This window comes from Corylus avellana, chromosome 3, assembly GCF_965113065.1.
Source record: "Corylus avellana chromosome 3, dhCorAvel1.hap1.2, whole genome shotgun sequence".
In the NCBI taxonomy this organism is placed as follows: domain Eukaryota; kingdom Viridiplantae; phylum Streptophyta; class Magnoliopsida; order Fagales; family Betulaceae; genus Corylus; species Corylus avellana.
In genome coordinates, this window is record NC_142492.1 from 27894130 (window position 1) to 27966218 (window position 72089).

The 72089-nt window shown below is 35.8% G+C and overlaps 5 protein-coding genes across 8 annotated transcripts in view; 4 read left to right on the forward strand and 1 right to left on the reverse strand.

Annotated features, from left to right (window-relative positions):
* Positions 1-2995: 2995 nt before the first annotated feature.
* Positions 2996-35807, forward strand: VRN2 (VEFS-Box of polycomb protein). Its single transcript, XM_059585062.2, has 15 exons — positions 2996-3145; positions 3795-3965; positions 4326-4381; positions 11282-11346; positions 21145-21197; positions 21872-21925; positions 22008-22067; positions 25406-25452; positions 25548-25681; positions 26739-27012; positions 32215-32263; positions 32737-32820; positions 34181-34260; positions 34492-34581; positions 35440-35807. Exons 2-15 carry the CDS (start codon positions 3840-3842, stop codon positions 35561-35563), a joined length of 1296 nt encoding a protein of 431 aa, XP_059441045.2. The 5' UTR covers positions 2996-3145; positions 3795-3839; the 3' UTR covers positions 35564-35807.
* A 2270-nt stretch (positions 35808-38077) lies between these two features.
* On the reverse strand, positions 38078-41898 carry LOC132174045 (increased DNA methylation 1-like). Its single transcript, XM_059585758.2, has 8 exons — positions 41185-41898; positions 40791-40899; positions 40602-40690; positions 40111-40349; positions 39749-39835; positions 39568-39667; positions 38463-38661; positions 38078-38379 (listed from the first exon to the last, which is right to left on the reverse strand). The coding sequence occupies exons 1-8, from the start codon at positions 41872-41874 to the stop codon at positions 38150-38152; spliced, it is 1743 nt and encodes a 580-aa protein (XP_059441741.2). The 5' UTR covers positions 41875-41898; the 3' UTR covers positions 38078-38149.
* Positions 41899-51652: 9754 nt separating this feature from the next.
* On the forward strand, positions 51653-55549 carry LOC132176254 (ATP-dependent caseinolytic protease/crotonase family protein). Its single transcript, XM_059588406.2, has 6 exons — positions 51653-51719; positions 51951-51987; positions 52194-52477; positions 53348-53384; positions 54170-54375; positions 54920-55549. Exons 1-6 carry the CDS (start codon positions 51675-51677, stop codon positions 55397-55399), a joined length of 1089 nt encoding a protein of 362 aa, XP_059444389.2. The 5' UTR covers positions 51653-51674; the 3' UTR covers positions 55400-55549.
* A 1885-nt stretch (positions 55550-57434) lies between these two features.
* LOC132174948 (ATP-dependent caseinolytic (Clp) protease/crotonase family protein) lies at positions 57435-62145 on the forward strand. Of its 4 annotated transcripts, none has more exons than XM_059586712.2 (8): positions 57435-57799; positions 57888-58057; positions 59330-59404; positions 60036-60126; positions 60245-60296; positions 60377-60534; positions 60604-60680; positions 61747-62145. In XM_059586712.2, the coding sequence occupies exons 1-8, from the start codon at positions 57592-57594 to the stop codon at positions 61921-61923; spliced, it is 1008 nt and encodes a 335-aa protein (XP_059442695.2). In that variant the 5' UTR covers positions 57435-57591; the 3' UTR covers positions 61924-62145. The 4 variants fall into 4 exon arrangements, with proteins under 4 accessions (XP_059442695.2, XP_059442696.2, XP_088370827.1 ...); XM_059586713.2 differs by having other exon boundaries at positions 60431-60534; XM_088514701.1 differs by having other exon boundaries at positions 60377-60680.
* A 7445-nt stretch (positions 62146-69590) lies between these two features.
* The window catches only part of UCH3 (ubiquitin C-terminal hydrolase 3), a 6808-nt gene continuing 4309 nt past the window's right edge, over positions 69591-72089 (forward strand). The window contains exons 1-4 of the mRNA XM_059586972.2: positions 69591-69716; positions 70812-70943; positions 71090-71128; positions 71505-71610. Of these exons, the coding sequence (XP_059442955.1) occupies positions 69642-69716; positions 70812-70943; positions 71090-71128; positions 71505-71610 (352 nt within the window). The 5' untranslated portion in view covers positions 69591-69641. The remainder of the gene's footprint in view (positions 69717-70811; positions 70944-71089; positions 71129-71504; positions 71611-72089) is intronic.

The window sequence follows — 72089 nt, forward strand, 5'->3', positions numbered from 1 at the left end:
TATTATTTTTGTTTTTTTGTTTTTTTTTTGTTTTTTTCGTTTTCACCGAAAATATGGGTAAATGTCGTCTTACATCAATGCTTGTGTAGTCTAGTGCTCCTATTGTAAATATTGTTGTTGGTTTCAAACGTAGGAGAATCAATGTAAGATCCTCCATGTTGTAGGACAAATGGTTAGGTCACATTTCTAGATAAAGCATAAGGGTTGATTAAAGATGATATCATTCTTAACCTATTTTCTATTTTAGATATTAATGTTGGTTGTGTTAAATGGAGAGATTACCACTAAAAGGAGAAGAAGAAATGTTAACGAAAGTGAGGATATTTTGGAATTGATAAATATTGATATATGTGATCATCCCATTACTCTTGCTACTCTACCTTTATTGATGACATTCTAGTTATTGTCTCATTGATCTCATTTGTGAGGGGTTGAAGTAATTGGACATTTTTTAAAAACTTTTAAGGCTATTTTTGAACTTCAAGCATATGAGATTGAAGTGTAATATACAATTTTTGAGACCCATAATCAAAATGAGGTTGCAGAAAGGTGAAATCATACTCTGATGACATGGTGTGATGCATGCTTATTCACTCAACCCCGCCTAAGTTTTTAGAGAATTGCAAAGGGTACTAATCTTTTACTAAAAGAGACTTACTAAACTGATGTGTAGCTTATTCATTGGTATTCGTTATTTTTTTTTTTAATTAATTGTTATGTTTTTCTCTAATAAATAAGCTACACATCGGTTTAGCAAGCATCTGTTAGTAAAAGATTTAGTACCTCTAAAATTTCTCAAGTTTTTATAGGGAGAAGCCTTGAAAACTACAACACACATTTTGAATAAGGCTATTGCAATGGCTTACTAGGGTCTACATTCTATTGCTATTCTCCATACCAAGTGAGATTACGTTATGGGAGGCAACCCCAATGCATGTTATTTCACCATCATAAAAGAGTACTGCTAAAACCATATTTTTATCCAAGAACTGTCTTACAATGTTGACATAGTAGTCCCAATCAATTATTGGATTAGTCCTTATTATTAAAAATAAATAAATAAATGGTTGGTTGGGACTGCTAGTATTGTGGGATAAAAATATGGTATATAGCATGTTAAAGAGATTAACACATTGATGAGTCTTTTAATGAGCCCATAAGATAGCATGCTGAGACACCACCCAACCCAAAAACTCAAGCCTATGAATTTGGGCCAACTATGATATATTAACACTCAAACTTGTTACAAATTTCCAATGCTGGACTTTACCCTTTTACACTCACAAATGTATAATTAGCAATCTACCCCTCATGTATGAATCTATCATCACATTGCTACCTTCCCCTTCAACATAAATCTTTTATCAATCTTATGGGCCTTCTTCATTATCAGTTGTGGGCTTGCTCATACCTCACACCTTTGTCCCTGCTTCATAGACTCTTGTTTGTGCCCATGTCATTAACTTTTTTGCTATTTACTCTAAGGACCCTCGTCCATAATCACAACTTGCACATTTTTTGATTCCTACTCAAGGAACCCTTGTACAAACCCATGCCATTCACTATAAAGAGTCTTATCTATGCTTGCACCTTGCATTTTTTTGTCGCTTACGACAATAACCTTTATTCGTGTTTGCATCATAACATAAATGGGTTGGTGGGTTAACCAGGTTGACATGAACCCAACATATGAACCTGTTTTGCTACCCCTAGTGCAACCACCCTCTAGTTCTACCAGGTGACTGTCCATCAAAAAATACTTTTCATGTTTTCAATTTTTTTTCATTTTCGTAGGTTTGTAGAAAAAAAATTTCAAAAATTTTCTGGGTTTTTTTTAGGAAAACCCTTTCCATTCCTTAGGAGATGAATAACTATTTTTTATGGGATAAATGCAAAATCAGTTATTGTCGTAGGCCAAAATTACAAATTGCTCATTGTGATATAAAACATAATTCAGAGGTCCTCAAGATAGGCCAAAATAACAATTTGGTCACTGCAGTCAATTCCGTCAAAACACTTAATGTATTTCGTTAGTGTGACGCGTCATCACCAATAAAATGATGACACGTGTCACTCTTTATTGTTATTTTGGCCTACTGCAAGGACTTTTGAATTATTTTTTATACTGCAAGAAGGGAACAAGATCTTCTTAATTTCAAATGAATTGGATAATATCCAGTTAGTTATAGTCAATGAGTATTTTTGTCTTTTTACTTTTTGAGGAGACTAAAATACCCCTCCACTATAACTAACTGAATATTATCCAGTTCATTTGAAATTGAGAGGATTATAATTCCACAAGAAGTATTGAAGTAATTTGTAATTTAGGCCAATCACAATTACTAATTTTACGTTTATTCATTTTTCTATAATATATAGGAGAATAATTATTCCCTACAAATAATGAGCAACCAATCGAAAGGATAATTATTATATAATAATAAGGTTAAATACCTAATATCTCCCTGGAGTTTGCCAACTTTATTTTTACTTCCCTGGGGTTTCATTTTTATCACAGGAGGTCCTGTGGTTTTGGAAAATGACCAAGTTATTCCATCCGTTAGTTGACAGTACGGAATTTCACGTGGACCAATCAGATGTTGACATGTGACACCTATTTAATTTTTTTTAAATTAAAAAAAATGTTTTTTTTTAAAAGGAAAAAAAATTACCCCAATTTTTTTTTCTTTTCCTTTTTTTTTTAAATACATTTTTTAATTTAAAAAAAATTAAAAAAATTAAATAGGTGCCACGCGTCAACATTTGATTGGTCCACGTGGAATTCCGTTAATCAACTAAACGGATGGATTAACTTGGTCATTTTTCAAAGTTACAGAGACCTCCTGTGATAAAAATGAAACCTTAGGAGAGTAAAAATAAAGTTGACAAATACTATAGGTATTAGGTATTTAACCTATAATAATAATAATAATATTTTCTTTGTAGTGGTGTATCTCGCATACAAAAGAAGTAGGAAAGTATGATGAAAGTTGGCAAGCGAGTCAAACAATTCCGAGGAGTAAAAGAAACGAAAACACAAAAATAAAAGAAAAGGGTATGCTTTTATCGTTAGGTAACCTAACGACTATCTCTCCGGCTCTTCTGCCTTCTCAACGGAAACATCAGAATCTTCCGGCCACTTCGGGTATGCCTTCTCATCTACATACATACGTCACTCTGTGTGTTCATGGAAATCGCTGTTTCAGTGCTAATTATGCGCAATTTGGCCCCTTTATCTGATAAGCCAATTAAAAGAAAGCAAATTCTAATTTCTAATTCTTTCAGGCCCACGCCCATCTCTAAACAAAAAAAAAAAAAAAAAAAAAAACATGATTTACGAGAGTAGCGTTGAAATTTGATTCACCAATTATGACAGTACTGTCGCCATATATGTTATTACAGCTTTGACGTTCTGGGGCAACTCCTGTATGTTGAAATTGTTTGTTGGATGCTAAGTGTTGGTAAATTTTTTGGATTTTTGAATAAGATATGCCAATGTTGCAGTCAAAATTTTTATTGATATTCCCTGATTCATATCTATCAATGTAGCATTATTGGGTCTCCGTAAGATGTCCTGATTGTTATAGTTAGAATTATCTACCGGAAAATATTGTGTATGATATAATAATTTTTAAGTCAATTTATTTATTTATTGATATTCCCTGATTAATATCTGTTGGGTCTTCGTAAGATATCCTGATTTTTGTTATTTGAATTATGCACTGGCAAATATTGTGTATGATATACTAAGTAGATGGTGTATGCTGGTTTTGACACATAATCCCTTGTTGCAGCACAGGAATCCTGATAGCTTTTTGCATCTTGGGACCATAGATAAGATGTGCCATCAAAATTCCTGTGTACATTTGTCGGTAGAAGAGGCAACTGCAGCCGAAGAGAGTCTGTTAACATATTGCAAGCCTGTTGAGCTATACAATATTCTTCGCTGCCGTGCTTTACACAATGTACTATCTGGCATTTCCTTGCATAATCCACCCCTGTTATTTTTAACTCATTTGTGTTCTCTAAGAATGTCTAAGTTGGAACCTTTATATTATATAACCTGAGTTTTCTTATTTTCTTGTGTACCTTGAGTACTTAAAGACTACGGATATGGTTCTTCTAGAAAATTCGAGACAGTAAATCATTTTGAAACTGATGTTGGTCAGGGCTCAACCTTATCCATCACATGTTGAGTGCTGATCTCTGCATGCCCTTCACATGTTGCCACCTTATGCTTGCACATCATTTGGGTTCTCAAATTCTTCTCCTTTTTTGAAAGGCATGCCCTCTTTTTACCTTCTAATACACTTTCTTTGTTGTAGCCTTCATTTCTTCGAAGATGTTTGCATTACAAAATACAATCCAAGCGTAAAAGGAGGTATGTCATCATCTTTACATCTACTCTATCTTTCTACTGGAAGTATATTCTACTGGAAATAGAACCCGTGGATGTCTCTATATTATTTTTTGTAAATCTTTGAAGGCTGGTGGGTTATTGTTATTGTTTGTTTAGCATCAGTGCTCATCTTTCAAAAGAGAAACTTTTACTCTAATAATAGATCTCCAAGTGTGTGGGGCCTATAGTCAAACTTAACGAACATCCTGGCACTAGAAAAGAAAGATCAAATGATACTTGTCCTAAGAAAAGGTGGAAGACTAGCAATGAGTTAACGCACTGGACTTTGGTGGAACGTTTTCACTAGGTATACATAATCTAGGCGACCAATTTCCGGAGTTGGAGCGAGATTGGCTAGTGGAGTGATAGTGCAACTGTGCAAGAGTGCCTAGTTCCAAAAAAACTCAGGAGTGGGATTACCTCTGGAGTTTCATAAGAAATAACTAACTAAATGTTAATATGATATATTATTTGTTGATAAGATTACATATGCTGCAAAATATAATTGTATCATATGTATGTTGTATGATGTATATGAAAGTGTCAATGTATTTGATATATTTGGTGTGAGAATAACTTCTATAGGGATTTAGCATAAACCAAGTCCTTTGTGCTTTCCAATGAGAGGATGACACATTAGCATGAAACCAAAAAAGGGTGTTATGAAATTACTAGATTTTTACCTTCTTTATCACTCATCGACCAAAAAATCCCCATTTACGTATTCTTTATCACTTCTCTTGAAAAAAGAAACACCACTGCCCACATCAATGCCAACGCCAACGCTCTCCCCTCCGCCGAACGCCACCATCCATTAACAACGCCTTCATTGCTACAGCGCCCATAAAGTAAGTTCTTAAATTTCTTGATTTTTCTCTCTCTACTCCTTGTCGAAGTGTGACATGGCGGCGATCAGTTTCTTGAAGGTCAGGTTGATCAGGGGCTTCTCGACCATAACCAATGGGTTTGAGTTTGGTTCTCTAATGTCGGCCACCCATGATGTGCTTGAATTGGTCTTAAATGAGAAGGGCCTTGATTTCTACGGGTGGGCACGGGTCGGGGGTGGGGCGGGTATTGGCTTTTTTTCCACCCGCCCCGCACCTTGCGGGTTTGGGAAATTCCAACCCGTCACCCGCAAAAAATTACAATACCTACGCGGGTTTGGGTATTGCGGGGTGGGTTGAATAGGCCCGGGTTTTGCGGGGTGGGTCGGGTAAAAATCCAATAGGGCTGGGTATCGGTCGGTTAGGACCGGTTAATGGGCTTATCGGTCGGTTAACCAAATCCTAATCGATTACCGACTGATAAGAAGTGTTAACCGAAAATTATCGGTCATATCGGTAATCGGTTAACCGGTCGGTTAAATCGGTTTGGGCTTTTGTAGGCTTTTTATTGAGCTTTTACTAGTTGCTAATTGGGCCAAAAATTAATTGTTTTGGAGGTCCAAATACTTTTTGTTGTGCTAAAGCCTAAAATAGCTTATTAAAAATTAGTTATTTTAGAGTATATTTTTGGCTAAAATACCTTATTGAAGCTTTTTTTTTATATTGATCCATTACAATAATAAATATAAAATTCTAAAAAATTAAAAATTAAAATAGCTTATCGGTCATATCGGTTTTTCGATAAAATTTTTTTAACCGATTACCGACCGATAACTATCGGTTACGGTTAATATCGGTTCGGTTAAAGTCGGTAATCGGTAATCGGTAATCGCTTAATCTGCCCACCCCTAGAATCCAAAGCATCAAAATTTTCTCTTCCACGCTCCAAAGGATTTTCTTAGCAAGCAAACAGATCGAGGGAAAGAAGGAGAAGAAGAGAAGAAAATCAGATGGAAAGGAGAAAAAATTTAACTAATCAATCACAAGTCACAACTTACCTCATGATTCATGAGAACCTAATAATCAGAGGGAAAGAACCATGGTCCATAATTCCTTCTTTCTCTCTCTCTCACCGTAAATTTCTTTCTCTCTTTCTCTTCTTTATCTCTCTTTCTCACTGATTCTCCCTCCATTTCACTCTCAGCCCAACTCTCTCCTGACTCCTTCTTAATTTCCTTGTCTTTCCGTCTTTGAGCTCTCTGGATGTCGGTAGAAAGAGCATGGGTGGGAGCTAGGTAATGGAAGCTTGGTGGAGGGGGAAAGAAGGAGAAGAAAATCAGAGGGAAAGAAGGAGAAAATTCTCTTGCTGGATCTGGAGGTGTGAGATGAGAGAAAATAGGGTATGGGTGGGAGATATTTTGGGTTTTTAGGGTTAGGTTACTGATGGGCGGGTAGAATCGGGGTGGGGCGGGTTAGGGGGTTGTATGACTCTTGGTGGTCGGGTGGCAAAGCCCGCAGTGCTGTTGTGTGGAAGATGGTTCCTCTTTGTCTTATGTGGTGCATCTGGACTGAGAGAAATGCTAGATGCTTCGGGGACTCGTCTAGGAATATTGAGGATCTCACACACTTTTTTTTGTACATCCTATTCACTTGGACTGCTGGTTGGCTAGCGCCCTTAGTGATTAGTTTCCTTGATTTCCTTTCTATGTTTTCTTCTTCTTTTTCTCCTTCTTAGTCACTCTCTTGTATACTCCCTGTGTACTAGGGTTGCGCCCCTCTGCGCTTTGATAACACATCTTTACTTATCTAAAAAAGAATCGGGGCGAGGCGGGTACCTGTAGGAAAAAAATGTCTAAACCCGCTACCCGCCCCCCCCGCATGGGTTGGAGGAATTTTACCCGAACCCGCAAAAATACACATAAAACCTGGTCGGGGCGGGTTGGGCGGGTTTTTGCACAGCCCTACTGATTTCTCGAACTTGAAGGGCAAATGGACCGGTTTGGAGATTGTCCACGTGTTCTTTCTAGCCAGTCATTTCCATCTATACAGGAAACCTATACAAATGGCAATGAAAACAAGGACAAATGCAGATGCACATGATAGGCCTAGAACTAGAGGTTTGGTTTTGGATTTGGGTTTTCTAGTACTAGTGTGTTTGTTTATGGGTGGTGTTTTTGGAGGGGTTTGTGAGGTAGGGTTGTGGAATGAGGTGGAATATGAATTCTAGGTGTTTTTTATGTATTCAAAAAGGAAGTCCTAGAATGGACGAACGGGGATTTGCCAAAATTTCTACCACTTGGCTGGGCCAACTAGTTCGGTGAAGTTGTTAAGTGAAATGTTCAAGAAGTTAAGGCCACTGAGTGGAGGGAAACCAGAAGGAAAAGTACCATTAATGGAGTTGTGGACAAGTCTAAATGCTTCAATGATGGAACAAATGAAATGGATTTGACATTGCCTAAAATTTTGTAGCTTGAAATGTTGATGTGCTGTAGCTCGGTGAGGTTGGTGAACCTAGAAGGTAGAGTTCCGAGATTATTGGTTGACAAATTGAGCATTTGAACCGAACGCCCCCCCCCACTACTACAACACTCGTAACGTTGTTGTTTGATAGTGGTGTATGGTGGTGTTCAGCTTGAAATGTTGATGTGCTGTAGCTTGGTGAGGTTGGTGAACCTAGAAGGTAGAGTTCCGAGATTGTTGGTTGAAAAATTGAGCATTTGAACCGAATGCCCCCCCACTGCTACAACACTCGTAACGTTGTTGTTTGATAGTGGCGTAGGGTGGTGTTCAGCTGAGGTGAGGGCGTTGGCGTGGGCGGTGGCGGCGGCATTTCTTTTCTCAAGAAAAGTGATAGAGAATAGGATAAATGGGGATTTCTTTTGTAGATAAGTGATAGAGAAAGTAAAGATCTAGTGTTTTCTGGACATTCACTTTTTTTGTTCCATGCTGATATGATGTGTCATCTTCTCATTAGAGGGCACATAGGACTTGGTTTGTGCTAAGCTCCTATAGAAGTTATTCTCATTTAGTATAACATTAAGATCAATGGCTACGTAAGTATAAAAACAAAGCACTAATTACAAAAAAAAAAAAAAAAACCAAAGCACTAATATCCAAATTAACTTGGTCTAGGGGTTAGAGGTGTGACTTTCTAAGATTGAGTGTTTTGTATAAAATTTAACAAACCCACTACCTTTTTTATAATTTGAAAATAACCTCAAATGGACTAGAGCACAGAGAAATCCACTTTCTAACAAATATAATATGCAAATGCACTCTATGCAAGGAACTACAACTTAGGAGCAAGTTTATTCCTGTAGAGGGACAAATTATGTCACCTAGTTCATAACAGGGTTATGTGGATGTAAGATGAAGATAGGTATCTAGTTACAATAAATTTTCGTCCTGTGTGCTTTCTATTAAGCATTTGGTTCTTTGATGAGTGAATTTAGAGTGCAAGTATTTATTACAAACCCTTTATCAGAGTCGGCTTTGAGCAATTTATGTTTGCACAACTTTTGGCTGCCAATCATCTTTGAGTGTGGTGAGTGCTTTGCCTTGTGTCTTGTCGGTGCTTGAAGGCATGTTCTTTGGTAGTTCGAAAGTTTCTCCGGCATCAGCCTCAATTTTCTAGTGAGGAGGGGGTATTCAGAATAGCTAAAATGGGGAATTAGAGATGGTTTTTCAATGTCTTTTTCAATAGCTCTCGTGGTTTTAGACAAGATGATCCTCTGTCCTTCCTTCTAGTTGTAATTGATATGGAAGCTTTGAGTTGAATGATGTTTGGCGCTGTGAATGGGGGCTTTATTTTTGGTTTTCCGATAGGGACTAGGAATGATGACTTCTTATTAATTTCTGATGTAGCGTGGTGTAGTAAATCACATAATTAACTCACACAAAACTCACAACTCTTCCCAAAAACCAAGAATTTGAGGCAAAATATGAGAACTGAACCTTTGAGTGGTTTTAATTGAAAACTGAAGATAAATAAGCAGAAGTTGCAGCCTAAGCCATCCTAAGTGTGTTTATATAGACAAACAAGTCCAAACACTACTAGGAAAGCGAAATAAAACAAAATTCTCAAATCGCGTTGTAACAGACAGAAGAACTGTTTGAATGATGCAGTACTTGGTCGAACGAGGATTGACTGTTCATTGAGACCTTCGATTGGGATCGACCAGCCTTCGATCGAAGCTCTAGGGTACTGTTTTTGTATTTATCTCGACGGCCTGTTTTGATCTAGTAAGTGTTGAAATTAGAAAATCTTCATACAATACGATTTTCAGGAAAAATTCTCACCATGGATAATCTCTGCAAGCATCACATGATATTGATGGATTGGTGTTGTATATGTAAAAAAAGTAGGGGAACTTTGGATCACCTTCTTTTTCAATATGATATTGTGAGAGAGTTGGTGAAATCGAGTGTTTCAAATGTTTGGAGTAGAGTGGGTTCAACCCAGATGGTGGTGAAGCTCTTGGCATGATGAAGTTTGAAGATTATGAGAAGACAAGTTCAACGCTATAGCTTTGTTTTCTTAAATCACTCTTTGAGTGGATCTTTGTTGATGCCCTTCTCACTATCTCTAGCTTAGTAGATATTTGTGCTCTCTTTCATTGTTCTTGATCTAGTTTTGGGTGTTCTTCTATTGTATATGTCCTATGTACTTGGGTTGCACTCTTTGCGCTTTTAATGGATTTGCTTTATAAAAAAAAAAATTATTCTGTTGTGCCATTCCATCTCTTATCTAAAATCATACTGTCTGTCGGCTTCTTATTTAACATATCATTCTTATCTATTTATGGTTTTGTTATTTTAGGTCTTCCTCTAACATTTTTCACTCCATCAATTGGTACTAAATTACTCTTTCTCACCTGTGTATTTATCTGTCTCTACATATCTACTTAAAGAAAAATAAATTAAATATTTTAAACTCATGTCATTGTTGGAGAGTGGGACTCCCTTAGTCCGGTCAGTATGCAAACATGCGTTGAAATATTACTGGAGAGCTAAGGTAGCTAGAGGAGCTCCGGTGAAAGATTCTCTTCTTGTTGAGGCGGTGGAGTCTTTCGGTGTTTCATTGGTGCAGTATCAATCCTCACCTGTTGTTGGGTTCATTGCACGGATGTCGTCGTAGGCTGCACACGGCCAGGTGTCTGCTTGTCACGTTCACTGAAAGTACACCTCATTAGGGCAAGGGGTCCAGTAGTCTTCGGTTCTCTGAGCCAGTGATTTCTGTTGGAGAGAAGGTGAAGGCTGATAAGGGCTTTCTTCGGCGAGGGTTCCTTGGTCTGAGTCCCGCAAGGCATGCTTCTCATCCCTCGCCTGAGGTGTCGGTTGCGACTTTGTCGTCTTTGGTTGTTAAGGAAGATGGAGTGGATGAAGATTTGGGTGATAGCTCCTTAGGCACTGTAGTCGATGTCAGATTGACTGGCTTGATCCAATCACGAAAGTGGCCAGTAGGTTTTGGTCCGTCTGGGGAGATCGTTGTGTGGGATTTGGGAGACGAGGTTTGGGATGGGGAGTATGAAGATTCCCCTTACCCTTTGGATGTTTTTTCCTCCGACCCCCTCCATTGGGTGTTAGATTGTGATGAAGATGAGGACCGACCTTGGCGCTGTTGGATGCTGTTAAAGAGGACTTTAGTTGGGAAGCAAAAGGTTGCGCAGCCTAAGACTAAAGGCAAGAGGGAGCTGTTGAATTTAGAAAGTTCCATTAACTATGGCGATGCAAAAACGTCCGTTTGACGATGGAAAGGCAAGGCTCATGTGTGGTAGTGTTGAGTGTCCTTGTGGGTTTCAGGTGAGGGTTTTCGGGTGTTGGGTTTTTGCAGGTGCTCCTCTTTTTTTTTTTTTCCTGCTTTTTGTGTCTTTTTGTATACTTCCTATATGCTTGGGGGCGCCTATGCTTTTTATAAAGCTTCTTTGATTACCTATAAAAAAACAAAAGTCATCAACTTGCTAATCTAATGTGTCTGGTTTTTTTGTTTGCTCCATTTCTAGTTTCTTTGTTTGCTCCATCGGTTATTTAATAACTTTGGCTGTATATTCTTCTCTAGGTTGAAGGCTGAAATTGTAATTTTCAACTATAGGGACTGCAACAACATGCTACGGAAGACTGAAGGTAGTATGAACTTTCTTTCTCCCTGTAGCATTGTGCATCTTCTCTACGAGACTACGACCTATTTACTATAGTTAATGGTATATGATGAAACTCTATTGTTCTGTCTTGCTAAACCCTTTTTGTTGCAGTAGCAACTGGATAGTAATTTATTATCCAATATTTTCTGTACGTTATTGGTTCCTCTGTATCATAATTTTCACTCATGGTACATTAACCTGCAGAAAACACCTGCACTAGGAGGCTTGGACTGGTGGGGTGGTTTTTCTGCTAAGTGCTAATAGGGATATAGGATATAGAATGGTACAATTAAATTGATTGAGAATGGTACAGTTAATCGATCTTAAGGCATAGTAATTATGATTATATTATCTTATATTTGTACTGGCATAGCCATGGTACGGGTTTTTTTATTAAATTCAAACAATTGTTGATTTTTGCCTTATAGTGACAGTTGACTGGATCATATTAAACTAACATTAAAAAAAAAAAAATTCATAAAATGCTACTTGCAATAGATTTAGCCACCTTAAAACCATTTTATATATATTAAATTTTTGTTCTTTTTTAACCTACATTTTATAACCATTGTTAGTAAAACTTTTGCATAGCTATTAAATGTATATGCACCTAAGTATGAAACTGCTGAAAAGTTTTGGCCTATTTAACAATTTTAACCACACTAAAACCATTTAAAATGTTCATTTTGGTTATTGGGAGCTAATATTATTATTTTTTGTGCATTATTTAACAATTTTTTCTTTAGTGCTAATGCTTACAATTATTATTGGAATATTTAGGCTTAAGAAAGTTTGTTTTTTTTGATGAATTAGTAGTCGTTTCAAAAGCAACAACTAAGCCTCCTTACACTTCTGCATAGAGACAGCAGAAAACTAGATTTTGAAACATGCTTCAAAAACAAATCTCAACAAAACGTTATAAAACAACCAAAGAAAACCAAAACATTAGACCAGTATATGGGGATCAATCCCCCAATTATAGCAAATGTCAACATTACCTAAAGTCTTCCTAAATTTACCTTTGCCCAAAATACGAACTCTAACCTCCCACTTAATTTTCTACAGTAGCTGATCCTCAGACATGGGATGATTATTATGCTTCAAAGTATTTCTATTCCACCAAAGATGGTAAACCGAAGCTCCCAGTGCAGGCCTACAAACAAAGGTTTTGAAAACTTTCCTTTTCTACTGTGCCAACCCTTCAGCAATAATCTCTTCCCGGCAAAACAGAGGCTTCTTCACATTACACAAAGACATAATACTTCTACAAATTCTACCACTATAGCTTCAACCAAAAAACAAATGATCCCTATCTTCAGTAACATGTCTACAAAACACACGTTTTGTGTCCGCTTGATAGCCCCACTTCAACAATTTATCTCCTGTTGTTAATGCGATTTTCATAGCTAACCAAAGAATAAAAGCATGCTTCAGAATCGTAAGAGGAACCAAACTAATTGCCACCATTCAACACATCCCTGTTTTTTCCTCAAAGCATCTCATGTGTCTGAACTGGAGTACTTACCAATTTTAGACACCACCCAAACCGGTTTGTCAAGATCACCAAGATCCACCATTAAGAGTTTGCTGGGGCCCAAAGCCAGTTACCATCTTGAAGAACAGAGGAGAGTTTAGCATTCACATTGCTTCTTGCATCATAGATCATACGGAAGCCAAATCTGTCATACAAGACACTCGCTGGATGCGACCAGTCAGTCCACAAGTTAATATTACTACCTGCACCAACTTCAAATTTAAGAAAGCTTCGAGCTTCTGGTCTAAGCTTTAAAAGCTTCCTCCAACTCCATGAACAAGATTGAGGAACCTTGATTATCCAAAAGCTCCTTCATTTTAAAAGAATTTACTAACCCATGCTAAGAAAGTTCCTTTTAACAGTTTAACAATTCATTTTCCAATTCTCACACTTCTTTTGAATGACTACATTATAATTTTATTTATTTATTTATTTTTTGCGAAAACGTCTTAGAAAAGAATATAAATAATAATAATGAAAAGAAATAAAAAGAAAGAAAAGAACAATTATAGAGGAATACATTAAATTCAAGTGACTGTTAATTTTTTCTCTATAGTGATGGTTGGGTAGATCGAATTAAACCAATATTAAACAACAAAAAAATCATAATATTTACTTGTAACATATTTAACCATCCTCAAACCATTTTTTTTTTTTATATATATATATTAAATTTTGGTTATTTTTCAACCTACTTTTATTAACTATTGTTAGTAAATTTTTTGTCTAACTATTGAATGTATATGCACCTAACTATGGAACTGCTTGAAAGTTTTGGCATATTTAACTATGTTAGCCACCATAAAACCATTTAAGATGTTACATTTTAGTCATTGGGAATGTAACATTATTATTTTTAGTGCATTATTTTACATTTTTTTCTGTAGTGTTTATATGCTTGTAACTTAACTATTCAATTTCCGGTTCTCACGCTTCTTTTCAATGATTGCATTATAATTTAATTTTAAAAATATTTTTTTCGAAAATGTCTTAGAAAAGAATAGAAAAAAATATAAATAATAATAATAATACTGAAATCGAAAAAAAAAGGAAAGAAAAGTTATAGAGGAATTCATTTAATTCCAACAACTATTGATTTCTGCCCTATAGTGACGAACGAGTAGATTGAATAAAACCAGCATTAAACAACAAAAAATGGTCATGAAATGCTACTTGTAACAGATTTAGCCACCCAAAACCATTTTATATATTAAAATTTGGTTATTTTTTAATCTAGTTTTTATTAGCCAATGTTGGTGAAATTGTTGCACAGCTATTGAATGTATATGCACTCAAGTATGAAATTGTTAAAAAGTTTTGGCTTATTTAAGAATGGTAGCCACCCTAATACTATTTAAAATGTTAACTCTTGGTTATTGGGGAGGTAATATTATTATTTTTAGTGCATTATTTAACAATTTTTTCCTTCAGTGTTGATGCTTATTATTATCATTGGAATATACGGGATTAAGAAGGTTTCTTTAGCTTCCAACTTAAGTATTCATCTTACAATTCTCACGTTTCTTTTCAATGACTGCATTCTAATTTAATTTCGCTTTTAAGTGTTTGGGCGTAGGGGTGTAAATGAGCCGAGCCTGAGCGAGCTTCCCTTGTTCGGGCTCGGCTCGTTTAAATTTTACTCGAGCTCATAATAAGTCGAGCTGAGTCGAGCCAGCTTGCGAGCTGGCTCTTATATTTAATTTTTTTTTTTTATTATATAAATTTAAATTTCAAGTACTCTTAAACGGCTTAAGAAGCCAGTTTAAAATACATTAATACTTCAATTGTGGTTATAAGTAGCACATTGTTGAATCCAATGTCAATTACTTTATTTGATATTATATAATCATATGATTTAATTAAATTATATCATATGATTAATGATTTAAATTATTATCATATTAACTTATTATCTTTTTTTTTTTTTTTTGAATTGAACTTATTATCTAATTGTAATTCTCAAACTCCTAAGTCCTAATTCCTAAATCCTAATGATCGAATGGTCATACACTCATACTTAAATTAGATGATCATATTATCTCACAAATCACAATTCATATTAATATAATAATATTATCTTAGATCTAAGATTATGTGATATATGTTTTCTAAGCATAAAGTATCTAATAATGCTTTGATTAAATGGTTGATGGCACAATAAATTTTACAGTTATACCATATGATTATATCATATGTTATAATGATTAATGATTATATCAAATATTTATTATTATTATTATTATTTTTTGGTAAGTAAAGTCAATGTATTAAAAAGCGCAAGGGACGCAACCCATGTACATAGGAAGTATACAAAAGAGCCCCCTACACAAGCTTTAAACTGAAAATGACGCATAAAGATCTATAAATTCCGTAAGCATTGAAGCTTGCGAAGAATACCCCAAGACCCTCCATGAGAAAAGTGTTTGGAGCACCATTTTCTTCAATTCTATAGTTCCCATTTCACGATCCTCAAAACTCCGCGCATTCCTTTCTTTCCATAAGGACCACATTACACACAAAGGGGCCATCCTCCAAAGGTGCATGACTGTCCGCTTTCCCCTTTGCCCTCTCCAACTTCCAAGCATTCCTTCAAACTCCTCGGCATCACCCACGTTATACCAAACAGCTGAAGAATCATATTCCATACCTCTACAGCAGCCTCACAATGCACTAAAAGGTGATCAATAGATTCGCCACTCTTCTTGCACATACAACACTACTCTGTCATAATGATGTTCTTCTTTCGTAGGTTGTCCAAAGTTAAAATTTTCCCCATAACCACCGTCCATACGAAGAAAGCCACGTGCGGAGGAGCTTTACTCTTCCAAATAAGCTTCCACGGGCCATACACTGGGGCTGAATTAATCTTCACCTTGTAGAATGACTTCACCTCAAAATTTTTTCTCTTCGAGGGAACCCAACTAATTTTATCTACCTCACCATGCCTAACCTATTGGGAATACAGCATTTCGAAAAATCTTGAAACCTCCTCCAGTTCCCAATCATGAACAAGCCGAATAAACCTTACATTCCAATAAATAGCACCATTTACCATCTCCATATTCTCCTCCACCCATGCCTCCTTTACACATGCTATATTGAACAAGGCGGGAAACAAATTCTGCAGTGATACCTCCCCACACCACACATCCTGCCAAAACAAAACTTGAGACCCGGTTCCTACCTCGAAACACACATGTTGCTTAAACTCATCCCACCCTCTTCGGATACTTTTCCACATTCCCACCCCATACGACCCTCCTACCTCCTTTGATGCAGATCGCAGGTCCCCTGGAAGTGCGATCGATCGCACATGTACCTGCGATCGAGCGCAATTCCAGACACTTGCGCACAAGGCCCCTAGTTGTGCGATCGAGCGCACTCAAGCATATCTGTTCCGCAAAAGGGACATAAGAGACACTTATCTTAGTTTTAATCTTTTGTTTTAAACTAGGTTTCTTTGTTAGTTGTTATTTTATCTTATCTTTCAATTGTTCAGATCAGATTAGGTTCTTTATTAGTCTTCTATTTGGTTTAGTCTTCTTTCATAGACTTCTAAACCAACTTTATTTCATTGTTATTTTAGAATTAGGAGTCTTGGGCTATAAATATATACTTATAGCCTTTAGCAATTCGGTTGTTGATTATTATTGATTTTGATTAATGAGAATACTCAGAGTTGAATTTATTCCTCTTTTCCTTTAAACTTTAGAGAGTATCTATTGTTTTTAGAAGAATTCTTAGATCATTGATAGACTAAAGATCTGGAATTAGTTATCCGCTGCTTTATTGTTGTTCTTCGCTGCAACCTACTAAGTCACGCTGCATCAGTTGGTATCAGAGCTCAGTTACTTTCCATGAATGGGGAGGAGCAACCGCTTTGCAGACATGAACGAGGTGTACGTGCGCACGGAGACAGCACGTAAGGAGCAACCGGCGATTCGTTTGAGGCACACATGAGTGGTGGGCCAAACAATTGTCGTCGCCAACCAAGACCGCGATCCGCGAAGGCGGAAGGTAAATCTTTCGCTGAACCTTGGCAACACACGGAGGATCGATTCAGCGCTATGAGAGATCAAATTGAAGACCTCACTATCCAATTATCCAACTTGTGTGGTCAACATGGGAACGGATCTAGAAGCCCGTTTGCGGAGCGCCGAACGCACGGACGTCAGCATCTTGAGCAAGCTCATGCCAATTGGCGGGTAAGTAGATTTGAACTCAAAATTCCGAAATTCGACGAGGATCTAAAACCCGACGAATTTCTGGATTGGGTGTTGGCTGTTAAAGAGGTTTTTGAATTCAACGGGGTGCCCGATGAACAAGAAGTCTCTTTGGTGGTACATACATTCCAGGGAAGAGTTGGTGTGTGGTGGCAACAACTGAAGAGAACTAGGAAGCTGGAAGGCAAATTGAAGATCAATAGTTGGGAGAAACTATTGAAAATATGCGCATCGCTTTCTTACCCCATAGTTATACCATGGGCCAGAAGTCACAAAATTGGAGACAAGGGTCTATGACCGTGACAAAGAAAATAGAAAATTCCTACAAAAAAAAGGTGTTTAGGGAAACATGGAGTGAGGCGAAGAGTTCACGACATGCCAATTGGGCCTTTACTTGCCAACCACAAATCCATAAACCGAATCCATATTTTGTGGAGGAGGAAAAAGAATCTGTGGATGAGGAGTTTCAGGAGTCCGAATTCATTGATGAAGAGTTTAGGCATGAAGATGTTGTAGATCCTTCGCAAGGATTTGTGGATTGGGATTCCCCATCAACCTATGATGACGATATCAATGAGGAAGAACCGAGTGAAGGACCTTTGGCATCCGACCTAGAGGACGAGTACGAAGATGATGGATTTTTTCCCATGCTTGACGGCTTCTACCCCGAAGATGATCAATTGGAAGAGGAAGAGCCCACGGATGACATCGACAATTATGAAGAGGTTGATGAAGACTTTTCAGGTGAAGTGCCTAATTATAATGATGAAGAGGGTTATGTTGATTTTCTTGGTGTTGAAAGTATTTTAAATTCTCCTAACAACAATTGTGATGAGTTCTATGCGGATGAGGAGAATTATATGTTCACAAGGGAAGCAACGATTGACCCGTCCTTGAGTATCTTCATAGCACGTGAAAGGGAGAAGGAACGAGAGAAGAAAGGCAAATTTGTAGTATTGCCAAGTGGTGTGTGGGGCTTTCATGACAACCATCAAGGTATTTCGATGATGAGAAGCATCATGTTTATTTTGGGATGTTGCCTTGTTTTGATCTTGAGGAAGGGTGAGTGGAATGAGTTGACTGGACATCCGAAGGACCGTGGAAAGAACCGGCCGAATTCGAGGGCGAATTCTCTCCAACAAGGGGAGAATGATGCAGAACGCAGGTCCCCTGGAAGTGCGATTGATTGCACATGTACCTGCGATCGAGCACAATTCCAAACACTTGCGCACAAGGCCCCTGGTTGTGCGATCGATCGCACCTGTAGTTGCGATCGAGCGCACTCAAGCATATCTATTCCGCAAAAGGGACATAAGAGACACTTATCTTAGTTTTAATCTTTTGTTTTAAACTAGGTTTCTTTGTTAGTTGTTATTTTATCTTATCTTTCAATTGTTCAGATCAGATTAGGTTTTTTATTAGTCTTCTATTTGGTTTAGTCTTCTTTCATAGACTTCTAAACCAACTTTATTTCATTGTTATTTTAGAATTAGGAGTCTTGGGCTATAAATATATACTTATAGCCTTTAGCAATTCGGTTGTTGATTATTATTGATTTTGATTAATGAGAATACTCAGAGTTGAGTTTATTTCTCTTTTCCTTTAAACTTTAGAGAGTATCTATTGTTTTTAGAAGAACTTTTAGATCATTGATAGACTCAAGATCTGGAATTAGTTATCTGCTGCTTTATTGTTGTTCTTTGCTGCAGCCTACTAAGTCACGCTGCATCATCCTTGGAACAGCAATCACCCCTCATCACCTCATATTTAATCTCCACTAATTTCCTCCACCACGCATCTCTTTCATGTGCAAATCTCCACAACCATTTACCCAATAAAGCTCGATTAAATTGAATCAAATTTTTTACCCCTAATCCCCCCGCCTCCGTAGGCATGCAAATTTTGGACCAATTTACCAAGTGGAACTTGAACTCGTCATCTTCACCTCCCTACAGAAAATCTCTTTGTATTTTTTCGATCCGCTTCGCCACCGTCATTGGAATTTGAAACAACAATAAGAAGTATGTGGCGCAAGAGTCAGGGAAATATTTGGGTTGTACTAATCAAAGAAAGGAAAAAAGGGGAAAGTTTTTGGGTTGTGGAAGAAAAGGGTATTGTGATGCAAGTATAAAGTCACCATACTTTGATTCCTAAGCATCAACTTTACATCCACATAAATTTAATCCTAAAGTGGCTTGATTTTAAAGGTTAGTTTAAAAACTTGGAGGATTGTGTGGGGAGATTTTCCATTGCGGCTGATGGGCTCGTCATGAACGTTGTCGGCGGGTGAGGGAGTGGTTTAGAGGCAATATTTGCTGGTGTAAGGACTTGTTGACTGTGTTGGTTACAATGGGATATTTGAGTTTCTTCTACATGGAAGCGAAGGTTTTTGAGATTCGGACTGTGGTGGGATTCAAAGGTATCCGTTTTCTGAATGGAGCAGAGGGACGCTTAGAGCAGTGATGATCGGTAAGATGAGTTTGATATGGCTGCTCACGTTCATATGTGAACTTTGTTCTATGATTGCCAAGAATCATCTGGTGTGATGACTATTTTTGTAGTGGTGGATCAATATTAAAAGAAGTCGTTTGACTTCATGAGCTGCATAAAACCATTGTCTTGGACCATGATGTGAAATTTATGAGTTATTTTTTGAGAACATTATGGAAACTGATAATACAAGGCTGAAGTTTTCTTCTTCTTTTCATCCCCAAACTGATGGGCTAATGGAATTTGTTAATCAAAGTTTGGGTAATCTCCTTCGATTCCTTGTTGACGAGCATGTTGCTAATTGGTACCAAATACTTCATATAACTAAATTTGCTTATAATAGTTCTGTTAACTGGTCAAGGAAGGAGACGTAGTGATGGTTCGTATTAGGCCTGAAAGATATTCCAACAGTGTATACTAGAAGTTTAATTCAAAGAGTGCTGGTCCTTACAAAAATTTGAAGAAGATTAGTTTTAATGCTTATGTTGTTGACTCGCTGGATGATATGGTATAAGTAATGTCTTAAATATTGAATATCGCACTTTATGCCGAGGGCACGATGAAAATGAACCTAATGATGCTATTATTACTAACTCCCACCAGCCCCACACATGAAGAAAGAGATTGAAGATGTTCTTGATCATCAACTTGTGTCTACTCTTGGAGGTGTCCATCTAAGGTATCTCATCAAATGGAAAGGGCGTCCACTTTCTGATTGTACTTGGATCAACGATGATGAGTTCCAATGCCTTAACTTTGACATTACAAAGTTTATAAAAGGAGTTAGAAAGATGCTTCCAAGGCCCAAACTTTAATATGGCATATGCTAGATAATGTGGAGCTTACTTGGGACCTTGCATAACTTAATCAAAGTTTAGTTGGGTTCTATTTTATATTTTGACTTATTATTGGTATTGGATTATACTAGTTATTTGGTTTGGGCCAAGGAGTCCAAGTCTATTAGGGTTAGGCATTAGACGCCTATAAATGAGGATAATGAGGGTTTTCTTCTTGGTGATGATTGAAAAGAATAAAAATTCCAGCAACTATTGCTTTATGGATGGTGTGATACAAATTTTCACGAGTACTGTTGACAAGTAATGTTCACATGTGCTGTTCATACAGTCCTGCGGGCACTCTTCATACAACGCTTGTTCTACATCAGATGTTCAAGGTCCTGGAAAGGAATGTTTATTTCCAAATGGAAATATTTTGAGCTTTTATTTTAAATGGGTTTTCTTGGGGTGCATAGCATACTGAGTGACACTCATTCATACAAATAAAAACAATTGCTCTCTTCTATCATTTATAAACTTTGCTTCATGGTTTAGACTGAATTTTGCCTCTTTTAGTTTATCTTAGTGAACATGGATACCTTGAGAAATCAAAAGAAACTGATATTGAAGTGACTGGCAATAATTTTTTCTTAGTTTCTCTTGTGTATATACTTTGTATTTATAGACATTATTAATCTGGTATTTAAATTTTATTCCAGTGAGATGCTAACTATTTTGTGTTTCTTTTCAACATGCAGTGACTGAGGACTTCTCTTGCCCATTTTGCATGATGGAATGTGCAAGCTTTAAGGTGGATGCCCATTTGGGTTGTGTTTCTATTTGTTATTCTGTTCATTATCTCTAAGGTTAACCAAAAGTATTAAATGTCCAGTTTTGCTAGAGGTCAAAGGAAATAAATCCCTTGGATTTGAGTCTAGTGGACAATTCACTAGTAGAAACTTTCTTATTGTTGTTTGCATTAATATGTTTCCGATGTTAATTTTCATATGAACGTTCATTTATTCCCATGCCAAAGCTTATTTTTACCATGAGTTCCACTATGCTAATTGACCACAGTTGGGAATTATTTATTGTACTTAATGCAATTATAAATAAAAATTAGCATATGATTGGGAATTATTCATTGTACTTGTGACATTATAAATTGAAATTAGCATCTGACTTGTTTGTGATGTGATATGATTTGTATTGGCAGGAACTGTCATATTAACATCATGTGCTTATTTTTCGTTCAACAAATAAGCGCCATTACATCTTGGGCTACCATTTCATTAAATATTGATTGAATGTTTTTGTGAAAGTGTTATTTGTTGCTTTAGTTTCTTACCCAACAGGGGTGAGTACACGAAGTGGCCTGGCCTTGGAGGGGTTCCTCGTCATAAAAATAAAAAATAAAAAAAGAAAAACAAGTACTATTTAGTAATTTTTTGACTACTAAGAATACTACCTTCGTTTTTTTTGCAGGGTCTGCGGTCTCATTTGTGTTCTTCACATGACCTATTCAACTTTGAGTTCTGGGTTGGCAATTTATAAATATGTTGTCACTTTTCTGTTTATTTAACACTTCTGGAATTGCTGTCAAGAAACATATGTTTTGTAGGTAACTGAAGAATACCAGGCAGTGAATGTCTCTGTGAAGATTGATATGTTGGGATCTGAGGTAATAACACTATTTTCATCTGGGACATATTCTAGACACCCTTCTTTTTAAGGTTGAGTTGCTTGTTTCCTTTATATAGAGGATGAGAGCTACCCAAAAGGAACTAGGCAGGTTACGTGTTTACTGATTTCCAATCTTCATGAAAGGATTTCTCTTTCTTACTGACCCATTAGAGAGTGTGTTATATGTCTTATTTGTATGCGGATAACTGAGGAGCACGGGAGTTGCCATCTTCTTCAGGAAAACCATTCTGCTCATACCCAAAAGTTATTGAAGTCCACATATCTCATTTAGAAGAGCCCTCAAGGACCCTTAAAATTTCACCAATGAGTTAGCACCTCGAGTAAAATTCTATCAATGTGGAATGCACAAATACGCTAATCCTAGTCATTTCATTCTTCTTCATGAACCCATGAATGATTTTAGCACATTTAAACGAAGGAGAACATAGCATTGCTTCAATTAGACAGTCAAAATATCGTGGACCTAAACAATAACCACATTCACCTACCAAGATATATTCCATCATAGTATGCAGATACAAGATATATTCATAAGCACCCTTGATGGTCACAACATTCTTGTGACTTACCAAACTATGCATTATCTGAGTATCCCCTCTAGCATCCTCCCCTTACTCCCTTTTATTTTTATTTTTTTTATAAATAAATAATTTATTGAAAAGCGCAGAGGGGCGCAACCCTAGTACACATGATGTATACAAAAAGGCCTCACTAAAGACAAAAAGAAGAACAAAAAGCCAAAAATTGAGGCACAGTGGAAAACTGAGACACATTAAAAGCACCTGCCCAATGGAACAGAGTCTGGATAAACAACTTTTGGAGCTCATCCAGTGTCTTTTCTTGATCTTCAAAACATCGTGCATTCCGCTCTCTCCAAATTGTCCACATTAGACACAATGGGGCTATTCTCCACATACTCCTTAAAAATCAATTTCCTCTTTTTATTCTTCATCATGTTGCTAAAAACCAGAAAAACACAACTAGCTTCAAAATATTCATAAGAAATCATGGACAAAAATATTGTGCATGAAAATTGCAACACAAGCAACATAGAAGCAAACAGAAAGCATCTTTTACTGCCCGATCATGTTCCAAGAATTGATTAAACCACAATCTTCTGTCACTAGAATGTCATCGAATCAAGTCTTTTTCTAAGAACTCTTCCCAAACATAATCAACTACGATCCTTTTGTTCTCTAAACACCAAATATTACCTCCTGTACTACCATGTCAATTGGAGAAACATGGAAGTACTCTTCCTCGAAAAGAAAAGAGTGACTCTTCCTTGAAATTGGATTATGAGGAATTTCATTCAACACTATTGAGACTACTCCATCAACACATGTATCTTAGATGTTATCAAATAAATGGGAACTTTCATCAAACATCTCATATGCATCCCAAGTTTTGAACAATTTATTGACTGGATAACAAAGAAATTACCTCTAAATTATCATCTTTGGAGTCGCTATCAAATATTGATGGAGAATCCCATTCTTTGGTATAATCTTCTTCATTTTGATCATCCTCCATTAATTTTTCATCATGAGGACAATCTGAAAATTCATCACTTGACATACTATTCCATGAGTTGGCATCATGACTCAAGGACTCGTAGCGTGCTAGATGACTTTGGGGGCGTTGCATTTGCCTTGAGTCTTAGTGCTCTAGACCTTGTTGGATTTGACGAAGTTGCTTCTTTAAATCTTCCTCTTCAGCACCTCGAAAATCATATCTGCAATTTTCTCACTCAACATCCACCAAAAGACTATCCTGACCTCGATTGGTGATGCAGTGTAGGTGTAGTGGATCGCAAAAGAAACAATACTACACTCACAACTCTTCCCAAAACCAACAAATCAAGGATTTGAGGTAGGATAGCTTGAAAACCACTCCTTGAGTGTTTCTTACTGAAAACCAAAATAAACAAAAGCTACAACCAAGGCCATTTATAACAAGTATTTATAGTATCTAAACTTCTAACCCTACTAAAACATTGAAATAAAGTCGGTTCTGTCGGATTGATGTGATTGCGTCAGGATGAGTGTCCCTGTCCTGACGCCAAGACCCTTTGTTGACAAGGCTCTTGGGGGCTCCTTTCATATTGAGCTCGTCAGGATGGCTTTCTGACGAGGCTCTCAGGTAGCCTTAATAGTTCTTCTTTAGTGACCTTGTCAGGACACCAAGTTGACTAGATTGTTGACGAGGCTCTTGGATCTCCCAATTGAGCAGCAGGATCTCCCAATTGAGCAGCTGATCCAGAGTCCTTGACATCGTAGGTAACAGGACTTTCGAATCTCCTTTCCGAAGCCTTCCTAACAAGCTCTTCAGGACATGTTTTGGATCTCGTCCTCAAGTGCTTGTCTTCTCCAGATTTCTTCATAAAATTGAAAGCAGTTGGTCTACATCAATTGGCCACCACAACCGAAGCTTTGATACGAATTTTATGCCAAAAAAACTCGAGGGAAAAAGGACAACTGCAAGAACCCACTCAAAATACAATAAAAATCTTTACTTTGGTACTAGCAGCACCAAAATCTCAACCAAACACAACAAAGCTTCAAGCTTGGTCACCAAGAAACACAAGCCACAACCCAAATACCACCAAAACAACCTTTGAGATCCCAACATAACCCCAAAGTTCACTACTTTAAGGTGAAGGATTTCAACCTGCCCAACAACAAGAAGAAAGGATAGATAACTCACCACCCTAAGGAAATCCACTCAAGGATACAAAGTTCGAAACCTGCTTGTCACTCCAAGAAGACCACCACAGGATATAGATGCAAATCTACATTCACCACTCAATGGAAGTCACCAAGAGATATAGATATAGAGCATGCTCACCGCTCGAGACAATCACCTCGAGATACAGATGCGAATCCACGCTCACCACTTGAAGGTAAAAGCTAAGAGATACAAAAACATATCTAAGAATTCCTCCTCTCAGCCAAAGGCTAAACTTTTCATAAATTCAACAACTTGTTTGAGAAGACTAAAAAACATGTCTTTTATAGGCCACATCATCAAATTTTCTGCAAAACAACATAAAGTATCAAAAAAACCTCACAAGACAAGCAACAAAAGACCAAAATAACCTTGAAATAAGGACACTTCCTTGTCATTATGTCTCATATATTGTTGGCATGGCAAAGTTTATACATTTTACTTCAACTTTACAGGATGCAAATTGTATTTTTCTTCTCCAGTAATGAGAATCATGTTTACTCCATATGTGACCCTAACTATTTTTCAATAGAAAAAAAAAAGTTCCTTTCCAACTATCATATCACGTGAAAATGTTTCTCTGTACAGACTGTAGCTGCTGGGGTGGAGCCAAAATTGCAAACATTCTTGTTTTGGTCTGCTTTTATATCTTTGGGAACGGCCTACAGCTTCTTTAATCCTTTTTGTTTGTTACTGGGAGTTGAAAAGATCAATTGAATTATATGTACAGCTCAAGGCCACGAAAGCTTAGGCGAAAGGACCTTGATCAAAATGAAAAGCGTGTTAATATACAGTTCCTGGAGATGGACTCACCTAGACCAGCTGGGGAAGGCATTCACAAGGGATTTTTGGAGAAGGATGATGGTAAATTTATTTATTTTTTGTTTGTTGGATTGGTGAAGGATGAGTTTAATAGATATTTTCTGATGCCTGTTATATAAAATGAATAATAATAATCCTTTTTTAGTATTCATATTACAACTTGTAACCACCCTCTCTAAAAGCAAGAGAAGAGGGGAAGGGAAGAGGATAAAATAACACCCATTTCCATTGTTTACGCTGATAAGCATGGAAAAAAAAATGAAGTATGAGCATAAACTAGCCTTTTTAAAGTAGTTGTAACGTCTGCTGAAAATGTTGTAGGCCTCATAATTTTCCTTTGAAGTTTGGAAATTTGTGGGTGGAAAAGGAAGGTTCCATAAAATATTATTGGCTCATTTCCTCCAAATCACTTGTTGATCAAGGGAAACTTAAGTATGCTTCTTCTCTTTATGTTTCCTCTTGTTCCCCGCTACCAAGCTTGGTGCTAAAATATTCTTGAATTATATGTCTATGTAACCATGCTAGACTTGTTCAATACGTCTGGGATTGTTACAACATGGTTTTTAATCAGCAGTCCTTTAGGACCTGTGTTACCATATCTGGCTGGTAAAACAATCAATAGCAGGCTATGAACAGTGTCTCATTTTAGACTTCAATGTCTTATGATGAGTTTGGAATGACTTGAGATCTGCCATCAGCATATGTAATATCAGCTGATCGAAATAATAATTATTCCAAAGTGATTGAGTTTCCTTCATTTAAACTTCTTCACTACCTGCAAGATAGTCACTTTTAGATCATTTGATAATGACTGCTACTGCCTAGTCAAAGCCAAGCTCAAAGTTATCGCGGAAACAATCCATGTCATTTTGATTTGAATCTGAAGTTGGGTTGATTTAGGTCCTTGTAGATTCATGCTGGGTTTACTGTTCTGATAGCTACTTAGAGAAGGTTAGATTAAAAATTACAAGCCTCATTTCATCTTTTAAATATTTTGATGCGTAGCACAGTTGCAATATATGTTTGGACATAGATTACCTTTTGGTTCCATCTTCATATGTCTTTTCCATGGAAGACTGAAACTTAACTCGTGGATCAGATGTTCAATCCTGTAAAGGTGAGAAGGTTTCGAAGTCATTCCCCAGTGAAAAAGAAATGCCGAATGGAAGGGTTGGAGGAAACTATGGTCCTGATTATCCTGGTGCCATTGGGTGCATAGAGCGCGTTGCGTCCAGTCCTAATGTTCCTGGTGTTTCAATTGCCATGGCTCAATCCTCTGGGGACCCTGAATGTGTTAAATCGCTATTTGGAAGTGATCCTACGGTGCCTGTTAAATCAAGGAAATTAAGCGTGGAGCGGTCAGACCCTAGAAAGTATGTTCACCAACGCTATTTTATGCCCAGTATATTTCCAATCTTCCATAGCATTACAAAGACTTCCTTCTATGTTACTCTTATTTTGGTTTTGAGAACTGGGTGTTTCTCTTGTATATTTTCCACGTACTAGGGTTATGCCTCTTTACTGCACTTTTCTTTTTCAATGAATTACTTATCTAAAAGATAAATAAAGTATATATTGACATGCTGGACTACCTAAGGTCATCATAAAAAGAAGTGAAAAATGATTTCCACTCCTAGCTGCCTGGTATTTCAAATCACATTTCAGATGGCGTTATAGCCATATCATATGATTTTATGCTTGGTTTGATGGAAAAAAAATAATGTAGAAAAATTCATTTGATCCGTTCCTCCATCCGATTTTATTTTGCTACATCCTTAGTTCCTCCAACTGGCATGAGACGTTGAAAAGCTCTTTGTTAGATGCATCTCTTTTTTGGTTCTCGGTACTGCCTGCTCCTCTTGTTTTGTTGTTGATAATTAACATAGAAGATGGGATATCTTCACAAGTATGTTCTCTGTAAACTTAGTTGCTTCTTGGTCTTTTTGTTGGTTATATAAGTGGGTAAGCTTTTATGTGCTACTTTCATTCCTTATTTTAATTTTTCATGACATTTGGAATTGATAAGAACCATCTAGAGATGCATGCCAATGTAGGCAAATATAATATATGACTTTTTTTTCCCTTTTTTTTTTTTTTTTTTTTTTTTTTAAAAAAAAAAAATTGTAGAAAAATCTACACTTTTTTTTTTGGATAGGTAATAAACCAATCTCATTGAAAGCGTAAGGCGCCCCTAACCTAACTAGAAAGAGCAAAACGAACAAATCACTATAACTAATCAATAGAGGAGACACCAACATTGTTGTCCATAGATGCAGTGTTTCGTAGAACAAAGATAAGATTTCCCCTAGTGTCCTTCCTGTCCTCAAAAGAGGCACGCATGCATCATTTTCCACATCACAACACTCCTTGGCCAGTTAGAGGACCACCAACAGTCATACAAATCAACAATACGTCTAGGCATAACTTAGGATATCCCAAAACGACTGAAAAAAAACACTCTAAATGGCAGAAGCCACATCATAGTGAAGAAGAAGGTGGTCCACAAACTCCCCATTCCTCTTGCGCATGCAACATCTGTCTATCATGATGATGTGCTGCCTCTTGAGATTATCCAAGGTGCATCTTGCCTAGAGTCGCCGACCACACAAAAAAGTCTGCTCTCGAAGAAACATGAGTCCGCCAAACACCCTTTCAGGGGAAGCAACTACCTTCAGAAGAAGCCAGAGAGCAATAGAAGGATTTGACCTGAACAATCCTCTTTTTGAAGGAGCCCACCACAACTGATTTTCACATCCTTTTCTCTCTCTAATTGAATGCAACACTTGGAGAAAAGAAGTAAAGACATCCATTTCCCAATCATGCGCCGCTCTAGCAAAACTCACATTCCATTGGTTGGAGCCGTCCAAACACTCCAATTAGATACAATAAAGGCATCCTTTGCACAAGCGAGACCATATTAAACTAGAAAAGCTACCTATAGAGTTGGTTCCCCACACCACTAGTCATGCCAAAAGTTGAACCTGGAACCATCTCCCACTTCAAATCTAGTAAAACTGGAAATTTTTTCCCATGCTTGCTTGGTATTCTTCCATAGCCCCACCCCAAAGGCTCGTGTAGGCTCAAGAGAACACCATCCTCCCTATAAACTATCATATTTAGAGTCCACGGCTACTCTCCACCATGCTTCTCTCTCAAGCTCATAGCGCCATAACCATTTACCTAAGAGATCGCGATTAAACACTCAAATTCTTGATACCCAACCCTCCCTCAGAGATCAGTGAACAAACCTTGGACCAACTCATCAGGTGATATTTGAACTCTTCACTTTACCCACACCATAAAAAATCACACTGGATCTTCTCAACGCGGTTTGCAATACTTGCCGAAAGAGGGAAGAGAGACATGTAATTCGTATGCAGATTAGTGAGGGTACTCTTGATGAGGATAAACTTGCCACCCTTGGACAAATACATCATTTTCCAACTCGCCAACCGATATTCTAGTTTCCCAATAACGTTGTCCCGGTAGACTGGAAACCCCACACCCTAGAATTTGGGTCAACCTTCCTAGCTGTGTAACATTCCCCACAGAAACCAATTCTAACTTGGGCAAATTTACCTTTAAGCCCGATGTAGCTTCAAAGCACAGGAATAAGCTCCGCAAATGATGCAAATGAGTAGGAAGAGCATCACAAAAGATAAGAGTGTCATCAACAAATAGAATATGAGAGAAAGTTGCATTGGCCATTGTGAAACCATCCAGCAACCCCCCACTAACCGCAACTAATAACATTTTACCTAGAGCCTCCATCACAAAAACATACAGCAGGGGGGATAAGGGATCCCCTTCTCTCAACTCATAGGAGAAGAGAGAGAAAGAGAAAAGAAGTTAGGAGGAGAGAACGAGAGAAGAGGTGGGGGAGAGAGAAGAATCAATTCTTCATAATTTTATTCCATCAAAGTCTACCTCCATTGGGGTACAAAATAAACTTAAATAGACTAACAAAGAAACCCTAGGGAAACTTCCATTTATTGACTTATTAAACATAATCTAGGGCAGTACCTGTTTATGAAATTGATTAAAATACTCTAGGACAAGTACTTATAAAAGAACTACTCAAGGATCCTATTTATTGAATTACCGAAAACAACAGACTCTCAAAAATTAAGTAAAACATAAAATAAATTTTAATAACTCAATTAATTAATAGGACCCAATTAATTTCTTGTACACATCACTCTCTGTCTGTCTCTCTCTCTCTCTCTCTCTCTCTCTATTACGTTAAGATACTTCATACTACTAAGCAATCGGCAAATAGTGTGATTGGTGAGGAAAAGATTGGATTGGAAAATGCTATCTTGCTTCAAATCCTTTCTAAAGTCCTATTCTTTTTTATTAGGGGACATTAATGCCATAAAATCATTAGAAGTAAAATTTTATAACGATGCACGTTGATCAAAAAATGAGACAATAGTTCATACTACTGAGCAATCAGCAAATATTGTGACTGGTGAGGAAAAGGTTCGATTGGAAAATGCTATCTTGCTTCAAATCCTTTCTTCTAAATGGTGTAATTCTATAAGGCTGGGATGTGATACTTGGGCTGGAATTATTAGGCCAGGTGAGTGACTTGGTTCATTGCCACCCACTTAGGGTAGGCGTTCAACTATATTTGCATGTCACACAAATAGAATCAAAGGAAGGGAGGGAGGGGTGTTGGGATCTATGAGTGCATCGAGCATGCATAGCGGAATTATCCTAGAGATAAGAACTTTATTAAAATTATGTAAAGATCATGCAAAACAATTTTTTATTTTTATTTTTTATTATTATTATTATTTTATGACAGTGAACACTCCAAGAAAGGGTCATTTTATGAACCCACCCCTGTTGGGGCAAACCCTGGACCCGTGCAAAGCCCCACCCTCCACACGGATTGGGTAAGACTCCGGCTTCACCTGCGAGCGTGGCCCCAAGAAATTGTTTTTCTTCTATCCTTGTCTTACTACACAATTTCTTTGGGATTGATTAGACCATGGAGTCATCTTTTCAATAACTAAAGATGACCAAAGAGTGTGGGCTCTCACAAGATAATGATAAATCAATTCCCTTTTATTTAGAGAGAATACTTGATATTCAACTTAGTTGTGAGTAAATTAGCAAATAACTCTCATAGGCTTCATTATTTAAAGAGTTGGGATTGCTTGGAGAGGTAGGAAAACTTAGAGTAGGAAACATATTTCCTACTCCACCAAGACGGGGGACGGCCACATAGGGGGGACACTAAACCCTAGCCTCCTCCAAAGTAGGTGCACCCTAGCCCATGTACTCTCATGCTCCCTTGGGCCTTTTGGGTTTTATCTCAAGCCCATTTTTTTTTATCTCTATTCTTAGATTGTGTCTCACACAAGCCCAAGACACAGTTTCATAGTGATCTATGATTTAAAATAAACATTACCCAAATAAATAAATAAAAGCATGTGACCATGGTCAAATTATATCATCTTCAAGAGGGATTTGAAGGAAAAAATATGTACTAGCTTCACAATTTCGTATATGTTTGATCTAGTCAAAGGACTTGAATTTTTTCTTAAGGATGAAGTTCCCACAATGCTACATGTGATCGCTCAATGCACTGAGATTTTGACCACTGAAAACTCCAAAATGCATCAAAGTGACATTCACTTCACATTTGAGTCCGCGATTCTCTCAAGGTTTAGAATCAATATTGTAAGGAGTCTTGGAATTTCACATCATTCATTTTGACAATGTTTTAAAAAAATGACAACTCCAGTGGTTCATTTATTAAATCCACACCAACACATTAATTTAAAGTCATCACTTCACATGATCATTATAGATTATCATGATCGATGTGTTACAGTCTTATCAAATTGAATGCCTAGTTCGATTACTGACTGTGAACGTTAAGTGTATACTGCAAGGTTTGTATAGTCTAGGATATTCTGTGTGATAATCTCATTACTTCCACCATAGATCATATTCAATACAATATAATGACCATTTACATGCATATGATAAAAAATAATCATAAAGTAGAAGCATATAAATATGCTTTATACTCATGCTTACTAATCAAAGTATCTTATAAATGAGGTGATATAGAATAGTGGAAATGAATAAATATGGTTGAACCCAATTAGTTTAAGGATCCACAAGCCAAAGCTAATTGGGATTAAGGCTAAATAGAGTTAAGTTGAGTAAGCATGTTGTAGAAATGTCCTATGTACCTGGAAGAATTTTGATTTTTTTGATTTTTTTTAAATTTTCTGTTATCATCACCATTTAACAAAACTTATGAAAGTGTTGGAGTTTATGATCTCTGTCTGGTTCCTCAAAAAGTTGGAAGTTTTGGGTGTTGATTAATTTCCCTCTGTTGCTTGTTTGTCTTATGGTCATTACTTGAATTAAACTTTCACTTGTAATGATCATATGCTTAACTTTTGGATGTGCTTTTACGGTGAGAAAAGTACTGAACTTCCGTATGCCTTACGTTTAACAGAGATTATCTAGAGATTGTTGCCTTTGTAAGAAATCATAACTTTTGGGCCTGGTGACTTTTTTATGTGCTTTTCACATATTTGTTTTTCCAGCCGTGCACTCCTACAGAAGCGACCATTTTTTCACTCTCATAGAGTTCAGGTGATCACTGATTCTTAGACCTGTTTTAGATTTCTTTTTTCTTCAAATATATATATATGCTTCGTTATATGTTTGAATTATAAGATATTGATGCACATCCCACTCTTTGCCAACTAGATTTTAGGATCTGCAAAGTATTATTGACATTAATAGCTTTATTATAGTTAACATTCAACTCATAGCTTTTTTATTATTCTGTCTATATAATTACCAGTGATATGCAAAATAGGCTCTGGAGGACATCTTGTTGACAATTCAGGGGCTATACTTTTCTTATGGCTTTGCTTTAATAAGGCTGTGTTTACAATTTATCCAGTGGATAACCTTTCTTAGATAACTTATTTGTGGGTTCTTTAATTTTTGTTATTTCTCATATGTGCCAAAGAACTCCTAATAACTTACGCATTTTATAATTTTAAGAAAATATGATGACTAGTTTAATTTCTAATGCTATCTCAATTTTGTACTTGAAGTCTATGGCATTAGATCAAGTACTTTCGGATCGGGATAGTGAAGATGAAGTTGATGATGACATTGCAGATCTTGAAGATCGAAGGGTACGCATGACAATTTTATGAGATTTGTATTGCTTGTTATTCTGATTTGTGGTTCTTGTCAATAATATAAATTTCTGTTCATGCTTGGCATTTTTTTGGCAGAAATTGTAGAATCCCAAAATATTATTATATACACTGCTCCAAGAAGATTTAATTCAAGTGATTTTGTTTCTCCAGTTATAATTGTCAAGTTGTGATAGTGAAAACAAAATGATGATAAGTAACATGACCTGGTCAGTCGATTGAATGCGTGACATATTTGGCCTTTAGATTAAATAATAGGAAAAATAAATTTCTTATAATGGTGAGATAAGATTTCATGCGCTTTACACATCTGAATCACTTTTTAATAGGATTCTACTAATTGGGAATTTCAGGTTGGAGTGGGATTGAAATGTTTAATTTAGGATTAATAATCGTAGGGTTTTAAATATGTATCAGGGTTTTAAACAACAGCAATATTTGATAACCATGCAATTCACATGTCAAAATAATTCAGATATGCAAATTTGATCTCATTAATGGTGATTTTAATTTTAGCAAATGTCACAAGATGGTTGGGTAAACATAGCTAAACACTGTAAGTTTCTCGTCTTTGAAATATATTGTTTTGAAAAACCAAGTAAAATTGTTTATATGTGAATTAATACCTTCAAAGAGATATAAGCAACATTTTTGAGCTTAATGAAAGAAGTTATCTAAATTGTTTTAATCTAGAAAGTTTTGGAAGTTAGAATCATGGTGGAACCAACTTTTCATTTGTGTATGCACACACTCGGGCAAATGTTAAGCCTACAACAAGAGATATGCTTTATTCTTTTTAAAGAATAAGTGACAAAATTGGGTTTGGAGGGATTTTTTCTTTTTACTTTTTCTCTAATCCTTGCTTCAAGCTGAGTTTGAGTAAGCATCATGCTTTTCGAGGAAGAGCATGGCACTTTTGCTTCATGAGAATTTGAAAGTTTTCTTTGCTTATTTTGACTCTATGTTGATGGTTCGGGAAGTTGTAATAGACTGGATAACTGTATCCCTTTGTTGGTCAAATGAATGTAACTTGGATATCATTGTTATTTGAGCTGTTTGAGTCTGATCAAGAGTTCTCTTGTTATTGAACAGTATTTTTTGTCCTTTGCTTGCTTATGCTGTTTTTGTCTAATTTTCTTACTTGAATATGTGCCCATCATAGATGACATTTACAGGACTTGGCTTTGTCAGCTACGAATGACTTTATTAACTTTGGGTTGGTTTTGTACATCGGGTTTGGTTTGGATGAACCAACCCAAGTTGATTGGCCAAATTAGTTGTTCTCCTTATCCACTTTTAGGACTCTGAAATTAATGCTAAACTCTTAATGTTGCAGATGCTTGATGATTTTGTGGATGTTACGAAAGATGAAAAGAAGCTTATGCATCTTTGGAACTCACTTGTGAGAAAGCAAAGGTTGTTGTACTTCTTGTCTTGTTGTCCATTTCTGTTTTTTCTTTCCTCTGGTTTCTTTCTTCTCTATTGCTTTAGTACTTTTTGATGTTAAGGAAATTCAAAATTCAAATGGCAAGTAAGTGTACCACTTAATTTTAGTTTCTTTTGAGGCACTTCTTTTTTTTTTTTTTTTTTTTTTTCATTTAATATGAAATTGTTTTAAGGAAACATTGTCTATGTGTATTCTGGCAGGGTGCTGGCTGATGGTCATGTTCCCTGGGCTTGTGAGGCATTCTCAAAGCTTCATAAACAAGAGCTGGCCTCATCTCCAGCTCTCTTTTGGTATTACTCTTGCATTATATTGTCCTAATCATTTAAGCAGCTTAAATTTGTTCAGTTTAATGTTCATATAGTTTTCCCTGATTGGTGACCACAAATTTTATCTACTATGCCTAGGCTAATCCTTTTGAGTTGTTGAGTGAGTTTTGATGCTCCCTTTCCTTTTATTTTCTTCTTCTTCTTTTCTAAAACAAAATTTTTATGCTTTTGTTTTTGGGGGGGTGTGGGGGCCTGCTTGGTGACTGTTCAATCTATCAGATATCATTTTTATGGGTGATGTGTACAATCTACACAGGATCTTAATGGAACTACATCCCAGTTTTGAAACACTTGGGTCAATGTATGATTGAAATATATTAAAAAAAAAAAAAAAAAAAAAGAAAAAAGAAGGAAGATAAATATTTGGCTGGGGCTTTTCTTGTATACTACCCTTATACTTGGGCTTTGCTAGGGTCATTCCTTTTTTCTCAATACATTTTTGACCAACAAAATAAAAAAATAAATAAAAAAAATGTCATGATTAAAAGAGGGGGAGTAATTGTTCAAATCATGTTTTAGATGGAGGGAGGGATGTTGCTTAGGTTTTAGATGGAGTAATTGTTCGAATATTGTGCTTTTGCTGATCGGAGGACAATGATCGTCTTCATTTCAAATGAAATAGATAATATCTATTTTTTATTGCCAGGATTTGAAGTTAATGCACCTAATGGTATATATGAAGTCAATGTTAGCACGTCTTTTACATTGTTGCTCAAGTACCGTAGAGCCTAACAATTATTTTCTTGAATTTAGTAGATGTTGCATACTTGTAATCATTTTAGAAATTAACTGAAATTGGCTTACAAATGGTCATGGGTTCAGGTGTTGGAGATTATTTATGATCAAACTTTGGAATCACGGTCTTCTTGATGCCTGCACAATGAACAACTGTAGTATAATTCTTGAAAAATGCCGAGATGAGGGATCAGATGCTATGAAAAGCTAAAGAGCAGATGATTTAACTTCTTCAACTTTAAAGAGAATGAAGATGATAGGGTGAATGTTTACACTATTCTTGCTTTTTATATGTCAATCATTATTTGATTTGACCATAAATGGAATTCATATTCTTTCACGCACAGAAGAGGGGGAACTTTGGGGACTTTCCTCTTTAAGCGCTGTATTCTTATTGAGCCAGCCTCCCTTTGTTTAAATTTATCAAGGAAAGAAGTTTAGACTGTTAAAAACAATTTGTTGTACAATTTGTTACATATCAGTTCCTGATTATTTATTTATTTTTTTGGGATAAATGCAAAATTGGTCCATGTGGTTAGCCTAATTTACAAATCACTCCATATGGTTCAAAAAAATAATTTATAAATCCCTAGGGTAGGCCAAAATAACATTTGACTCCATGAACTCATTTTTCCATTAAATGATTTACCCGAAACCGTTTTATTGCCACCTTACACCTAATAAAAATAATACACATGTTCTTTTTTATTTATACTTTTAAAACATGACAAATAAACGTTTTCACGTCATTTTGAGGCTCCAGCACACATTCTACGTCAAATTAAATAAACCTAATCCTTCTATACCCCCTTGTGCCACCGTCGTCTTCATCTTCCCCACCGATTCACTGTCCATGTCGACGTCTTTATCTTCCACACCGGTTCTTGCGTCCATCTCCAGGTGAGCTGTTGGGTTTTGTAGCACGATTGAAATCGCTGCCAGAGAATCGCCAGAAACATCACGACGGTAATTAAGCCACCTTGCTTTGGAGCTATTTTACTTCCGTCTTTAAGATTTTGGGCATCTTCGATCTGTGAGTTACTCTGAGATTTTTGGGCATATGTATTTTTGGAGTAGTGCGTTTTTGGGCGGTCTTTCTATGGAAATTAGGATTTGTTTTTGGGCATTGAAGCATCTTCAAAAAGTGTTTTTGGGCATCAGAAACAATCTATCCCTCTCTATGTTAGGGTTTTTTTTTTTTAATTTTTTTTATGGCAAGCACAATTGTGCTGTTTACTAGTAGGCACAATGATGAACATCATATATCATTTTGGAGTAATATCAGGCACAAAGTACTAATGATGGATACCACAAAAGAGTGTCTTAGGAAAGAAAAAATAAATAAATAAATAAAGGAGGAAAAAATTGGGTGATGGTTGGCAGTCAATTTTTTGTTTTTGTTTTTTTTTTTTTTGTGGACTTTCAACTCTCAGAATCAGACATGAAGATGAAGGCATGGACAGTGAATCGGTGAGGAAGATGAAGACGACGACAGCACATGAGGATATAAAAAGATTAGGTTTATTTAATTTGACATAGAGTGTGTGATGGAGCCTCAAAATGACGTAGAAAAGATTATTTGTCATTTTTTAAAAGCGTAAATAAAAAATAACACGTGTCTTATTTTTATTGGGTGTGAGGCGGCAATGAAATGGTTTTGTTAAGTCATTTAACAGAAAATGAGTTCAGAGAGTTAAATGTTATTTTGACATACTCTAAGGACCTATAAATTATTTTTTAAATCATACAAATTAGGCCAACCACATGAACCAATATTTCATTTATCCTTTTTCTTTCTTTCCTTTTTCTAAGCAAGAGATGTGTCAATAAAAGAAGAAGAAATACAGATAGAAGTGTTGGGTCATCCCAACAAAGATAGCTGAATAGACAATACTGTGGTACGAAAACCATAAAAATAAATAAATAAAATTTGATAATGGGCTAAATAAATAGCTTGGAGCAATGGCTCCTTGGCATGCAAGCCAAGAAAGGGCCGTCGGAAACGATGATTTTTTTGACTGTTCAATGGATGGGTTGCTTAGAAAATGTTTTATTATGACGACCAGAGAACGGTAGCCATAGTAGGAAAGATAGAATTGATAACAATTGGAGAAGAGGAGCTCCACTCCGATGTTCGATGCCCTGCGGTTTACACTCTAGGGATATCGGATCTGGATCTGATACTCGTCATAGGCGAAAAAAGGGGCACCAATGATGAAGAGGCACCAACTTTGTCATTTTGATAAGGTGGTTTGGTTACTTTTTCTGTCAACTTTTAAGACAATTACTTTCATTGTCTGCTGAGAATTTCTAAATAAATAACAAGGAGGCTCTTAAGGCAATTTGCATGCATATGAGAAAGAGAGATTAAATACAAGGTTAATAATGTTATTAGGAGACAAATAGCCACGAGCCCACAACCAACTCGTGCTTCAAATTCTCACAAGATCTCCTATATTCTCTTCCATCCGGATTAAAAATGGAAAAGAGTAGTCATTTTCCCTCATTCAATTAAAAAAAAAAAAAAAAAAAGGCTTGAGCTTCAACATGATGCAAACTCCAACTTGAAACATGCCTAAACAAGATCTAAGATTATATAGAAAGTCATATAAACTTTAATCTCTTACAATCATAATACGAATAAAAAAAGTAAACGCATTTAAAATGTACGTAAATATGAGTATTATTTTTGTTTACAGCCACTCCTAATACCATGATAAAACAAACAAAAAAAACATAATTTTCAGTAGAGACTTGGACCTGAATCCTTTGATGAAAGGATGTTGGGTTGATTGTGTTATGTCAACCTGTTCCATGCCATTCCAAGTGTTAGCATCTCACCCTCTTCTGGAGGTTCAAGATTCAAGTCAAGAAGTGGCAGATTTCTTCCATTCTGCACCATCTGATTCTCATCATCCTCAACTTCATCAACCTCCATTTCACTCTGTACCATCTGATTTTCCTGGTTCTGTCTTGGATCTACTCCATTCGGATTCTCATTATTTTCATCTTCATCAACTTCCATAGCTGATAAAAAGAAGGGCAAAATTAGAAAAATAAAATAAAGAAGTCAAAAATAGGTGATGAGAGAGAGAGAGAGAGAGAGAGACCTTCAATATCAATACATTCTGATTTCATCAAGGTTTTCTGTAATCTGACAGCCTTAGCGAACATCAATGTGTTGAAGGAGATTAAATCTTTCATCACAGCATCCTCAACTCTCGAAAAACCATATTTCTCAGTCCACATTGTAACAAGATCCTCAATAGATGGAATCACCAAACACTCAACTTTAAGAAAGCAAAGAACCTGAAAGTCACATCACCATGAGAATATTTGTTCCTACAAAGCACTTACTATCACAAAGAAGCAAAAGTAGGAGGCTCAAGTGATTGAATGGACCGCCCGCTAACCGTTAACCGCTAACCGTTAGCCCCACACACACACACACACATATATATATATGAAACTATGTCATTTTGGTGTTTAAATGTATGTAACTCTAGAAACGACGTCGTTTTGGGTTTTTTTGAATTTTTTTTCTTCTATTTTTTCCTTTTAAAAAGCGGTTAGTGGTTATTAGCTGTTTTATTAACCGCTAACCACCGGTTATTTAAATAACTGCTAACTGCCTAAGCGGTTGCAGTTATAACCAATAACCGCTAACTATAACTGCATTTTCACTCCTATCTGACACCATAAAAAATACGAAGAAGAACTTGAATATGTTTTTCTACACTCTAAAACATGTACAAGTATTATTAATTTATACAAGTGGGGTGAGATAGGTTTTCATAATTAAAGGGAATCATATCACACTACATAAGGAAAGACAGTTTTTTATGATTGACTTTCTTGTATGGCATGAGTGAGCTTTCAATCTTAAGTTGATGTTCTTTCCTTTGATAAATTGTTTCCTTTGTGGGTGTAAATGCTCCAGCTAGCATATCTTGCACCAAATCTACATTTGATGATTTGCTAGATGTTGGCTTGAGCCAGAATCGAATAGAGTTGGACCAAAATGGTCCCCTAGATGTCTGTTCGATCCAGGATCGAGCAAATCCTTTCCAATGGATGTAGGCACAACTTCGAACCATGTAAATTTCCTATATATGTGTTGTTTTCTATATACTTTTGTCTTTATTTTTTTCCGAATTTTAACATTATATATGTTCATATCTAGAATATATTTGCATGAATATATCATCAACTTACAGATTCAATTGCAGCCAGAAGCTTTCTCCACATCCCTTTATGCCTATAGTTTTCATTGGTTGCAACAAAGGGCATCTCTGCAATCTTCTTCCCATGTATTCTGTAGAAAAACCATAAGGTGATCAATTTAGTTTATAAAAACTAAATTATTTCATCCCTCACAGATTATGAACATATATACCTCAGACATGCTGCGGAGATTATCTCATCATCCTTCTCAAGAATAGCCGTATAAAAACCATTAAAGTTTATCCTATTCAAATTTGATCTGAAAAAAAAAAAAAAAAAAAAAGAAGAAGAAGAAGAAGAAGTTAACACTGGAAAAGTAAGCAGATCACTATTTCAAAAAACTAAATGACAAACTCTGATCCAAGGGGTCGGCTCGATGCAAGCAATTTCTCGGGACCACGCCCTCGGGCGAAAGCCCTGTGTGGAGGGGTACTTTGCAGTTTGCACGGTGTTCTAGAGATCTAATCGGGACGGAGCACTAGATACTCTGGTTAAAAAAAAAAACTTAATTGTCAGAAAGAATTGATCGCTTACCCTCGATTGTAAATGACACTATGAATCACGTTTATGCTGGTGTGGCGGTCTATGGTTGTAATGAAAGATTGATCCAACATTCCCCATACAAGAGCAATCTTGCAGTTACATTCAACAATCTGATGCAAATTATTGATAGGTGCAGCTGACTCCAGGTCTGTTTGGCGGATTAAAGACCAAGTCAATCCTCCATCTACCTCGTTTCTGACTCCCAACATTCTCTCCAAGTGCTCATATATCTTCAGCATGCACAAGTTAGGCCAGAATCCTTACAATATTTAACAATACTTGTATACAAATAAAGCAGCAACTTTTTGGGACTGGGATTTTAAACAGAACCGTAAAAGTATATCATTTGAGAATGCGTTTGAAAACGATAAAAAAAAAAAATTGCGTTTTCAAAACGCCAATTCTAAAAATGCATTAAAACCACAAACCCAAACGGACCTGAGACATCATCAAATAAAAAATGTTGAGACATATGAAAATACCTCCCTGCAGCTCTGCCCACAAAAGGAGTTGACAGGAGTCACTGGAGTATTAAGATCCAAGTCTTCTTCAAGATAACATGCCCAGTGATCTGCAACAAGCACAACTTAGAATCTGTATATGGAAATATGGAAATATATATACAAAAATCCCAATAAAATTGAGGTATATATGGAAATATATATACATACATTTCTTCTGACATTGAGAGCATGTGAATAATTCATCAGCACCATAGCCGGCAAGACCACAGTGTTTGCAGACACAGTAAGGGCATAGCCAATCATCTTGCGGAATAGTCTACAATTCCCATGATTCGATTAATTATATGCAAATAATTTTTAGAAAAAAAAAAACAAAAACAAAAGGGAAAATTACACTTATTCCCGTAACTATAGGTGCTTTTGCAAATATAACCTCAAAGTTTAAAAATTTACAACATCGGTATTTCAAGAATTTTCGCTTTTTAATTCCACCATGCTCCCGTTTCGGATACCGACATTACAAATTTTTAAACGTTTACAAAAACGCTTATACTTTGAGAGATAGAAGTGAAGTTTTTCCAAAAGGAAACTAGATCCTTGCCTCCATATGCATACAATCTGTATGAAAAGTTGAAGGACAATTATCACAACATATCAAGTCGCCTCCATCTGCGCAGATCATACAAGCATCATCATTTTTGTCGACAGCATTCTCTTTAGGCTCAATCTTGTTGAATCCATAATGTTGTGATCCCAAGAGTTGGCATTCCAGCAGAGAAACACGTTTCCTGGCGAGGAAAATGTTTGCATATGGCCTTTGCAGATCATCACACTCAGCATGAACTTCAAACTCCCACACTGTAATCTCCTTCTTACAACAATGGCAGAAAATCCCACCCCTTGTAATCATTCCCTTCAGGAGTATTCTTCTGCGGGTTTCATCCATGTACCACACTTCTGCATTTTCCTCAATCATCTCCATCTCTATCAACCTTGACAGGATTGTTCTTCTCATCTTAGGTTGTATGCCGGCCGTCTTATTCGCGGATGGTCTAGCGCTTTTCTTAAACGAATAAGGAGCTCGTTTTCTTCTCCGACGACTTTTTCCCGCTTCCACCATTTCGACATCTGTGGTTTCTTTTGGAGCACACGGATTATTGTTGTTTCGTTGAGGTTGTCTTCGAGGCCTTGTTCTTGAATAGTCGGGATCAGAAAGGCTCGAGTCACTTTCGGAGCTGCTTGAGCTCACGTAAATTCTCTTTTGCTTCCTGTCTCTCAATTTATACGCCATGCTTTCTATTAAAAAGCCCTTAGATTTTCCGACGCAGCACGGGAAGGATTCCCCACAAAATATATCAACAACGTTAATTCAGAATCTCACCGAAATAACGATAAGAATACGTTGAAACAGAGTTTCACCGGTCTTAGTAAAGTCTCACGACTCTCACCACCGAAGATAAAAGGAGTCGCGTAAGCTTCAAACGAAATATCCGATTATTTATTTTTCATTCTGCATCATTTTCCTCTTAGAATCTGAATTTTGTCTGCGAAAATCTCTGCAGGAAAGAAAGTAGAGCTTAAAATAGAAACCATGAAAGCATACTTGGGTTTTATATATACAACAAAAGCATTGGAAAATCATTGCAAATTGTTACCATTAATCTGATTTTTTTTTTTTTTTTTTTTTTTGCTTTTGCTTTCATCTTAATTGAGATTTATAGTGTTCTTGACGAATTTGGAAGACTAAAGAAAACGTAAGAGGAAGAAAACAGCTAGCTCTATTTATTTCATGTAGGCATATCATGGAAGATTGCAATAGGATTATTGGGATAAATGTATTTATTATTTATGAGTTTGCTTTAGTATTGGATATTGTTCCAACATATAATTAAATCTAATATAGCTAAAAGAAATTTCAAAATCAAATAAAAGAAGGCACTATTATTTTTTTGTTCCAAACAATATTTGTGCTAATTTCTCTGAGAAAAGAGTAATTAATGCTATGTTTACATTCAATATAATTTACAACAAAATTTATCTTCCTTTTTCCAGACATTACTTTTTGGAATGATGAAAATATTTTCATCCTTCTAATGCTAAATAGTTCCAATTCCCCCAAATTCATCCATCCACACACACATTGAAAACCCAATAATATTATTTTTCGTCATTACAACCTCACTGAGATTATGTGGGAGCAATGAACAGGTCAAATTCTCTAAAGTTCATATGTTTAATTATTGACTTTTTCAACTCTAATTCTCTTTCAATTCGTAGTGAAATAATAATAATAATAATAATATATCACAATAATAATTTTACTCTGAACAATATTAACTTTTGTGATCTCCCGTTCTCTTATCCACTACGATCATAAATGGGAAAGAACCTCTACTGTGAACCCCCTTTTCCCCATTCAATTAGAAAAAAAAAATATTATATATATTAACTTTTGTCCAACGAGTTTAGTTTAATTACAAAATTTAGGATTAGAATATAATCAACCACTGCCAACAAGATTATCTATTAATTTTACCATAATCTTCATCATTGAGTTAACCCTAATTAAGTTTTATCCCAAGCACACCTCCCCCTTTTCCCTTTGTTTTATAATAACCAAACATCTTTAAAATGTTTTAGCAGCAAAAAGAAAAGAAAATAATTAATCTACCATCATTTGCAAATTTTAAGATCACATGATATCTTTGTGTGATTTATTAATCTGTGGCCCAAAAATTTATTGTGACATCTTTTTTTTTTAAAAAAAAAAAAACATGGAATTGCTGTTTGTGACTGTCCCCTATCCTTGTAAATATTTCCAATCTTTTTTATTTTTTCATTTTAGATAAAAGAAAATAAAATATATACTAGATATTTGACAATAATTTTTTTGTGATTACACTATTTGTGTATAAATATTAGATCAAAAGACAAAGTGAAAAGACGAAAAAAAAAAAAAAAGTTTTAGGAAACAAATTAAGATGGCAAAAAGAAATCATATATGGAGCAAGAATTCCAAACATACATGCACAAATTAGAAGTAAGATTTGAAGACTTGAAAAATTATGTAAAATGTTTCAAAATATCAGATCTCTAACATATTCTTCAAGATCGTCTATAATATGTACATTTAACCAAAAATCAACTTATCTTTACTCATAAAAAATCACCATTTTTGCTTGTTTCACATATTAAATGGAAAATCTTACTCCAAAACCAAGCAGATGAACTAGAAAAATGGGTCTTTCTTGTTTCAAGCATAATTTTGTATCTTAAAAGGCAATCAAGAAAGGATAAATTACCTAAAATTTCATGGAGAATGCCATTACTCAAGATCTTTGAAATGCATGTGCTTATGAGCTTTCTTCAAATGTCAAGCACCAACCATTCCAAATAAATGATCAAAGAATTGTTCAAATTCCTTCACACCTTGATATAGTTAGATGCGAAATCGAGCATAGATAACAAAGAAAATGGAAGAATACATCTGCTTATAAGCAATTAAGAAGAGGAGATATGGTGGCTAGGCAGACTGAGAAACGGCTATATATCACTTAATTAATTGCTAAGAAAAAAAAAAGGCCAAGTTGCGCTGTCACATAGGAGAGAGACACCGGGCAACGAGTTCTAACTGCATGCAAGTTTGTCTTGATATGTGGCTTCGTATTTAAATTCACTTAGAAAAGTTTAGAACTTATTGAAATTAAGGTCCCTCTTAAGGCAAACTTGACATAATTGCTCACTTTGAAGAGATTACCTTTAAATGAGGATGATGTGTTGATGAGGAATTGCTTTCAAAGATGGGAACTACAGAAATTAACGAAATTTTCGTCACCGGCAACCGGAACAACCTATAACATCAACAAAGTATAGATAAGACATCCAAGCTTTAATTTTAGTGCTTTTTGTTTAAAATGGGATCATAGTTACAACCAAGAAGTTAAATTTTACTTGCATGGGAGTTCACTGAGATTGGCCAAAGTTTTCTACTTGGTCTTGCCCATGACATGGTACTTAAATTTGGCCTATGTTAGCTAGTTGGAAATTCTCTAATTTCCATATGTAGAAATGTCTTAAATACAATTTCTCATGCATTGAAAAGAAAGGCATAGTTACGCATTTTTCGCGTATACTTTCTGTATGCATTTATAAGACTACACACTTGAAATGAGTATAATGCCCTGAATATTATTTAATCATTCAATCAACACATGTTTATCTCTTCACAACAATAATAATCCTAAGTGACTATACAATTGACTAACTAAAATTGAAATACATTTGAGATTGTGTCAACCGAAGCTTCTCATCTGCATTGGCCTTGTGATTATGCCTTAAGTAAGTTGGATGAACCTGTGTCTCAATACGCTCCCTCATTCGAGACATTGGAGAGAAAACGTTGAGAGTGGAAGCTAAACGACTAATCCTTGTTGAAATTAACAGCTTAGTGAGGATATTTGTCACTTGATCCTTACTGGATAAAAACTTGACCAGCAAAGTCTTGGTGGCAACCTTAAACAATCAAAATGGTATGTGTTTTGTTCATGGATTGAAAACTAGATTTGAAGAGAGGTAAGTGGCCCCAATGTTATCACAAAACATAGTAGGTTGAGTTGGAAGATGAACACCAAGTTCCCAAAGAAAAAGTTGTAGCCAAGTAATTTCAACAGCCGTATTTGCCAAGGCCTTGTACTCGGACTCAGTGCTTGAGTGCGTGAGAAATAGTTGGTTGTTTCTTCGAACTTCATGGTAAAAGGTTCTTGCCGAGAAAGACACAGTAGCCCAAGGTAGATTTTCGATCATCTGTGCACCCAGCCCAATCAACATCTAAGTTAAAATATGAGATGAGGGACATATTTGAAGCAAAGAGGCCATAAGAGATGGTGTTTTTTAGGTATCTTAAGATACTGGAGTGATCCTACTATGCTTCGGTACATATATGGATCTGAGAAGGACGTGCCTGCAAACTTGATTAGAGGAGATGAATCTAACATGGAGGATGTAATTGGCTTGGTATTGGCCATATTTGTGCGCTATAGTATGTCAGTAATAAATCTTTGCCAAGTCAAGAGGATACCATTGGAAACTTTGAAGACTTTAATGCCTAAGAAGAAATTGAGACTACCTAGGTTCTTCACAAGAAAAACAAGTGAGAGAGTTTGAATTCAACTTTCAAGGGAGGCAGTTAAGGCATTGGGTAGAGGATATCTAAGAGTCCCATCAATGATTTTTTTGGGTTTGTGAATATGATTCTGAGATCGAATGACCATGGGGTGGACTCAAGGAGGTGTTGGGATAAGCAGTGCAGGTGGTTGGGAAGGAGGGGAGGCTGCAACAGAAGGAGGAGTAGCAAGGAAATGTTCGAAGTTGGATTCAAACATTCAAAGCTGAAAATAGATTTTTTTTTTTTTTAAAAAAAAAAATGAGACACCTCATCCAATCTTATCCATTTGAATCATCTATAAGTAAAATGCTACGCCTCTCAACCTCCATTTTTCACCCTTTGCTGTACTAAAACCCTAGGAGAGAAAAAGGAGGAGAGGGGAGGGAAGATGTTGAGTTTTCTCTCAAGAAAGGTAACATCTTTATCATAATCTCATCTCTATTGCCTTCTTGCCAAGATTTCTCTGAGTTATTTTATGTCCTTGTGCCTCGTAGTTTTAAGTTGTGTTTATTTAAGAAGTTTATGTTTTGTGCAGGATAATATGCGTTTGGGGTTGTTGTTTGTGTTGATTAAAATGTGTTTAACATGTTGAAGTTGTTAGTTTCGCTGTAGTACCATAAAACTCAGGGGTTGTAACCGATCTACTGTTTGTTATTGTTTTATTTTAAGATTAGTAATGGGTTAGCGAGTTAATAATCTTGACATACTTTTTGGTGTATGTGCGTGTTATTTGTAAATAGGACAATCTTAGGCTTGATACTAGGACCTTAGGTCATGTTGGGATGGATAAAGTTTAAACTTTTTTGTTAATAGGAACTTCTGCCAAACCATTGAACATTGCAAGGGGTTGTCGAACGTCCGACCATGAACGTTTGACATGATACTCTAGCGTTCGACAGCCAAGCAAAATGACTATTTTGACACTTTTTATAATGCACATAAAACACAATTTAATATAGTGTGAATTCTATATTTTGTGAAAATGATGGATGAATAACAAGATAATGAAAATGATGAGTTTGTAAATGCATGCATGTAAAAATTATAAATTAAATTGCATCATAACATGATATACTGGTATGTAAGGGATAACAGTCATGGGCTTATTATTATAAGGGTTAGCCTTATGACCAAAGGGATTTAATTTTATTCTTTGGCCTTGGATCTAATGATTATTTGTGACAAGCGCACTATGAAAAGATGGGTCACCATTAGAGGTTAGACTCGGTCCGGCTACTAGTATATGGCAATATGTGACAATATCTAGGATGCCGATATTGTACTATAGGTCCTACGAGACAATGCCAACCCAAGCGAGAAGGGGTTAAGGGACCGAATAGACCATATAAAGTTAAACTATGACTTGTTTCTCTTCATTATCATTTATTATATCTATATTGCATTTTCATGTCATATAATCTTTTAACTAAGAAACTTACTTTATTCCTGCTTGTGATTTATATACTTTTGTTAACAACTGAGTTTATTGCATAAATAACATTTCATTTATGTTTATTATTACTCACTAAGTCATAGATATATGCTTGTTTCTATCTATTTGTAAAATATTTATTGTTTTATAGTTCAGTCTTTTAAGGATGTCGGGAACGAAAGTGGAGGAGACTTTTTCCCGGTAGTGATGGAGCATTTGGCCCGACTCCTTTGTAAGGGATATTTTGGGTTGGGAAAGGATTTTACTGAAGAACAATGACAAGATAAGAACAAATAGCTGAATAATATTGAAATAACTGATAGTTTGAGCTGTTCGAGAGGCTCTCTCTTCTGAAGGCATTGTCTACAATATTCTCCAAAAATCTACTCCTTCCCTCACATACTCATGGCATATAAAGCCAATTCTGGTAGAAGATTCTAACAGAATTACAGCTATATTATACTACCTCTCAAAACGACTAGCTAGGATAACAAATAAAACGCAGCACTGAAAGGGAAATACAAAACGCAAGGAATAAAATAACAAAGCAATAAACATAAGTGGTTGATAGCTGGAACTTCTCAAGCCTTCTAGCCCTGCAGTCACGTGAGGTCCATAACATCCTTTTTGACGAATTGGACCTTGGCTTGTTAAAGGTTGTAATGGATGAGCTTATACAGGGAAGAAAAGTCTACCATTTCTTCGCCTATTTGCACATGTATCTCATTCAATGTGTTTGGACTAAAACTCCCCAAGTTGACTACGAGCATGTGGTTGAGGTTATTAAGGATTATGATATGACCTATGAGAATCTTGTCGAGCTTAACTTTTGGTCTAGTTGATTGTGTTTAATGTTTTAATGCTTCCAGCCTTGGTTTGTAATATTTATTTTTAACACTTTGATGACCAGTCTCATACCGAAACACTGGATGAATGTTTTTTTTTTAAAGGAAATTTATATCAGTCTCATTCATAGAAATCATCATGAGCATAAAGCTCTTACAAGCAACCATAGCCAAAGCTACGACATTACAAGCGTCCGACCCAAAACCAATCCACTAACCCATGACTAATCTACATATTAAAAAACGGATCTGTGCCAAATAGACTCAAACTAATGCATAGGTAGTGCTTATTCCTCGGAACTGAGGGTAGAAAAACCCTCACCGAAACTCTTCCTCCTCGACCCGAAAGCCATGATAACGTTCACATCCACAACCTAAATGTTTGGACCATAGCAAATAACCCAAAGGGCATCACGCATGCAAATCGAGAGGGGAAAAAGCCTTATTACAAGCAAAAACACGAAATAAAAGCGTACAGGAAATTAAAGGGACTAAAACATAAATACAAACAGAATAGAAAAAATCGGACAAACAACAAATGAAAACCAACAGAACAGGGAAAAATCGGAGAATCACACTAAGCAAGAAACGGCAGCCTGAAGGAAGCCAATCGTGTGCTGGCCGAAAACTGACGCAGAAGGTGGCGATGGAGCTCATCACGGGGGGACACAAGGAAAGACCCGACAGCAAACGGTGGGCAACAGAGTGGGTGCAGAGGAGATCGGAGTCGCATACAAAACAAACTGGGGGGGAGTTTGAGTGAATCCCCCAAGAGAATCACCCACAAAGTATGACAAACAGGCAAGGCAACAAAAACAACACGGCAAAAGACAGACATAAAGGAAAGGAAATAAAACAATCAGAAACAAAATAAAAAAAAAAAACAACCGGAGAGAACCGAAATCAAACCACATCCGGAAAGACGAATCCAATGCAAAAGGTGTGATGGGAGCTGGCAGATCTGGGTAGCAAGGTGGTGGAGCACACGTCGAGGTGGACCAGGCGACAGGCAGTCAATCGGGCAGGACATGAACCAGAGCCAAACTTGACCCAGCAACAGGCGCGGCAGATGGAGAAGGGCGGAAGATCAACCTCTAAAAACTAGAATCAGAAAAGGGGCGAAGAGGGAGGGAGAGGAAGAAAATGCTCAAAGAGCAAGGGACATCAAATAAATAGGCTAGCTCTAAGGCGGGGGGAGAAGAGGATGAGGAGGAGGAGGGGGAGAACTTCTCCCCCTCCAACGGCGCTCTCTGCTAGAGATGAAACCCTAGTAGAGAGCGTCTTGAGACTTCGAGCCACTGGAAGAATGTTTATGTTATCTTTTGATGCTTTAGTTAAAACTCTGGTGATTATCAATTGTGTGTTAATTAGTGGCTATCTTTCTTATTTATTTATTATTTAAAAAAAAAAAAAAAAAAAAAAAAAAAAAAAAAAGAGACTAATTTTAAAGGCTATCCATGTCTAAAAGACTAAAACACCCTACTTTTTTTTTTTTTTTTTTTTTGAGCAATTACAAAGGAAGAAGGAAAAGGGGAGAAATACAACAACCAACACAAAAACCATAAACAAAAGTGGGGAAACACAACAAGCACCCCAATACTAAGGGTGTAAATCCGTTCAGTTATAACCGGCCACCAACTGGTTACTGGCTACCAACCTGTAATCAGCTAACCGGCCAACCGCTTTTAAAAGCGGTTGAAAATAATCGGTAACTAGCCCTACCGGTCCGGTAACCGGGTATATATATATATAGGTTTTTTTTTTTTTTTTTTGGAATAACCATAACAAAGCCTAGCTTATTGAGCTAAAAAAGTTCTACTAGTTTTTTTAAAAATCGCTAAATTAATCCCAAAAAGTAGGCCCAATACCCAATTTTTAAAAGACTCAGTTACTAGTTCCAATTTTTAAAATTGACCAACCAGCTATCCCGATTTCGGTTAGCAGTTTTAGCCAATAACCACAACTAGGTTTACACTCATACCCAATACAATCAGTAAAGTGCTAGCATTTAAAGCTAAAAGAAAATGAAACGATAACTATGCATGGCCATTTGAAGCTTGACATCTCGACCAAGAACTAGGCAACATTGAGTGGTGATTTGATTTAGCATACCACATGAAGATGCCTATTGGACAAAGTTTTCCTCCAAACTGGGTTGGAGGAATTTCCTTTAACCTAATCTATAAAAGTGACATGTGTTCCTTGAATATGTGAGATGTACATGTTTTTTTAGTAGTAGGGACAAAGTTGAAATAAATTTTATTAAAAACACATGTGTATCTCACATATTATTAAAAAAAATGGAAACATGTCACTTTTATAGACTAAGTTGAAGAAAATTTCTTCAGCCCAATTTAGAGCAAAACTTTGTCCTTAAAACATCGATTGCACCATCGTTCAAACTTTGTGGCCACCGCAAAAGAAAGAACACATTGTAATTGGCTAAATCTAGTTGCTTAAGTGGAGCCTCACTACCAAAAGAGAAATCCTACTACAGAGAAACATTACTAAAGCTCCAAGGAAGACAACGAATCAACGTGTGGCACTAGTCGAAACAGAGGTGGAGGCGGCGCGTGCAGCACTCATGCGCCAGGAAGGTGCCTGGACTGCGCACACAAAAGCGGGTGGCAGTTTTTGTGACCAAGGATACCAGCGAAGGCGAAAAGGTGGCACGTTGGCTGAGAAAAGGAACAAAACCCCGTAAATCTGATGTTATTGCAAATGAAAACCCAAGGGAAAAAGAGAGAAGAAAAGAAAAACCCTAGAGAGGAGCGAAAGAAAGAGAGAAGGAGGATCCTCCTCCATCATATTCACGCACAACGAAGGAAGATGGCCTAACATTGAGACAAAGTGAAAAACGAAGTTTTCTTGGATTTCTCTCTCTTCGAGCAAGAGAGAGAGAGGAAGGGCGATCTAAATCATTAAGGGTGCGTTTGGGATTACGATTTCGCAAGAACAATATACATTTTTAAAAGATATTGCAAAATGTAAGGCGTTTGGCATTGATTTAAAAAGCACATAATTTAAAATAGGAAAAAAATCTACGATTTCTATAAGCAGGCTAAGGGTGCTTATTTGAAAAGTGCGAATTTAAACTAAAATTACGATTTTGAATAACAAATATTAGATTAAAAAATATATATATATATATATATTTTTAACATGTTTTACTAAACACTTTTGTAATTTTAAAAAGTAACATTTTGAAAAAAACTATTTTTAAAATCACACTTATTGAAACCACAATCTCAAACGGATCCTAAAACACTCTACTTGAAAAAGGCCTATTGACCGAGTGATAATAGATTGATTCACAAACATTTTTCACAATTTCCAATTTATGTGAGGAACATATCCTCAGTAAAAAAGGATTCATACTAATGCTCTACTACATATCCTATGCTACTTCATGATTATTTTGCTTCTTACGTTTTGAGGGACTTGTAATTGTAAGGTTAACCAAAATAGGGCAACACTTTTTAGGGTCATCCAAACGCGCCCTTAAACTTTTTGTACGATAAATAATTCTAAAAAAAAAAAAAAAAAGGCGCCAACTACATTCCGCGAAATTTGAATAAATAAACAAAATAAACAACCCATTTAGCCGCTTAATATTTTAACTCTTACACAGGGAAAGCGAGAGAGATCTAATGGACAATTCAAACGGAGAACTCCAACAAATATCTGATTCTCAGGTACCAATTTTTGTTTTCTTTAGCCTACAATTCTTCATCTGCTGTGGATATTTTTTTTTTGGTTCCGTTTGGTTCCTGAGAAAGTATAGGAAAAGAAAAATGGAATATTTTAGAGCCTTATAAGGGTTGGAATGGATTTTGCAAGATTCTACCAATAATTATTTTCTTGACCCACAAATTCACAGAGACTGAAAGCTCCAAATTTCTCATTTTTATCAATTATTTTTGTAGGTTCTGGGTTCTACGAGCTCCCTTTCGCTTCCTTCTGGTATGCATTACTTCTCCCAGATTCTGCAAATCTTAATGACTGTTTGTTTGCTAAGAAAATATACGGAAAGAAATGAGAACTTGGGTATCTCATATTTCTAATCCCATCAGCAACCAAACACAAACTAAGTAAATCTTATTCCAAGTCTGCAGGAAATTGTAACGTCAATTTCTTTCTTTCTGTTGTTATTGTGTGGATTCTGTCAGAGCCTCCTGATATTAGAAACTGGTTCCCAAGCTATGAGTATGAGTCTCCTGTACTGGACTCAAATGAAAATTTTGGAGATTCTGTTTCTAAAGAAATTCAATTTGCAAAAAGTGATTTGGTTATCGAAGAGGGTGACAGAGAAAAAGAAGAAAATCCTGGTGGGCTTAAGAAAATCAGGAAAAGAGACGAAGAGTTTGTTGCTGAGAAGCTTTGCTCCAATGGGTTTGTGAATTGTAGCAACTTTTTGGGAAGTGATAAGCTTGAAGGCCCGTCTTTAAACAAGGTACTGTTACTTGATCCCCTTTGGTATTCTTTTGTATTTTTTATTTTCTTAATATATTGAAAAAAGTCATTTATGTTTCTGTATTTTAGAAAATTACTTGTTTGATCTATCAAATATTTGTCATTAGAAGATAATGATTTAGCAGCTAGAAATTCAAACAAGAAGACCAAGCCAGAGAGGTAGAACTCAGTGTTATATTAGCCACAAGGAGTTTGAAAATCATTTTTTGTACCCTAATTCCAGGGATCAGTTTAGTAATTTTTCCCTTTTTTTTTTTTTTTTTTTTTTTTGCTAATGCCCCGACTTTTTGTTAAATCACCATTTGTTCTAAGGAAGAGGTGCATTTATTCATCTAATCAATACTTTAACACTCTTTCTCGCGTGTAAGTGAGACCCAACATGAGGTAAACGATTGAGTCAAAGTTTGAACTCAGGACCTTTGGCTCTAATACTAAGTTAAATCACAACTTATCCTAAATGCTTAAACTAATAGAAAAATGTAAATTAAATCGTCTAATCAATACTTTAACACTTTTAAAACAAGTTGTAACTGAAAAATGTCTAATTTGGACTTCCAACAATGTTCTCGGGTGGTCATGATGATTGGCCGATCAGAAGATAGGTTTAATGGGATATTTTTCACTTGCAACTTGTTTTAAAAATCAGGGCGTTACGTTTTTTTTACTTAAATGATAGTTTTGATCTGGGTATAGATTGTAATCTAGCAGCACAATCACGATTTGGTATTTAGATGTGTTGCACCAATGCAACTATGTTTTATTGCTTTTCTGTTCCCATGATATCTCAGCAATCAAGCAGAACATTGAAGTATCAAAATGTCTCACACCCACTGTGTTTTTCTTGTTGCAGCTTGAATATTCATCTGACTCGCCTTTCCTTCTTTCTGGTATGTATCGCTTCCTCTAGAAGTTCCACTAAGAACATATGAAATCAAATTATCTTAGAATATAAAAATGGCTCATTATTCACCTTTCGTCTCACTTAAAAGGGGTCCTAGAGGAGTTTATGGTCAGGATTTAAAGTTGGGAGCAATGTTATAAATTCAACTCTTATACAACTCATTGGCGTCGAGTGCTCATATATTATTGGATCAACTTTTATTAGAAAATGCCCATAAATCCAATGGTTTATGAGCACTCCACATCTGCCGAATAGTATAGGAGTTGTATAAGAGTTGAGTTTTTTTTTTTTTTTTTGACATGTCCACACAAGAGGGGGGAGGGAAATTCGAACTAGTGACCTCCGCTTCATAAGGCGTGGTTCCTATCTGATTGAGCTACCCCTAAGAGACTATAAGAGTTGAGTTTTTGAATTTATTTTAAAATTTGTGCATCTAACGGTGTACATGATGATGGTGTACACTCTTAGATATACCAATTTTAAATTTTGACCATAAGTCATTTGAAATTGAGAGATCCCATGAGATAGGGTCCTATCTATGACCACTCTCAAGACTCAAACCCACACAATTGTGCTTGAAAGCATTACTTTAGTTTATAGAGTTTAAAAATGTTTGGCTGCTGGGAAAGTCTCAAGGCTAAATAAAAATTTGAAATGTACTCGTTCTCTTACCCTTATGGTTATAAGTAATTAATTAAATAGGAGTAGAAAAAAAAATCCAATTGAAGTGAGAATCAGTGGTTGATTTGTTTTTGTTTCTTGGTCTGTCAGAGCCTCCTGACATCAGAAACTGGTTTGCAAGCTATGTTTATGAGTCTCCTGAATTGGATACAAGCAATTATTTGGGAGATTCTCTTTCTAAAGATGGTGAATGCGAGTGTGATGGGTTTGTCAATGAAGAGAGCAACACAGAAACGGGAAAGACACAGAGCAACTCTTTTGGAAATAATGAACAGAGACAGCAGTCTTCAAGAGAGGTATTCCATCTCTCCTCCTCCCCCTTCATTTTTGTCTAATTATAGAAATTTACATTTACTAATGAAGATATGATGGCATTCAAGATTATGATATAGTGGAGCAATTACGACTGGCGTTTGAAGCTTTCTTAAATTCACAAGAACTTGAAGAGAAATAAGTCCAATTATCAGAAAATGAGCATTCTATGATGAGGTGTTCCTCTTCCAAAACTCCCCAAAAAATTGAAAAATAAAAAATTTGTCTTTAGGTTTTCTTATAATTTCAATTTTGTCTTTGGATTTCCAATTTCAATTATCATGTTTTTAGGTTTTATCCCAGTTTTAAATAATTCCTCCTTTCAATTTGCCATCTAACAATATTTGAAATCAAGGTAAATCTACCTAATTATTGAAATTAAAAATTGAAATGGCAAGAAATTTTAAGAACTAATTATGATTTTTCCAAAGGAAATAAATCAAAACAAGGGTATTTCAATCATATAAAGACATAAAAGTGTACTGATTTTGTCAAGTCATTCCATGCTTTGATGTTACAAATTTACAGGGTGACAATTGGGTTGGTAAGCAAACCTTGAAAGATTCATCAGCCTTGATTATTGAAGGCTCTCATTGTAAGCTACAGAAACCCCAAAAAACTACTTGTGTGCCTGAGAATATGAGTAAAACTTCAGGCTGTGATGATGGAAAATCCCTAGAACAGTTTATTTATAAGAGAGATTCAACACATGGAAGCAGTGGCAAAGAAAATGAAGGAAAAGATATATCAGAAAATGGTTTTGTTACAACAAGGAAAAACAAGGAGAATTTCTTGAGAAGCCCAGAAGGGATTAATAGAAGGGCAGTTCCATTGGGTGGTGGAAAGAATGGTGCTACAGAAAGAAAGTTCTTAGCAGAAACAACAAATTTTCAGTATTCTGATGCAATGGAGGTTGCTGGGAAATGGAGGTGTCCTCAAAGGAGTAAGCCAAATCTAGGGCCTCCTTTAAAGCAACTTCGGCTGGAGCAATGGATTCACAGGAAGTGAAAGGCTTCGTGAGTAGAAATCTAGATTGCCTATATTAAGGTGGTCAATATTTCTCTTTCAAATTCAACCAATATTGTCTCTTTGTACATCTATGTGGAATTCGTTTATCTAGGTATTTTTTACTTCAGACTGATAATAGCTTGAACTGTGTTTAATGCTTTTTAATAGACTGAAATATGACTGTCATACGATTCACATAATATGGCAGTAAAAATCAAGCACTATTTTTTTTTGTAACGTGTGTTGATTCAATAACTAATTTTTACTATCGTATCATACATTTATATAGCAGTTATATCGCATTCTATTAGATAGAATTACTCTTGTGGAAGGCATCAAATTTTTTTATGTGAAAACCTCTCCAATCTAAAGGGAAAAATCATGGGACCAAGTTCAATTAAATCTTTCACTATCAACAAAAATTGGTTTATAAATATCTTTCTAAAACAATTTCTAGATGGTACAAACATATTAAGAGCACATACATTCTTAAACTACAACATTAATTAATTACCCTAAGGTGGGTTTTAACAAGAACAATTAAAAAAGATCTCCCAATGTGGGTATGACCAATAATGCAACTACAGAGAATGTAATGATCGACACCAATTAACACAAAACTTTCATTGTCATGAACAACCTACCGAAATTTTAGTAAAATTGGACCCCCCCCCCCCCCCCCCTCAATCTCGACATAATTTTTTAGAGGAATATGTAATTATCTTCTTAGAAGAATAATTATTCTTATGAAAATAGTTATTCTTAAAAATAGTGTGCAAGTAAATAAAAAGAATAGTTACTCTTATTTCATTCCAATAACCTATTCCATGAACTAAACTGGCGCTACAAAATTTTACCTAATTTGTTGAGATACTTTTATGTATCAATTTTAAAGCTGTTGGAGATAATATACCCGCCAAAAGCTACTGTTTATGGTAGTGATAGGGCTAACAAAACGGATTGGCGGGTTTGGTTCGGGGCGACCCGCTTGACCTGCTAACCCAATAAGGGTAAATTCGAATTCGACCCATTTTAGCTAAATGAATTTGACTCTTAAACTTGAACATGATGTGCAAGTGACCTAACATGACCTGCTTGACCTTTTTAATAAACGGATCTCAAACAGGTTGACCCGTTGACCCATTTAAACCTAAACGCGACATGTTCAAACCATTTGACTTAATCCGATACAACCCATTTGACCCGAACACAACCCATTTGACATGTTTCAACCTATATTTGTTATATATAATTTGATAAGCAGGTCAACTCATTTATGACCAAACCCGTTTATGAAAAACATTAACCCTATAATTTTATATCGAGCACGCAAATAATTATCAACCTAATAGCGAGTACATGGTAAAAATAGGATTCGGATCCTCTCTAGCCTAAATGGACTAGTAGACTGGAGAGTATCTAGTTCATGGCAAAGATTTTTTTCTTAAAAATTCTAAGGCCACAAATGGGACACGTGTCCCACTAAAAAAATAATAAACTATTATTTAAGATTTTTTTTTTAAAAAAAAAAATTAATAAGAAAATAAATGGTGACTGGTCACCCATCTTGGCCATAGGGGTGGCCAACCATCCCCATTTTAGCTAGGAGGTGGCTAATGGCCAGCCAAGGGTGGCCGAACCACCCTCATAGGCCATGGGGATGGTTCGGCCACCCTCATCTTGCAAAAGGAGGACGATTGAACCACCCCCAAAGGCCAACCAATAATTTTTTATTTTTATTTTTTATCATTTTGGCCCTTGCCTGAAGCCACTCCTAGGCTTGAAGGGGTGGCTCGGCCACCCCAAGGGCCAACCCATTATTATTTTTGCCATTTGGCTCTTGGGGTGGCTTGACTCCCAGTTAAAATGAGGTTCGTGCTACCCTTTATTATTTGATTAATCTATTTTTTAAATCTTAAATAATATTTTTTTTATTATTATTATTTTTCTTTTTTGAGATATTTATTATTATTTTATATTGGTAGAACATGAATGGCCCTAAGATTTTTGAAAATTCTAAATTTCTAATCATAATCAGATCCTCTCCGGTCAATTTCCAAAAACAGTGACGATGATTGGGACATCAATTAAACGGCTCTCTCTCTCTCTTGATTCACAGAAATACAGAATTGTCATCACGCTATCACTCTGAGCTCCATCGAAATTCTTACTCAAAAATTTCAATCCAGAAAATGGTTGCTTTTGGGGTCTTCGCGAGGTCTTTGACCCATCACTGCTTGAAAAGATCGAAGCCCAATCAACCATCGCTAAGCTTGATAATCTCTCGGAATTTCACATCCAAGTCCAGTACATGGCAGTACCAGAGTCTCAGAACTCTCATTTTGGAGACCGCCTCTTCCGAGTCAGTCCGAATGAACAGACTCTCCGACTCTGATTCCGGTAACTTTCTCATAAAAGTTTGAAATCCCAGAAAGAGTGCAAGTTTCTTTGCTTTGTAGCTACAAATCCACTTGAGTTTTATGTACAGGAATTGTTGAGGTTAGATTGGAGAGGCCAGGAGCCAAAAATGCGATTGGGAAGGACATGTTGAGAGGCTTACAAGAGACCTTCGAAGCAATTGAAAGGGATTCCTCTGCTAATGTTGTGCTGATTAGCAGTTCAGTTCCAAGGGTATTTTGTGCTGGGGCTGATTTGAAGGTAATGAAACTACCCACTGTGGATGAAACTTGAGCATTGTTAAATAAATTACAACTTATACTAAAAACTTAAGTGGATAGAAAATTATTGATCTTAATTATTTAATTAATATTTTTAACACTTCTTCCCTATCGTGTATGTTCAAACTCTCTTTTAATAAATGAGACCAAACACTTGAAATATTTAATTGAAATAAGATGTGAACGATGGAGACAATGTTCAAACTCATGACTTTTGTTCTAATAGCATTTTAAATAACCAATTATTTTAAAAGCTTAAATGGATAGGAAACTGTTGATTTTAATTATTTAATTAATATTCTAATAAGCATGAAATGACCCAATGTAAGCTAATTTGGCCAATGTTGTGGAGGAAATCTTTTTTTTTAGTGGGTGTTCAAAGGAAGAAGAATTAATGTCATTTGAAGATTTGACAAATTGAAGTTTTTTGTAACTCTGATTAGAATGTCATATGGGTTCGATCCCATATGAGTATGTGACTTGTCTCTCTAAAAAGAACGAACAATTTTTTCATAGGCAATGTGTTGAATCCTTTCTATTTCACTTCATTTCAAGTGGAATTGAGGGGAACCACTTTATGGTCCAGATTATATTTCACATATTTAATGTTAACACATCATTTAAAATTTTTAAATGATGCGACACCATATAAACCATTAGATGTAATAAACAAAATCTAGACCTTGAAAGGGTTCCTCTTTATTTCAAGTGAAGTGGAGAAGATCCTATTCCATGTGCGCAAAGGAAAAACTGGTGAGTTCTATCATTGCTATTGTAGAACTATGAAAAGTGGATTGGAAAGTGGAAGGAAGAATCTACTATGGTATTCTTATAGGAGGTGTTTCTTCATAAAGATTTTGGTAACTTAAGATAAAGCCCTATGATAATGCGGAAGAATCTACTAAAGTATTCTTATAGGAGGAGTTTTTTCATAAAGATTTTGGTAACTTAAGATAAAGCACTATATGATAATGTGATAAAATATTATGATAACTTCCAGGAGTTATCATGATGGTTCCATAACTTCATAAGTTCCACAAGAACCATCATGATAACATATTATGTAACTAAAACCTACGAAATTTTGTTATCTTAGTTATCATTGTAATTTTTTTGCTATCATCTTGCCATCAAGTGTTAATCTCATGCTTGTAGTTATGCTTGTGCTACTTCCTTGCATCTCATAAAGACTGTATTAACACAGTGCTATCATGCACATGCTTAACAGTTCTGCTGTTAATTGGGTTTGCAGGAGCGCAAGACAATGAATCCCTCTGAGGTTCATTTGTTTGTCAACTCGCTTCGAGCAACATTCTCATTTTTAGAGGTTGGTCCTCTTCATTTATCTGTATGTTCTCTATAGTTGTGTTGCCTTCAAATTGGCATTATAACAAGGCCACATGAAATATCTATGAGACTTCAATCCAATCACCCGTAGTTATTGGGATTTCATTTAAGGCTGGTCATGGTAGAGCATCAGGTTCACTTCAATTTGCGTCTTGACGCCTTAAGTGTGAACTTGCACCCCAGTCCACTGGTCAGAGATGCCAACTGCCTACACTCTGGTTATACTCCGTTCATAATGCTGAAGCATCTTATCGTGTCAATCTTGAGCCATAATATGATGTGCAATAAATTTTGTAAATTCTTATGTTTAAAAATGTATATACACATGGGCATTCTAGCTACACTTTGGACTTGAACAATATTTTCCAAATAGATTTTAGCATGCTGTTGCTCCCACTCTTGCTCCTACTTTATGTGATGTTACTTAGCACTCACTTATATGCACACTTGCATATGAATTGCTTATTGCTCTTTCCCTGCTTATATGTTAGTTCCTTGTAAGATTTCGTCATATTGGTGCATTTCATCACCATTTCTTTCTTTTCCACGAACAATGATATGAGTTTTGGCCTTGAAAACTAACATTATTCACTTGAATCCATTTTATTCAGGCCCTTCGTCTTCCTACTATCGCTGTTATTGAAGGAGCAGCATTGGGTGGTGGACTAGAAATGGCTCTATCATGTGATCTTCGGATATGTGGTAGATCTAGATTTAATAAAGCTCATAATTAACTCCAATATATCCACTGAGATATCTTCCTGATTACGATGTTAAGTATTTGTCACCATTTGATCATTTCCCACCTTGGATGGTTCAGGAGAAGATGCAGTATTAGGCTTGCCAGAAACGGGACTTGCTATAATCCCTGGGTGTGTTGAGTGATTTCAATAAATCTCTTTATTATCTAATCAGATTGACATTCTTAGTATAGTTTAACCATTTTGGACAGGCTTCTTTTTGCAGTAATACTATTTAGTACAAATCTCATCCTGGCTTTCCGCAGGGCAGGTGGGACGCAACGACTTCCTAGACTAGTTGGGAAAGCAGTAGCAAAGGAACTTATATTCACCGGTCGGAAGATTGGTGGCAGAGATGCAATGTCCATGGGTATGTATGATCAGGTGCTGTTTTGTTTTTGTCCCATATTTAGTAACAGAAGTCTTTATTATGTTGCAGGTCTTGTGAATTACTGTGTTCCCGCTGGAGAAGCTCATCTAAAGGCATTTGAAATTGCTCGGGATGTAAATCAGAAGGTAAAAGTTTCTCTGGCCCATTCTATATGGAAAGATAGTTGTCTTGTGTATAAACCAATGCAGTTTTATTGAAATGAGTTTTAAGCAACCATAGCATAAAATTCATTAGGACTTTTTTATTTTTTTTATTTTACTAGGACTTTTTGAGTTGATATAATGATTCGTTAATGTCCATATGTTTAATGACTATCTGATCATTATGATCATCAAAGAAATGGCTCTGACCTTCTGATCATTATGATCATCAAACATGCTTTCAATCTTTCAACAAAGCCATTAGGGGTTAACTTAACAGTGTATACCCAAGGTCAAGACTTCTATCTGACTTCAACACAAAAGAAATCTTTTACACACCAAGACAGTTAGGTGATGAAAAAGATTTCCAAGCAAAGTTTTGAACACCAATACCGAATGAGACAAATTTTTAAAACCTAATAAATCTCAAAAAGGAGCTCTTGATAAATTTTGTTTAAAAAAAATGTAATCAAATTCAACTGAAAAAATTAATAACTAATCTTTGCAACAGAATTACAACACACTATTTGAAATCATAAAAGAAAATTTGATAATCTGATTCTTAAATTCTTAATGATACTCAAATGTATAATATAACAATTTCCAATGAAGAACAAAAAAACTAGGATACTGTGATCACTAATGGAGGTGCATCAATGATCCTCTTATCTTTCTTTTTTTAATTCAATAAGCTAGAGCTTCTATACGTATGTGTCAGGACCTAAAGATACCTATATGGTTTTACGTGATGATGAAATATGTAGAAAAATATCCCTCTTTTACACACGCATACTCCCTAATGTGGTAGTTGCCATGTTGGCTTTTCAGTACAAAGTTTTTTAATCCCATTTCCTTACTTTCTTTTTGCAATTGTTACGTTATGAAGTAAGCACTTGATAGTGTAAAAGAGGGTGTTTGTGTAATATTTCTCAATATGTATAATGTTCACAATTAGTACTTGAACCCCAAAACCAGGTGCAACTAATTGGATTAGGTAAAAGACAGCATTGATTGCACATGATTCTCTCATATTCAAATTGATTGTGAACAGGGTCCAATAGCGATAAGGATGGCTAAAAGAGCTATCAACGAGGGAGTTGAGATGGATATGGCATCAGCTTTGGCTTTGGAAGAAGAGTGCTATGAGCAGATACTCCATACAAAAGATCGCCTGGAAGGCTTAACAGCATTTGCTGAAAAGCGGAAGCCAAGGTATACTGGTGAGTAAAAAAAGAAAGAGATTTTTGCTTATAACCTGCATCAAGGAATAACACAGTTTTTGGGCCTTTGAGAGAAACCCACATGTTAGATATGTTGAAGAAGGAAACTTTTACTGAAAAAGGAGACTTAGCCCAGATTTGACAATGGCTTGCATTTTTTTCCCTATGTAAGCACATGTAGATGCCGTATGGTAACAATTATCAAGGAATAAGACAGTTTTTTCTTCCTCTCTTCTTTCTTCTTCTTTTTTCAACTTGATTGGTTTCAAGAAAAATCAAGGTTTTTTTTTTTTTTTTTTTTTTTCATGCCTGTGTTGCTTGGATCTGTGCTTATTGTCAACCATAGAATATCCACTTCGAAATTCTTTGAAAAATTTTGTTCTGCATCTCATCACACTGGAAGGGGGGATTCTAAGAGTCATGACGGCTGGGTTGTAGGTAATTCTCAGGAAAAGCAAATTTGAGCGCAAAAGCCGAGCGCTAGCAATTTTTATTATTATTATTATTATTATTATCAGCGCTCATAAGCCCGAGTCTGGTTGGAATTATGTTAGGAAATAGGAAGAGTAAAAGTACTTTTAAGTACTTTTTTTTTTGATTTTTTTTACTCTAATAATGGTCAAAAAGGCTTTTTTAGAAAAGCTTAAAATTGAAGTTTTTTTATTTTTTTTTTTTTATTTTTTTTTTTTTTTAAAGCTCTTTTTAATTTTAAAAACTCTACTTTCCTACACCATCTCAAATATGCTCTAAAGTAAGCGGTTGGTGGACAACAATAAATTAATTGCCGACAAATCTTCACGCTTATAAAATGCCATAGATTGTTAGCGCTTATTAAATTTCGAAAAATTATTGGCATTTTATAAGCGACAGCAAATTATAGGCACTTCATTCGAATGAGATCCTTTTTTGTTCAGACAAGAAAGCTAAATTTTTATTTTTTGATTTATTTATTTGTTTTTCTTTTAAGTCTTCAAGCTTTCTCTAGCTTTCATTTTTCTTGCTTTTTATCTCTATTTTCTTCTATCTTTTATTTATTCCGGGTATTACACTTACCATGTGCCACATCACCTTCAACCATTAAACCACGAGTTATTTTTTAAAAATGATTTCAAAAAATCAATTTTTTAACTAATCGGCCTTTAGGTCTTGATCCATTTTCTATTCTAACAAAGGCCGAACTAAATGGGCCTATACACACTAACCTCATCTCATTGAATTCACCTTAAGGTTACTTTAGGTCTAGGGCAAGGGATGTTAATTTGTAAATGTTTATTCCCTTGAACAAAATCTTATTGTGTATATTCCACGAATTTGAAATTGGGCATGGCATGTATATCACAAAATCTTGTAACCTCATTAAAATAATTATTATTATTATTTTTTTTTTTTTTGACATGTCCACATAAGAGGGGGGAGGGGGATTCGAACTAGTGACCATCGCTTCATTAGGCGTGGTCCTAGCCGATTGAACTACCTCTTGGGGACATTAAAATAATTAATTATATCGTCAATTATGTTCTTTTTAATTATGCTTTGTAGCTAAGCACATCTCCAAACTGTCTTTTCAAGTAGTTAGAATATGTCCATGGGGGGAGACTTTTAAGGCTTGTGTCTCTAAAAACATCTCCATATTACGTTTTCAACGAATTAGAATATGTCTCCTTCTCATTGAAATCTCAAATTTAGATTTTGTCAACCGGTTTCGATTCCAAAAATATATACATTCTTCTTTTCCAAGATCTTACTACCAATTCCAAACTTATTTTCCTTTCTTTTTTTTTTTTTCTTTTTTTCTTTTTCTTACATGCTCCATAACATTTATGTATTAATTACCATCAATTAATAATAGTTTGAGGCTACTAAATGTTTTTTAGAGATTATAACATTACATAATCTATGTAGGTTTGAAAACCACATTAGCCTTTTTAGAAGATGGAGGATAACTAGACTATTAATTAAGGCTAGACTAAAAATGGTTTCCGTCGGAAAATATTTTTAGGGAAGTCATTTTCCTTAAAAATATTTTATGTTGAAAACATTTTACGGCATTTACCGCATGCACAGAAAATAAACTTTTTTTATTAATATTTTTTCCAATAAGGTCCCTGTCGAGACCTACCCGGGACCCCGCTGAGACCTACCTGAGACCCGCCTAGGACTTGTTCGGGACCCCTCCGGGACTCGCCTGGGACTTGACAGGGCAGATCCCGGGCAAGTCTCGGGCGGGTCCTGGGCAAGTCCAGTCAAGTCCCAATGGGTCTCGGTCAAGTCTTGGGCGGGTCTCGACGAAGCCCCTGTCAAGTCTTGGGCGGGTCTCAGGCAAGTCCCGGTCAAGTCCTAGGCGAGTCCCAGCTGGGTCTTGGGCAAGTCTCAGGCAGGTCCCAGTCAAGTCCCTAGTGGGTCTCGATTATGTACCGGTCAAGTCCCGGGCAGGTCCCACTTATGTCCAGATCAAGTCCCAAGCATGTCTCGGGCAAGTCCAAGTCAAGTCCCGGGCGAGTCCCATCGGGGTCCCGGGCAAGTTCCGTGCGGATCCTGGGCAAGTCTCGGTAGGGTCCCGGTTCGGTCTCGGCAGGATCTCGATCCGGTCTCGGGCAAGTCCTAGGCGGGTCCCGGTCAAGTCACGGGCGGGTCCTAGTTAATTCTTGGGGAGGTTCGGTCCCAATAAGGTCCAGGGTGGGGTCAAGTCCCAACGGGGTCTCGGGCAAGTCCCATGCAAGTCCCAGTCGGGTCTCAGGCGGGTCTTGGTCAAGTTCCGGGGGGGGTTTGGATTGTCCGGATGGGTCCCGTTCAAGTCCGGTCGGGTCCCGGGCAGGTTCTGGAGGGGTCCTAAGCGGGTCCTAGGCGAGTCTCGATGAGGTGCTGGGCGGGTCTTGGTAAGGTCCGTCGATTTGAGAATGAGATGCTCAAAGTCGGAAAATGGTTTACGGTTTTCTTTGAACCATTTTCCTAAAATTAAAGAAGAATTTTTGGTCAAAAGGAAAATATTTTAGAAAGAAGTCACTAAAGTCCGTTGGTCCCTCAGGAGAATGAGGATACTCCGATAGCTATATAAGTTAGTCTTCTACCTGAGAGAGAGAAACTCAATGAAGAGTTTTTGAAAGAGAGTATTTGCCTTGCCTTTTGGAGAGTGCCCCTTTTGTAGTGAAGCTTGGATGCTTGAGCCTAAAGCTATCAATTTTTTACACGACTTACGAATCCGACACAAATCTAATACGAAATTAAAGGGTTAGGGTTGATAAGTCTTATATCCATGCTTTGATATAACCCGAAGCCGACATAATGGCATACAATTTTTGACATGACCTACGAACCTAACACAAATCCAATATAAAATTAGAGGGTTAGCGTTTGAGTTTGACCTATATAGTCTTATACACATGCTTCGATACAACCCAAACCCGACATAATGGCAGATAATTTTTGACATGACTTGCGAACCCGATACAAATCCAATACAAAATTAGAAGGTTAAGGTTGAGAAGTTTGACCCGTTTAATTAAATGGGTTGTATTAGGATTGACCTATATAGTCTTATACACATGCCTCAACACAATTCGAACTCGACACGCGAACACGAATTGTCACCACTACTTGAACCTGAGTGAGCTGGGTATTCAAGTTGCTAGTGTTAGGGAATGATCCCACATTGCCTGTTGATAAGACCTTGAACGTGTTTATAAGAAATGGGTAATCCTCTCCTATAGAACCGGTTTTATGAGATGAGTTAGACCCACGAATTTCTTCATGGTATCAGAGCCTACTATATGACGAAGAAGGCTTACACTACTTACTCCGTAACAAGGACCAGGAAAAATATCAGCCTGCACGTGAGGGGGGGTGTTGGGGAATAATCTCACATTGCATGTGGACAAGACCTTGGGCATTTTTATAAGGAATGTACAATCATCTTCTATAGAACCGGTTTTATGAGATGAGTTAGACCCACGAATTAAATTCATATAGAGAATGACGATATATAATTAGTTGGGAAATTGCTGCCCAATGATTAATCCACCAATAACAACATTTCACATGCAATTTATGAAGCAGCTATTGATAGTAATGTTCATGACATAACAAGAGAATTAATCCCTCCATAATGTGGCTTTTGAACAAAGGGATAGGTAGTGGGATTCCTAAATCTTGAGCATGACAATATATGCTTCGTATATGCATTTCATCAAACACAAAGCCTTCATTATTCATATTTATATATACAGAGGAAACACCCTCCATTATTTCCCAACAATACTTACCTTCTCAGAAAGCTCCTACAAAATCACTCATTCCCAGGGGAAGTAGTCAAGCCGTGATATTGGTTCGGCTCATTTTCTACCTTCACACCTTAGGCTCCAAGATGAGCCGCGAACCAATATTACTCTTGAATGCTTCCTTGCATTTACTTTCATGGCTTCCTTTTCTTTTCTTTTTGTGTGTTTGTATGCATGCATGCGAGTGGGCGTGTTTCGGATTATGTTAGCAAATCGAGCTTTTGTCCATAGATTCCCCATAATGTCGTTTTAGGCTTTTTTTTTCTTTTCTTTTTTCTTTGTTTTTTTTAAGCTAAAAAAGTTTAAAAAGTGATTTTTTAAGTTTTTTTTTACCGAACGGATCCATTTTTTCTTGATATAACTTCTTATGTACTAAAAACGTATTTTAAGTTTCTTAACACAATTTCAGACAGGTTGAAGCAATGATTAGTGTCTTATGCTTGTTCTTTGTCAATTTGCTCCAAAATTTTCTTGCAAATCTTCTCTACTCCATTAGAACTTTAATATGTTCTTAAAATGGTTTAAACATCCCCATATAAGTTTTTCATCAAGCTTGGATTTGGCACAATATTCTTCAACATTCTTCAATAAATCCATTTCCCCTTCTCGACAACTAAAGAACTCATGCTTCCTAGAAACATAAAGATAAAACACAAGACATAGTAATCTTACTACCATGCTTTGTATTGAAAGGAGTTGATGTGGTCATGTGTATGGAACATATTAACAAAAGAAAAGGGATACGCATCATGTTAATTTAGTCTTATCTTATTGTAGCTCTCGTGTATAGAAGAGTACCGCTACTATTTACACTCGCTTTATATTAGCTGACGTTACGTGTTTTAAGTAACTTTTCATGCCAGCTACTTAAAATATGTTACATCAGTATGTATAAAGTGAGTGTAGTAAATAAGTGTGAAGAGTAGCATTAGTTTAGTCGCTATGAAATGGTTACTCTTTAATAATGCTACTTTTCACATCTATTTATTACGCTTACTTTTCCAGTTATAAATTTCAAAGAATTTAAATGATGACTTATTGTAAGCTTTGGTGTTTGCCCATTGTCAACTATTCATAAATTTAATTTTAGGAAAAATACTCTTTAGTCCCTCAACTACTATCACTTTTGCATTTATGTTACTAAACTTTAAAAAATGATACCTGGCTCTCTCAAATTACCGCTTTGTTGCAAAATAAATCACTCTCTTAATGTCAAAATAGACAGAAAAGTAATCATGTGCGCCACACATGACTATTTTTTTATTTTTTCTTACTAAAAATCCCTTAAGATCATTAACATAATAAATAAATAAAGTAAACTGAAAAAGGATATTAGATATCCATTACTTTATTCATTGGTGAGATTGACACTAACTCTGCCAATTGTGACAACTACTGTTGAAATATCTATTTTAGAAGTGAATATTGTAAAAAAAATTGATTATGAAACTGAATAGGAGATCAAGGGCATGAATGAATGAGAATAGAATATTCAAGGCTACCAAAAAGAAGAAATCATGCAGCAATTTTGAAATATAAAATTGTTGATGATAATTGAATAAATTAACACCGAGTATGAAAAAATAAATTACTAGTTACATTTAGTTGAATTATTTATTTATTTTGTTAGTTTAACTCTTTTATATTTTCAATCAATTTTTATTTTAAATCTATCTTTTAATCATACCCTTGTCAACCAAAATTTTAGCTTCATCACTAAAAATTTTCATCAAGAGAGACCTAAACAATTTTAAAGTATAAATTTTTACTTTAACTACTATTTTATATATATATATATACTCTAACATATTCTCTACTCTACTATCTATTTTATTTAAATATTATTTTTCAAATTTTTTTATTCATTTTATCGCAACACTCTTCCATATGTGAAAGAGGGAGGGAGGGAGAATGACCAAATAAAAGATTAAAAAAAAATGCTCAATGTGCTAGCGGGAGGAGCAAAATGACTCATATTTAGCTATTATAAGCCATTTAGAGGGTCTACCGGAAATGCTCTTATAAGTTTATCGTGTTCAATAACAATCTTTGTGTTTCCATATTGTAAAATCGTTTACCATGTGATTTGTTATATGCATTTGGTTCAATAAAGAGATTGAAAACATAGTGAGCGTAAAAGAAACAAGTGAACATGGTAATTGTCCCCAGTTGGTAGCTCAATCAGTTAGAGATCACGGTTCATGAAACGGAAGTCACTAATTGATCATATAAAATAAAATAAAGGTAAACATTGTAATACATAAATAACTTTAGAGGGCATGAAGAGCATGTTACGTGAATACATAACAGGAATAGATTTTAAGTTACGAGGGAACCTAAATGTTATTCTTCTAAGAGAACTTAAAACAGGTTTGTGATTAAATTTATGATTCTTTCTTTATTGATTGATCATAGTTTAAATAGAAATACAAGCAAGAGAATAACAATTAAACTAGGAAACAAGAATGATAACTAGACTTTAAAACTTTTTTTTTTTTTTTTTTTTAATGAGGAAACTAGACTCTAATACTAATAGTCACTCCAACACTATCTAATACGATAGAGAAATGCTAAAGACCCTAACACTTTTTTCCCAAATTTCCTTTACCAAATAATCTTGACCCCACATTCATTTAAGAAAAAAAAAAAATCTAAACCTAATTATTTCTTGAACAGACAAGATCATTTGGAAAAAAATGTTAGGTACTTCAGCATTTCTCAATACAATAAGTTTAATTTTTTTTTTTGAAATCCGATGAGCCTAATCTTAAAATATTGATAACAAAACTAATCTAAACTAACCTTAAATATAATCTAACTTCTATTAAATATAAGTCTACTCTAATACAATGTATACTTAAGCAAAAGTATTATTCGTATACAGTACATAGTGGAAATATTGTAACTTATTTTTTACGGGGCAATTGAGCTTATTATTCTCCTAGAAATGCTACATGAATTTCTTCTTTTGCACTCTCAAATGTTTACTGCCTAACGTGAAAATTAAAAAACATTGTAGTGAAAAGCTGACGTGACAACTGTCACATTAGAGAATAAGCACTTTTAAAAAAAAAAAAAGTTTATATAACGTTTTTCTTATTCATAATTGATCACACTCCGAATATTTATACAACTGAAATACTATTAAAAAAAAAAAAAAAAAAACTAGATCATATTATAAAATCGTAATAATAATAATTAGATTACCATTATTTGTTCCAAAGCTCCGAAGTGATTCGAACTTGTGCAAAGAGGAGTCAACACAAATAATGGGCTGGGCTTATCATTACATGGGCCTGTCTCAAGCTGGGATATCTGAAGGCCCATCAAGAACTTAAGCCCACCCAAAACCTATATATAAAAGCAAGAAAGAGCCATTCTCAAATCTAGAAACTCTCCCAAATCTAAAATCCTTTTTGGAAAGAGAAAGCAAAGAAAGCAAACAAAAAGGAATGGCTGCTTCGGACGAAAGCCCTGCTGCTAAGAGGTGGCTTCCTCTTGAAGCTAACCCTGAAGTTATGAACCAGGTATTTCTATTCGTCATCTAATCCTTTTTTTCTTACTCTTCAATCTAAATCCCTAGTTTTGCAACAAAAAAAAAAAAAATTCATTTTGGGTTCTGTTTGGATACAAAAGAAAATGATTGGAGAGGATGAGAAAATAGTATATTGAACCAGATATGTTCGTCCTCGTTTTGACCAAGAAATAAAGATTTGGTTTAATTTAAGTGAGATTTTTATTTTCGTTAATGAAAATGTTGGAGAAGTGAATTAATTTCGAAGTCTATGATGTGAAATTTTTTTAATTTTGCTTTTATTTCCTGAGATGCTGCCAGAGCCAAAGGGAGAATTGGGGTATTTCTCCGAGCCTGGTGCGGAAATTTGAATTTTTCCTTATTCTGGTTTATGGGCTATTTGTAGAAGTTTCTAATTGGGTTTTTTTTTTGGCGCCGTGGGAAATTAAAATGCCTTGATGGGGAGTAAGACAAACTGAAACCACGAAATTTTAAAATTTAATTTAATATATATATATATATATATATATATATATATATATATATATATATATATTTGGAAGGAGAAGTTCATTTTAAATGAACCTCACCAGGTACATTATTCGAAGTTAGTTCTGGATTTTTCTTATTGAAGAGATAACGTGAAAGTCTTTAATTTTTTCCTTTGTTCGTTCAATAACCATATAGAGGATTACTAATTTTGCAGAAAACTGGGGTTTGAGTTTGCTATGTACTCTCTGTTGCCGAGATTTTTATTTTTTTTAATTCCTGACCAGAAAACTTTGGTTTATAATAGATTGCTGTTTACCACAATTGTAACTATTATTTTTAGTTATGAAAAAAGAAAATCAATTGAAGAATAAAAAAAGAATACTTTTGACTATAATGGTGATATGATGGTTTTACAATACAAATGGACTCCGTGTTTACAATTACTTCCTCAAATGCCATGGCACCATTTGTTTTGTGATTTTCCATTAAGGTGATTGTTGTGAAGGATGCCATTGTCCTTCTTGGAAAGAATGTGTGTTCTCTTATTAGCAGAAGAATTAATGTGTTCATGCGAAAGACATTTTAGGTTGTATTCTTTTGTTTTGTTATTTTGCAGTTCCTTTGGGGACTTGGCCTTCAAGAGGATGAAGCAGAGTGCTTTGATGTTTATGGCTTGGATCTAGAACTCCTGGAAATGGTTCCAAAGCCTGTACTTGCTGTCCTGTTTCTTTATCCCCTAACCTCACAGGTGTTTTCCTATGTTATTTGTCTCTTGCTAGTTTTTCTAGATTGTGGGTATCTATATTCAATTACCATAAGGCTGTCCTTTTGCTTGATATGCATAAGAAGAATGTACTTGTCTGCTTATTTTGATAAAAAAAAATTTCTCCTCAGAGTGAAGAAGAGAGAATTCTGCAGGCAAATGAAAAGAAGGTGAGAGCTATGAAATTATGACCATATGCTAAATGTAAAATACTTCCATTGTTGAACATGGTTTTCTTGGTTTCGTAAATTCTCTTTCTTTTCTAGGTGCTTTCACGCAATCAAATCTGTGGTTCATAAATAATTCGCAATTTGAGGCTTTTGTTTATGATTGATTAGCGCATTCTGTACCTGACCCCTGTGGTTTTACTCTGTTCTCAGAACAATAGGTACTGATTATAGAATGTCATCATTCATCAAATGACATTAACCAATCAGAAAATTGTATTGTTGAATTCATGTTTCTAATGCTTCAAACATAATATATTTGTACGTTCATTTTCAGTTGTACCCTGAATTTGATTGTTTCATACCATTCTGGCTGCAGGAAAGTAGCAGTAGAGTTTATTTTATGAAACAAACTGTGGGCAACGCTTGTGGAACAATTGGACTTCTTCATGCTGTTGGGAACATCACTTCAGAGATCAAGCTTCGTAAGTTTGCCAAATTATATTTTCAGAGTCTTGGTTACATATGTACATGGAAATATATATTTTCCTATCCTAGGGTGTTAAAACATTGACTGAATTATTATGCATCACAGATATAATAAAGGACCCTAAATTGTATAAAATGATGCAAAATTTTCAAGAAAACCTTTCTTCCTTTTTCTTTATTGTATCTGTAATTTTCAAATTTTCCTAACTCTAATTTTCTTCCCCTGTAAAAATTAACTGTAAAATCCTTTAGGGAAAAAAGGGGTTCTCCAAAGTAACAGCTATGCATTTAGTATTCTCATACAGTTTGAGCATCTCCCTTGAACCAATAAAATAGGTGAAATAAATAGGGAAAACAAACAGCATCCTGAAAGTGCTAGTGATTCATTATCCAAAATAAAGCAAAAAATGAAAGAAAAATATAGAAAAATGTTGTAGTTGATTGCAAATGTGTGTGTAGCTATAGTCTACAGAAA

Coding starts and splice junctions, on each gene's coding strand:
- VRN2 (XM_059585062.2), top strand. CDS start 3,840: ATGTGCCATCAAAATTCCTGTGTACATTTGTCGGTAGAAGAGGCAACT. Junction 27,013..32,214: donor GAGCGGTCAGACCCTAGAAA/GTATGTTCACCA, acceptor TTGTTTTTCCAG/CCGTGCACTCCTACAGAAGC. Junction 34,261..34,491: donor TCACTTGTGAGAAAGCAAAG/GTTGTTGTACTT, acceptor GTATTCTGGCAG/GGTGCTGGCTGATGGTCATG.
- LOC132174045 (XM_059585758.2), bottom strand. CDS start 41,874: ATGGCGTATAAATTGAGAGACAGGAAGCAAAAGAGAATTTACGTGAGC. Junction 40,350..40,601: donor GTGGGCAGAGCTGCAGGGAG/GTATTTTCATAT, acceptor TGCATGCTGAAG/ATATATGAGCACTTGGAGAG. Junction 38,380..38,462: donor AGAATGTATTGATATTGAAG/GTCTCTCTCTCT, acceptor TCTTTTTATCAG/CTATGGAAGTTGATGAAGAT.
- LOC132176254 (XM_059588406.2), top strand. CDS start 51,675: ATGGACAATTCAAACGGAGAACTCCAACAAATATCTGATTCTCAG. Junction 51,720..51,950: donor AACAAATATCTGATTCTCAG/GTACCAATTTTT, acceptor TTATTTTTGTAG/GTTCTGGGTTCTACGAGCTC. Junction 54,376..54,919: donor GACAGCAGTCTTCAAGAGAG/GTATTCCATCTC, acceptor ACAAATTTACAG/GGTGACAATTGGGTTGGTAA.
- LOC132174948 (XM_088514701.1), top strand. CDS start 57,592: ATGGTTGCTTTTGGGGTCTTCGCGAGGTCTTTGACCCATCACTGCTTG. Junction 57,800..57,887: donor ACTCTCCGACTCTGATTCCG/GTAACTTTCTCA, acceptor TTTTATGTACAG/GAATTGTTGAGGTTAGATTG. Junction 60,297..60,376: donor GGACTTGCTATAATCCCTGG/GTGTGTTGAGTG, acceptor CATTTTGGACAG/GCTTCTTTTTGCAGTAATAC.